Here is a 72,089-nt window from a genome sequence, read left to right as displayed (position 1 = left end):
TTAAGGTTATCAATGAACTTCTTCACATACTTAGGAGCATCACTTTTATATGCATTGGTGCTGAAATTTTGAAGGATTGTTGAAGGAACGAAATGTTTATCAAGAACTCGGAAGAGTTCTTTTCGGTTGGTCTTTTTCTTCAGATAGACATATCCGAGCTCAGGTTATTTAGTAGGATCTGCCAAGATTAGAACTTCAGGCAGTTTATAAGTTATCTTCGCCAATATATTTTTTGTTTTGAAAAAGTATGTGAACTCGATGTCGCACCTGAAAATTCAGCTACATAGTCCTTTAGGAACTTTATGACAACATTATAAGCTCCAATGCTAGAATGATTGTATTGTAGATTTTGGAGGTGAGCATTAATTATGATAATTTCATTAGGATTGATAGATGGAAAGTCAACATCTGTGATAGTGATTGTAGCTTCCTTGTTCCGAGAGATGTACTATTTGTACAACATTCAATTAAGGTCAAATTTGCTCTAAACCTTGTTTCTAAAACCAACAATCTTTGTGATCCGCTTTCGATACCACACTTCTTTTTGTGGACGCCTGTTAACAGAATAGAACATTCTTAATCTCGATCGCTCGGTCATGATAATAGTTTAAGGATCATCATTAGGATGAAAAGGAGCGAATTTCATGTAGAATTTTCCTTGCGGAGAGATTGGAATATCGATTTGGTTGAAGTCTTGAGTGGGAAGATCGAAATACATGAAAGGGATAATGTCGAGATCGTGAATGATCTATTCTCGGAAGAGGGGGGATATGCCTACCAACAGATTCAGATTATCTTTCAAACTACTCTTGGGACCAGCCTTCGAACTTTATGAAGGTCCTTTTAGGGCTATTTGGTTCGGAATCAATTTTCTATCCTTTGTCTTATGGTGGCTTGTTTAAGTTAGCAATAACTTGTTGTACTGTTTCTGAAGTAATGAATTCAGGAGGAGGAGTGATCAAGGGCTCTTCAGGGAGATCATCCAGTTTCTAAGTAGGAGAACCTTCATCGATCGTAATGATTCTCATAAAATGAATTGGAGGCATCATGGATTGTGTAGCTCGGAAGGCATCAACAATTACCTTTGTATTGATCTTTGATATTTCACGACTTATTTGGAGCACATCTACCAAGGATGGTGAACAAGAACCAATAGACCATATCCTTTTTTTCTTCTTCTAAAAGAACCTTGGTTGGATATTCCCTAGGAACTTGAAGACATACAACAACATTCTTGATTTGATCTTGATCTTCTTCATCTTCTACATGGTCCATAGATTCAACCTGGATCAAGTCTTCACCATCAGATTCATCATGTATTGTGAATTCTGAGTCAGATTTCAATTGGATTGTTCTACCCTACGACTATGTCCTTCTCCCCCTATTGCGTCAGAAGGCCTACCATCTGATGCAAGTCTAGAAGTTGCTTGAAATTTTGTTAATCTTTCGAATACTCTATAAAAACTCATATTGAATCGTTTACAGAGAGCATTGTAGGCTTCATAAGTGGGAGCTTGGGCTTTAAGGTGATCAAACAGAGATCCCAAATTTGAGATCATTTCATCGAACTTATTATTCGGAATGTCAATAATGCTCCAACATGCTAAGAGCAGTCTGATTAGGACCTGTTGCATTATAAAGTTTAGTTCATCCTTCTTCTTAATCTCCTTCTCCAAATGTTGAATTTCTTTTTCATGACACACATGATTTTTTTGACCAATTCGTTGGTGGCATTGATCATGCCATCATGAATCTTTAGCATTGTAGTGGTGGTGTAGATGTGTTGATCAAGGCTATCATTGTACTTATGTTCAACTTCCTCCAATGTATGCTTGAATCGAAGAGAGATAAGTTGACCAAGTTTATTGGATCTTTCCACTTCCGAGGGGCCATCTTATTTAATCTCGGAAAGAGATTTAAGAATAATGAAAAGTTTGGAGTCGATGATACACTACAAGAAAAAGACCCTTTTACGACGCGCAAACCACGACACTCATTGATTTATGTTACGCAAAAGAGAGTGACATTAAAAAAGAGTCATATCTTCAAAAAATTTAAGGATTTAGGTCATGCATTATTGTGTGCCCTTAACTTAATGTCTAAACCAAAAAAAAAACACAGAGGGCACATGTGTGTCATCTAAGGATGTCGCTTTATAAATTTTAATGGAACGCGCGTTCCATCCTTTATTAGAGGGGGAAATGAAATCCTAAAAAATTAAAAACCCCGCTTTTCTTCCATCTTTTAGGGTTTCCATGTAAACCCTAGACCTCATTTGTAGGTTTCGTTCTGTGATCAATTTGTTGTTGTTCGGGAAGGAATAACGAATTCATCCTCTCCATCAGCCGACAACCTTCACTCTCTGCTTCTCCTTTTCTCTGTAAACCCTAGACCTCATTATGCGGCTATAACTCTTCCTCCCTTTTGTATTTTTGGAGTTTGGCAGCGATATAGTGGTCAATGATGTCAACTATCCTCTTTTATCTACCATTTTCTCCCTCTGAGACATTAAATACACGCCATCCCAAAATTGGAAGAACTATGGCTTTTGTGTGCTGGATCTCACAGGAAACAGGTTTTCCTCGTCCCCACCCTCACCCATCCAAATTCCTTCTTCTTCAAATGATTATATGTTCTCACCTCTCAACCGTACCTGAATGGATATCTCTGTCTCTCTTGTATCTATTCTCCCAATATCTCTCGTGCTTTCCTATTTACAGCTAGAGTTTGAGAGCGAAAAGAAAAAAGAAAAGATGTGCCTTTTCTTCCTCTTTCTTCCCCTTTTGTTCCTCTGGTTCGATCACAACCCTTCTTCTCCCTTCTTATTATTTCTTTTTTTTTCGATTTGCAGGTGAGGGTGTGAGGTGGCGTTCGAAGGTTGTCAAGGGGTTGTGAGGAGATGATGGCTGGTGATTGTTCGGTAATGGAGAAATAAGGGTGTGTTTGTGTGACGAATTAACAAATTTTAGCAAACTCCAAGTGCAGAAGCCCTAAAATTTTAAGAAACTTTCAGATGGAAAAAGGGAGAAAAGAAAAGAACAATGTATAGAGAATAAGGAAAAAGAAACGGAGAAATAACTAAATCCATCTTCGATCCCAACCAGATGTATGTAAGATTTTCTACACTTTTTATTTTTTGTCCCAATGTTGGCTGGATTGTCTGATTTAACATCTAACTCGAGACCAAGAAAAGCAAGCAACAGCGAGCACAAATCATATCCATAGAGAGACGGCGCACAATCAGTGAATGCTGCGAATCTCATATCTTCCTGGAGTCCTCTTCCTGTAACAACAACAAAGATCTGCTTTCGTGTTGTTACTGATCTTAGCCTGCTCCGTTTGAATAGTGAGTTTATCAGATTTTCTAGGACTTGTATTCATCCCGATTGTCACTGATTTGAGATTTTATCGAGAATTTAAACTGATTCAAAAGATGTATTTTCGTTTTACCATGTGAGTGCAGAAGAACTTCAATTGCACTCATAAATCTTGTTGTCTTCTCAGGCTTTCGAGATGCCGATCTCAAGTACCTCTTTTGATTTTTGAGATGCCGGGATTGTTTAAATCAAATCTTCTAACATTTGATGTTGTTGGCTATAATCCATGGATATAACTAGGGTGGCTCAATCCTTCCAGACCCACAACTTTTTTGATCTGGTTGTCTAATAGATTAAACTATTATCCTTTTTCATTTGTTAATTAATTTGACTTTGTGACAAGCTGATTCTTGCTACCATTCTTGATCTGTTCTTAACCTTATAAAATCAAGGGGCATATTATATCCCTTTCTCCATGCCTTATTGGCTTATTTTATTTGATTCATATCTTTTGTCTGTTGCACTTTCGCAAGGGTTTTTTTAGTCTTCTTTACTTACTCTATTTCCGTTGAGGTTTTGTATTGTTTCTTTTTTCAAACTAAGAAAGTTTTACCTACTTAATTTGGTAAATCAAAACAATATTGATTAAATGTCATTGAAGATGTGAAATGAGTTTGTTAGATAACTTGCTCTAGGTTAATCGAGTTTACATGAAGCTAATATGACAATGTAATAATATCAAACTAACACAATGGAACCATGGTTGTGTTTATTCCTGTATCTCTCTCTCTCTCTCTCTCTATATATATATATATATATATAATTGATCTAATAAGATCACCTTACTCTTTTCTTATGAAAAAATTTATCATCTCTCTATAGTCTATGTCTATATACATAAGACATGACACAACACAATGGCATTACTCTGTGTCTAGTGTGCATTGAGTGGACTGATGTCAATTGGATAAAATTGTAATCTTTTTTTTGTCTCGTGTAACAAACACAGCCTTAATTATGGAAGTTCTCATTTTACCATTTGGATTTTTTTTCTTCCAATTTTGGGTTTATATTTTTGTAATGGTTAGTGGATGCCTTGTTTCCTTGGCTAATCGGTTTTCTTGTTTGTAATTGTAGGACTGCGTGAGAAGCATAAACAAGAACTCAAGAATATGACATTAATAGCACAACCTTTCAAAACATTGAAGCTTTTTATAGTGGTTGTTCTTCAGTATATAACAAGATCACTGGTATACCTTCTGACACATGTTGTCTGGCTTATGCTTCTTGTTACACTCACAGTTGCAGCTGGACTCTTGTTTCTGTCTGTGGATGGTCCTCATGGAAAGCCTATTACTTACATTAGGCCATTACAACTACATATTTCTGCAGTTTTATTTGAAATAATGATGTATATTAGTTCTCTCAAATGAAAGCTTCTATTGATCACGAGATCATCCATAAAACCGAGTAAATACCATTTTTTGGTCTATATTTATTGATCTTTATTAGTTGTTTTCCAAGAAAAGCATAAAATCAAACCAAAACCCAAAATCAGTTGTACATTGATCTTCAATAGGTATTCTGTTTGTTAACAAATTCTTTGCCTATGATTCATGGTACTCAAAGTTCCTTCAAATTATCGATGAGGTTGTAAGTTCCTTGGTTTTCATGATTATATGTTACATATTAATATATAATGATGAATATGTGATACATGTGTTCTTGTAGCATGTTGAAGAGCTTCTTGAATATGCAAGGTTTGGACTGTGGTGGGTAGCTCTTGGTGTTGCATCTTCCATTGGTCTTGGTGAGCTCAATCAACTTTATCCCCATTATCATTTATTGTTATTCTTATAATAATAGTTCAATATCTAATTTAATAAAAAAAGAATACTTCTTAAGTGGCTAAATCAATAAAATGGTGAAAGTACAAGTGTTGTTCTGTATTTTTCCCTTTAGATAATTATATTCTTGCATTTTCGTTTATTATGTTCTTTTTTGGAAACCAAAGTTTTTGAAGTTTTGTTAAGTTGTATTTGTAATTAATTGATCAGGGTCTGGGCTGCACACTTTTGTTCTATATCTGGGTCCCCACATTGCTTTCTTCACAATAAAAGCAATGCAGTGTGGTCGGGTGGATCTTAAAAGTGTTGTTTATGATACAATAAAGTTAAACAGAAGCCCTACATGGCTTCAAAAGGATTGTTCAAACTTTGGGCCTCCATTGTTTTTTTATCCTCTCAAGGTGTTCAGGTTCCACTTAGCAGCATTTTGACTCAAGTACAAGTAGAAGCTATTCTTTGGGGCCTTGGAACTGCATTAGGAGAGCTACCTCCATATTTCATTTCTAGAGCAGGGTTCTTATTATTATTATTTTTCCTTTTCATATATTGCTATTCCCTTCTCAAATTGCTTTTTTTCCTCATTAAGTGATACACTGATAAAGTGCTATCTAGATAAATGATGTTTGTGAAAACATGACAGAAAATTATTTGAATATTGTTTTAAAAATGACAAAAAATGTACAATTTTTTGCAGCAAGTATCTCGGGTGATAAAATGGATGTGACAGAAGAACTGGATGCTTCCTCATCAGAGAATAATGGAGTTGCTTCAAACTTAAATCACATGAAGCGTTGGTTCCTTTCACATGCTCAATATTTAAAACACAGCTCCTTTACAAAATTTGAGTCATAGTTTTTTAATAATAGTGTTATTGTGTTGATTTAACAAAAGTGTTGGTGGGTTCATTGGTATTTTTATGCATATTTGATTAAATTAATTGATCAGGGTAAGTATCTCTATATATGCTGGAATCAGGGGAGGAATGGAATTCTTCATTCCATTGGAATGGAAAGAAAACATTTTGTTTTGTCTAATTCAACGGAATGGGGAAAACCCTACTCTTTTTTTTCCTTATAATTCTATATGTATGAGTTATTAGCATGATCTGTTAAATTTTGATAAACATGGGCAGCATGTTAGGCGTGCAGTTGTTTTGCCTTTGAGTATAGCTGGCCACAACAAGCCAAATCTCATCAAGGGCCTTCTTCCATAACTGTTGCCACTTATTTATGCAGAACTCATAGGCAAGGTTTGGAATATTAGTTTTAGTCATAATTATATTATTTTATCTGTTAACACATGTTCATCATCTAAACCTGGTATGCGGTATTTCAATTGATAAATATATTTATCAAGATTTTGAGTTGGCCATATTTATTTAATATTTGACTTTATATTTGCAAGTGCGTTTACTACGATATTGTGTGGAGGGCTCCGTTTTTTTGGTGTATGAGTTCATTGAAAACGGAAACACGAGTCAACATTTACATGGAACAAGTGAATTTAAGTTCAATTGTATATAAATGAGTTCATTTTTTTTATAAGATTTATTTACTTTTGGAATAATTATTGGTATTTGATATATTATTGAAATGAATTATCTTTGTTATTTATGGTATTTTATTTTGTATTATGAGATTTTTAATTTATTATTTAATTTGAAAATTAGTAAATCTATATATAATATATTTTTTAAACATTTAAATTATGATACACAAAAATGTGTGTCATCTTCATTTATGACATGACCTTTCCTGACAAGGGCTTTCTTGATACGCATTGCGTGTCATTAACACGCGCGTCGTAAGGTTACGACACGCAAATGCGTGTTGTCTTGCTTTATGACAGGGCCTTCCTTGATACGCATTGCGTGTTGTAAACGCGCGTCGTAAATGAGCGTCGTAAATGCGCGTCGTCTCTCTTTATGACAGGGCCTTCCTTGACGCGCATTTGCGCGTCGTCTGAGCCTTTTACGACGCGCAATGAGCGTCGTAAAAGGTTGTTTTTCTAGTAGTGATAGTAAATTTCTAATCAAGGTTTGAGTCGAGTTAAGCCATAGTTTTGTCAAAAGAAACGACTTTTGAGACAACACTTGCCACATTGTCTCAGAGGTCTAGTTGGTTAAATGGATATGTTATGTTTTCGTCCGAGGAGCCAGTGTCCGAAGTAGAACTCTTAGACTTGCTATCGTTATCATCACCATCTTTATCATCATGTGGTTCGGAAGGAGTGGGATTTGTCTCAGATTTGTTACCTTCATTAGGATTCGTTTCAGTTTCATTCCCTTGAGTGTCTTGAATGTTGGCAATAATTTGTATTTCTTCTTTTCTTGTTCCGAGGAGGATGAGGAGAGACCAAAATCATGAACTAGATTAGAATAGGATGGTTTCCGCAAAAAGACTTGAATGTTAAAAATATTGCAAGAGCACCAACGAAAGCACTATCATCATCGAACATGAATTAACTTGAGTGTTCTTCATCGAAGGGTGGCTTGAAAGCTTCATCATGTGGTGAACTCAGAGGAGAATCATCTGAAATGATTGTTGTATCATGAATTTCTCTTGTGGTTGCAGTCTAGGATGGATTGGAAGAGATAAACTCTTGATCTATTTCTTCATCAATTCGAGCAGAGAATGGCCAGTTTCTATAGATGGCCTATGATGCATGGAGATAAGAGTGCACTCTACTTTAGCTCTTGTCAGCTCCGGATGATGAATATGTGCCCTATTAACAAAATCAAACCATTGTTCGTCAGCAGTACCTGGTTGTCCTTTACTTGAACCAGGTATCAGACTAGTTGAGGCTTTGGAAGTCGAAGGGACAACTCTAGCTTCTGAAATCTTGTAATCCGGGGCAGGGGCCCCATATTTTCCATGTGTAGAAGAAATAGGTATGTTCGAAGAGACATGTAGGTGTGTTCTAAGGGGCTTCAAGCAACTTTCTTTAATACATGCACCATCTTTTTGGGAAGATGGGGGTAGATTATGTGCAGACTCCTCATGAGTATGTGCTTTTGTTTATGAAACTCTGAAGGGTACTTCGGAAGAGTAGATGGGAGGGGTTATTGATTTCCAAACTCATATGGAATGTCAATGTGTGATTGCTTTTGAGAGGAACCTCTCACTTTAGGTTTCTTTTTAGCTGAAGCTTTTGAGGGTGATGTTTTTCTTTTCGCCATCTTTTTATTTCGGCCACCAGTGGTGACTGGTTTGTTCACATTTGAGGGCTAATCATCAGAGACCGGGGCAAGTCATACATAATCGAAGTCTCTAAATGGTGTTTGAGAAAAATAGAGTTGGATGCAAGTGTTGCCAACATGTGTTGTGGAAAACGACGAATAGGTCCGAAAGAAGTTTGGTTTGGAAGCCTATAAGTTCTAATGGCCCTGAAAGAAATATATACCTTTATAGGATCGAAGTTGATGGGGATGTATTCTATCCTTTCCTTATAGATTTATTGGAGGGTCTGAGCCCAAAATCTTGGACTCGATATTTCATTTGGCTTCCTCTTGATGGAAATCCTCCGAAAGTATAGCCGTAGAACCCCAATCAAGTCAACAACGTTTCTTCATCCTTAGTAGATGCTATATACATCATATAGCCAGTCCTTGCTCATTGTGTCAGTTGTGCCATGCTTCGCTGATAATCCTAGAAAGATTAGATGCGTCAATATAGTCCATAGTCTGCAAACCGTCGATTTTTGGAACTTTTTAGCTCTAAACACGCCATTATACACAATTTCATTCAGAAAAGTCTGAATCTCTTCAGATGAGTGTTCATGAACTTGAAAACCCTTGGGGTTTTCTCGGATACCACTTGTTTTTAGAAATGTTTGCTTGTGTACAAGGATGACCCTATCACCTATGATTTTGACTTCAAGAACACATCTTTGATCTTAATTCTTTCAAATGATTTGTAAAGGATGCATAATGGAAGTTTAGGGTTTAGAGTTTTGGTAAGTGGAATAGAAATGGGGTGTTGGGAGACGAACACAATCATCACTTGAATGGATTTATCATAATCTATGGGGTCGAGTGAGAACAGTTGGGTAGTCTCTCTTAGAATTAGTTCAATGGATGATGCAAATGCAGAACCCTTTAATGATTTCTTCTTAGTTGCAGGTTTTTAGGTTTCAGGAATATTTTGTGAGGACACCATTGTTGAAGGTTTGGAGGCTAGAAGACCATGATGCAGAGAGAATTTTCTGGAAAAAGATGAATATAGCGTAAAGTGGAACAATTGGCATTAGAAAACCTTTTAAATGTTGGATTTTCCGGGTCAGGTTGAATGGAAGGTAATGATGACACCTGAAGGAAAAATGGGTCGCATTAAATGTGTTGCCAAAATTAGTATTGTTAAAACTTACAAATGCAAAAGATTGGACATCTATTCCTGCCAAAATGGAAAAATGGTGTTTCAATTATGGAGTTGACGTGCACTTGATTAGAATATGTGCCCAAGCATGTTTTTTGTGAGTTAACGGATAATCATCCTGAAAAATTACCATTAATTTAAATAAGAAAACGATTCTGAATTTAACGATGAAAAATTCAACAGATTTACATTCCGAGACATGAAGGATTAGAGCTCGGACAAAGATAAGAGATGAATGCACATTACCATTTCAGATTTAAATTCCGTGGTGAAATTCATAACACTTCATTTTAAAATAAATTCCAAGGAGTAATCAAAGCGAAAACACCAATGTAACTATAGTGGTCAGGATCTTCAAAAGATGTGGAAAGTTATACAACTTAAAACTTGAAGAAGAGGTCAAAAAAAAATACACATAAAATGATCCTATATTTTCCAAGAGGAAATGATTCCTAGATGAATAGTTTTTGACTTAGGAATTATTTCACTATTTGATGTTTCCATCATATAGTACAAGTCTCTTGGAAGAATTTTGGATCAGGCATCATCAATACCATTTTGTTCAGAATCCCAATAAATTTGATTTCATCTAATGCCTTAGTAAAAACATTAGCAATTTCATTGTCACATGGAACAAAAATAAGTTCGAAGTTTTCTTTTAAAACATGATCTTTAATTTGATTAAATGTTACAAAATATCGATGTGCTTCGTCATAAAGTGCTGAATTGGATTGTGAGAAACTGTAATGGTACTTTGAGAAGCACAATATATTGGAATTTGTTGAAATGAAAAACCATAATCCAATAGCTGAGATTTCATCCAAAGAGTTTGTGAAGTGCAGCTTGCAACAACAATGTATTCTACTTTGACTGTTGAGATAGCAGTAGAGTTCTGCTTCTTAGATTACCAACTAACCAATCTTCCACCCAAAAAGTGACACCCTCCTCAAGTGCTTTTTCTATCTAATTGAAGACCTCCATAGTTTGAATCAGAGTATGACTGAAAAAGGAAATTTTCATTTGTTTGGTACCAAATGTTGCAGCTCGTTGTTCCTTTGAGATATCAAAATATTTGTTTGACAACTAGAAGATGAGACATCTTCGGATTCACCAGAAATCTGGCATATAGGCGTGTTGAGAACATGATTTCTAGACAACTTGAGGTAAGATAAAGTAGAGATCCAATCATTCCCTTGTACTTCTTTTGATAAACAACAACACATGATGGGCCCGAGAAGATACTGTATCTGAAACCCATAGGAACCATTGCAGAGGCACAAGTGTCCATTGAATAATTTTTCAGAAGTTTGGAAATGTATTTATCTTGGTGATTAAAGATCCCTTTGTTGTTTTCTTGATTTGGAGTTCGAGGAAGAAACTTAATTCACGATTCATGCTAATTTGAAATCGACTAACCATTAATTTGGAAAAATCAGCAACCATTGTGAAGTCCATGGATCCAAAAATGATGTCATCAACATAAATTTGGACTGATAAGAGATACTTTCCATTTGACCTTCGAAATAGGGTAGGATCAAGATTTCCTCTTTGAAAACCAGAACGCTTAAGAAAACCAATGAGAGTCTCATACCAGGCGCGTGGAGCTTGCTTGAGGCCATATACAGCCTTTTGGAATTTGTAGCAATAGTTCGGATAAGATGGTTTAACAAAACCATCAAGCTATTATAGATACACTTCGGTATCTAGTTCACCATTGAGAAAAACATTTTTAACGTCCATTTGGTAAACCAAAAAGCTTTTGTGAGCTGCATAAGCAATAAACATTTTGATGGCTTCAAGATGAGCAATAGGAGCGAACATCTCGTTGTAATCATGTCCTTCAATCTAAGTGAATCCTTTGGACACCAATCTTGCTTAGTTTCTAATAATAACTTTGGTGTAATCTAGCTTGTTTCAGAAGACCCATCTTTTGCAACAATAGGGCGATCCTAAGGAGGAGGGATGAGAGTCCACACTTCATTTCAATCAAATTTTGCTTATTCTTCTTGCATGGCTATTATCTAGTACACATGTTCTAACGCTTCCTTGATGGATTTGGGTTCAACCATTAAGATAAATGTTGAGAATTGGTAGTCATTTTGGATGTTGTAGTAGAACGAGTTTGAATACAAATGTTGAGATTTCCGATGACTTGATTTGGTGGATGATCCTTTGTCCAGATGTGTAATCTCTGAAGTTCTTATGCAACGGACGATCTGACATCAACAATGGGGTTGTGTTGCTCCCCCTGAAATGTTTGAATTTGATGATGATGTTCCCCCTGAGCTTCTGAATTGGATATGTTGAAGTCGTCTTTGTTAGGAAAGTCAAAGAAGTTAGCATCATTTTCCTTGTTATTGGGAATGGGATCAAATTCAGGGAATTGATCTGCTAGATCTTAAAATCCATACCCATTTGATTCAAGGGAAGGATGACCATTTTCCCCCTCAACATGAGAAGGTTGAAACCACTCATAATCAATTGGAGGAAATGCATGGGTTGGACCAGAAACATTTTGAGAAATTAGAGACGCGATTGATGAGGTCGGCCTTGATCGAGATTCTGAGTCAAGAACAGTTTCTAAAGTTCCGAAGGCTTTCGAAGTCAACTTCATAGATGACTTGGGAATTTGGAGATCCTGCAGATGGATCATTGGACTCCATGATGTGAATTGTAACATGAGTTGGACCAGAATTTCGAACAAAGTTTTCATCAAAAGTGACATCAAATCTTTCTTCAAATACATGAGTTCGATGATTAAGAACTCGTTAGGCTTTTGATTTTACTTATTATCCCAAAAATAGCTTTGGTTTGAAACTTGGTGAGTTGGTCATAGTTGTTTTTGATAAATCATCTGTAATCGAAAACACGTAAGAATGAGATACTCAGCTTGTGATCATTCATGGCTTCATACGGTATCATGTGGAGACGTCGATTAATGATGCTTCGGTTTTAAGTAAAGCAGGAAGTAGACACAACATCAGCCTAGAGATAAAGAGGTAGATTAGCAAAGTTCAATATTATTTGAGCGATTTCAACAAGGGTTCGGTTTCTTCTTTCAACCACACCATTTTGTTGAGGAGAACAAGGAGCAGAGAAATTGTGGTCGATGCCTTTGTTGAAGGATAAATTCTCAATAGTGACATTGGTAAATTTCAAGCCATTGTCACTTCAGATTCTTTTTACAAGAAGTTTGACAAGAACATCAATACGTTTGATGAAGTTAATAACTTCTGAGGCTGTTTCAAATTTTAGCCTAGGGAAGAAGACCAAGGTGAACTTTGTGTAGTCATTAACAATCACAAGAATGTATTGTTGTGATGCAGACTCCCTACGGTGGAGGATTCACAAAGATTAATATGCAGAAGTTCTAATGGTTCCAAAATTGATTTTTCAGTGATTACAAGATGACCTTTCTTGGTTTGCTTCCCTCATTCACATACAACACAGAGATGATCGTTTTCAAACTTGAGTAGTGGTAGACCTTAGACCATTTCATCTGAAAAGGGATCATTCATATATAAGAAGTTTAGATGAGCAAGCCTTCGATGTAATAACCAACTAACGTCAGAACGGCCTTTGAGAGAAGGCATAGTTGAAGCTTGCCAATGATCATGTCGATGTCTAATGGATACATGTTTTTCTTGTGATTGGATTTGATTAGACATTCTTTCTGACCATCTTTCATGACGTAGCTATGCTTTTGGAGACAGAGAATTTGTCGTTGGTCAGGATGTCATAACATCATATCTGTGAATTTGAGTTAATGCCATGCATTACCTTTCTGCACCGTCACGTGCATGAAACAAGCACTATCAATATACCATATTGTATCTTATTTTGAAGCATAGAGTGCCTACAAAAGCAGTGAGTTTTGGAGTTTTTAGGCTCCGAGTTAGGTTTAGGGATTTGGGCACGGGCTTCAGACTTAGATTGTAACCTTAGAACAAGTGGTGTCTCAGAGGGTTTGTTTCGAGAAACTTTTGGAAAGAAGCAGAATGCCATGGTGTTTTCATTAATCCATAAATTGTATTCAACCATAGGTTGTTTGGATATTGTATTTCTCTGACCATCAATTTTCAAATATGTAGGAATCATTGTGTTGACAGAAGTTACAGATCTATTTTCAACATTTTTTACTTTCCACTCAAAATTTTATTTTGAATCTTTTGAGAATTTTTGAACAACAGTGTTCTTACTAACTCGTTCTTTGCTTGATGCTTTTGATGTCACGTTTGGTTTTGGAAATTGTTGTGTTTTGAAAATATTACCATAAAATTTAGCAATAAATAAAGAAGAAAATATCAGAGGAGAGTTAGGTTTTACAAAATGAGTTTCAATAAAAACCTTTTTTGAATTTGGATTGACAACCTTATTTTGAGTGACCAAACTAGGAGGATTGGATGGCCTTTGGAGGATCTTAACAAGCGCAAATGTATTGTGGTTCCTAGTGGTTCGCCTAACTGTTTTAGATAATTTCTTTAGTGAATCTCTCAATGAATCGGGAATCTTGCCTTGACCTAATTTCTTTCATAAGGGAATCATAATTCTTCATCTTTAGAATTAGTGGACCAAGCTCAATATTTCTAGCATCATTGTTCTCTTCCTCGTCAATTAAGGCTTTTCCTTGTGCTTTTGACAATTTAAAATTATAAACACTTCAATCTTCTTGGCATAATGATTTTAACCATTACAATAACTGCAATAAAATCCAGAGTCATCAATCAACTTTTTCTCCTTCTTCTCATTATCTTTTTGATATCCCTTCGCATCTTCACTTTTATTTCGAGCTGAATTAGAACTATTTCCTTTGAATCAACTTCATCCATTTTCCAGGCATGATGAAGTATTTCCCTTAAGTTTTGAATAGTTCTTTTTGAAGAACTTTTTAGGGTTACTGACCATTAGCACTTTATTTCACTTATGAATTCTTCATTGGTTTCATTAGAATCTGACTCAATAACAACTTTTGACATCTTTTCTTTGACATTTTCACCTTTCACAACCAAATAAAGAGGACTAGCTTTTGGATTTGACTTCATATTTTCCATGACTTCTGTTACATGGATCCTTAGGAATTGAATCACTTTAATTACATTATAAATCTTGAATTGCTCGTATGCTTTCACCGTAGATGCAATTGATCTCCATTATGAATGTAATCCATTTAGAAATGTAACCTTATGTTTAATTTATGTCCTTTCTAAGAGATGTTTCAACGTTTTACTTAGAAGATAATTGAATCGATCAAAATCTTGATCTAGAGTTTTGTAACGCTCGTAGATCCGGGTTAGTCAATTTAGAGATAATAGGGGTCGAAAATGACTTTTCGACAAAATATTATTTAGAATAAATAATTTGAACCAAGTTGTAGTATATGTCAAAAGGTGTCCGTACAAATAAAGAACGCCGAAATCCGAGTTATAACGAAGAAGTTATGACTCGTCGAAGTTTCGCGACGGAACCGACACGACACTGGAAAGCGTAAAAAGTGAATTTACGATAGATCGAGATTTAGCCCTAGTGATCTAAACGAAAGTCGTAGAATATGTTAAATCGAGAGAATCCATAAAAAGAACGCCCAAATCTGACTTCGTATGAAGAAGTTATGATTTTTCTAAGATTCGGCTTAGCAATGTATAGCCCAAAACTCGAATTTTAGTTCGAGCGGTTTTTGGCTTATGTGACCTAAATGAGAGTAGAAGATATCATTAATAGGAACTCAACGGTAAAAAGACAGACGAAAACGGAGTCCATATGAAGGAGTTACGAATTCTTCGCAGTCATTTAACAGTCTAAACGCCTCGTATTGTTAAATTTAAGATCGGTCAAGAATTAGCTGACGGAGTCAAAATGAAAGTTGTAAATATTATTTTTACCTACGCGTGGATATAAATAACGTCAAAAATGGAGGTCGTTTGTGAAAGTTACGGATTTTAGAAGTCGGAAGTGTGCTGTGCGAAAATGGGTGATGTGGCACAATCTTGGCCATTGCTTTCTCCCCAAGTCTTGCCACTAGATGGTAACATGTGGCACCAAGTTCAGCCATTTTCACCCTATAAATACCACCTCTCCCACCCTCATTTTCTTCACACCTTTCCCATGCTTTCTTCTCTTTACTCTCTCTCTAGAACCTCTCTCTAGCCCCGAAATCCCCCGAAAAGCCTAGGGAACCTCCCTAGCACGAGGCGGAAGCCCCGGAGTGCTCGACGGCTCCGAGAAGAAGAGCTTTTCGGCTCGGAAACTCTGCTCCAAGCAAAGCCTGGTTTTCTATAAAACCCGCTGTAAGTGAGCTACGCCTACGCTATTTTTAATATAGTTTTTATTTAATTATAATAACGTTATTAAGAACATATAATAAATACTTGGGCTATTATTATGGGTTATATAAGTATTTTTTAACGCTTATATAATAGTAATAATAGCTAGACTATTAATTAGTCTCGGCGAATAATAGACTAAAATCTATTACTGATAATACTAGGTTTCGTCGAAGGAAATTATTTTAAAGTAAACGAAGCGTTGTCCGAGTACCGAGTCACCACCTTCTCAGGTGAGTGCATGGTCCCTTTCATCTTACACATAGATATGAAGTATTTAATATATAATTTACGTGTTGTGAGTGCATAGTCCCTTTCATCTTACACATAGATATGAAGTATTTTAATATAAATTACGTGCTATGTGTACATATTGTCTGAATACTTGCTGTCTATGCTGAGTGAAAGATTTTTATACATGTTTTAAATGATTTAAACTGTATACATATTTTATATCTACAAAACGTGTTGGGAAAAACATGGGTAGATGAAATAGTTGTTTCATGATAACATGATGGGAGACATCAGTGTTGTCAGTGATCCAGTCATCTAGTGGAGTATAGATGACGACTATAGATGATACTAGACGGTCCAGTGGAATGATAACAGTTTCGTAACATGTAGGTATTTTTGAACTAGGTGCTCATTAGGTATTTTTTTGAACTGAGTGTGTTCACTACGTATCTTTGAACTGAGTGTGTTCACTAGGTATTTTGAACTAAGTGTGTTCACTAGTTACTTTTGAACTGAGTGTTTACCAGATGTTTCGGACTACGTGTTCACCAGATATATTCTATAAGCCTTGGTAATGATGGACTTCGTGTTGATTCCTTAGGATGATCCTTAGGAATAAATAAACGAGGAATAGTTGATTCTTAGGGTAGATCTTTAAGACTAAAGAAGATAATGGGGATGGGTAATTGGGTTGATTGTTTGATTCTTTAAACATAATAATTATATTATTGTGGGTTGAAAACCCTATGTACTCACCAGGTTTCCCAACCTGACCCATTCAGTTTATATATATCACAGGTGTTGATACGAAGTCACTTTATACTGAGAGATTTAAAGAGATGTAGATCACTAGTGTAAATAAATGTAAGTTCTGTTTATGCTTATGTTCCTGTATTGACGATGACATTACAAACGTTTTAAAATGAATAAAGTACGTTTCTTCGGAAATGTTTTAATAACGTATTTATCATGTTTTTCTGGGAACAAATTCCGCAACATTTTTATTAAATGAAGAACTCTGATTTTTATAAAGCATAAACAAAAATCGGTCTTTTCTGGCCGTGAAAATGGGGATGTCACAGTTGGTATCAGAGCATTAGTTTAAGCGAATTAGGAATATGGATTTATTTCTAGACTTAAACTTAGAATGCTAAGCAATGATTGTGAGGTGTGAGCACTAGCTTAATTTAGGAATGATGCCTAAATTACTTTTATGTGCTAAATGATTTGTTATGCTATAGTTTGATCGAATCTATGGTCTGTTGCCAACCGGATCCGGAAACCTTATTTGTTTAGGATTCTAAACGTACGAATACGATATGAGAACTAGCATATAAACGTTTCAGAGCGATAAGGATGATTTAAACGTCAATCCTATGTAAGGGTCTAGATTCACCTTATTCGGTGTATAGATCAAAATGGCAAGGACTCGTAGTGGAAACGTGAATGCAAATGAGAATAGGAAACAACCCCTAGTGGTTCAGCAAATACCTGTTGTAGAAGAAGTTGCACCTGAGCCAGTCACCATGGATGGAGTTCAAGCCATGATTCGGGTTATGCTAGCTGAACAAAGGGAAGAAATGAGGCGGATGTTGAATAGGGACGAACCTACTATGCCCACTGAGCAACCCGAGCTGATTCCTGAGCAATCGAAGGAAGGGAACTACAACCGCCAAGTGAGTCAAGTGGGGACTCAAGGTGATCAAAGGGATGGCCAGGGGAGGAGAAACGACAAGGATGGGCGAATGTACAAGAATTTCTTGGGTGCAAAACCACCAAGTCTCTCAGGAAGCCCAAAGCCTGTTGAGATTATGGATTGGATCTCCGAGATGGAGATGGTGTTTGAGAGCTGTGACTGTAGCGAGAAACAGAAGACCGTCTTCGCTGTAAGACAACTGAAAACTGGCGTTTTGAGCTGGTGGAAGCTATTGGCAGATACGATGCCACGAGGAGAAGCCTTAAGGATGTCATGGGAAGAGTTCTTGGAACAGTTGAAAATGCAGTATTGCTCAAAGATAGATCTGATAGACCTAAACAGCGAGTTTCAGAACCTAAAGAAAGGGAAGATGAGTGTTGATGAGTATGCCACTGCGTTCACCGAGAGGATGAAGCTATTCCCCTACTTGGTGCCTACTGAACTCTCCAAGATTGATAGGTTTGCTAACAGATTACCCACTGACTTTGGCCCAATGGTCAAAATGGCAACTACCTTGAAAACAGCTGTTAGGGTAGCTAAGAATGTAGAGGCCCAGATAAGGGAAAAGGGTCTAGAAAAAGATAAGGCAGGAGAGAAGCGGAAGTTTGAAGGATCTTCAAGGTCCAACAAGGAGAGAAAATTCTCGAAGCCTGGAGGAGGAGGTGAAGCAAGATGGTGTGATAAATGCAAGAAGAAACACTTTGGAAAATGCGGCGAAGAGGTGACATGTTTCAAGTGTGGAAAGTCTGAGCATTACGCCAATGAGTGTACATCCAACAAGAGGTTGTGTTATGATTGTAAAGAAGGGGGGCATCTTTCAAGGAATTGCCCAAAGAAAAGTAAAGTAGCAAGACCAGAAACACCACCAAGGCCAAGGGTATTCCACATGATCCTCGACGAAGCAGAAAAGAATGCGAGGAACCAAGGATGAGGAATTCATACCCGAAGATCAAGATATGAGGTAGCCAAAGAGATAGAACCATATGATGTAGCCTATTAGAGGCATAGTCTAAGGTGAACTTGAACACCTATGTAATAGTTTCAAGAAATAATAAAATCTTTGTTTTGTTATCTGGTGTGTTAAACTGTTATGTGATTCCGGAAGCACATGACTCACGCTTGGATCAGGGAAAATCACAAGGTTACCAAGAAGCTAGTAATTGATTTCGTTTTATTCAAGTATGTCGTTACCATTGTTTCGGTAATGACTAAGAAAATTGTTGTTATCCCGACCCTAGTGGTCATATCACATTGAGTCCGACTACGATGAGTAGGTTACGTGGTTCAGAGAACCAAGTTTGATGTAGCATCCGACTTAAACCAAACGATTGAAATCAAAGCGATCAATAGAAGTATCGCGCTCGTTGTTAAAAAAAAGTTGGTAGCTAGAAATGCTACATGTTAAAATGTGATTATATCACATTAAACCATGAAGGAAGGCATATTTCATTCCGGAATTTGACTCTAAGAGACCTGAGTCTAAGCGTTGTTACGTACGATAATAGGTCATTAGAATATGACACCTCGATCAATTGTGGCAATCAAATTAACTTGTCCTAAGAAGAAGAAGGTGTCTCTGATAAAGAATGAGCTTGTGACACGAAGGTCATGACTCAAAGTCTAACGAGCAGGTGCAAGACCAAGCACCGCCTGCAATCAAGGAGTCCAAGAGTTAGATACCCGTTCGAAGCAACATAGAAGTTACAGTTACTACCTAGGATGAAGAGATAATGTATGGAGTCATTATACTGCCCTGTTTTGTTGATGATTCCGGGACGTAATCATCCTAAGGGGGAGATAATTGTAACACCCGTAGATCTGGGCTAGTCAATTTAGAGATAATAGGGGTCGAAAATGACTTTTCGTCAAAATATTATTTAGAATAAATAATTTGAACCAAGTTGTAGTATATGTCACAAGGTGTCCGTACATATAAAGAACGCCGCAATCCGAGTTATAACGGAGAAGTTATGACTCGTCGAAGTTTCGCGACGGAACCGGCACGACACCGGGAAGCGTAAAAAGTGAATTTACGATAGAGCGAGATTTAGCCTTAGTTATCTAAATGAAAGTCGTAGAATATGTTAAACCAAGAGAATCCATAAAAAGAACGCCCAAATCTGACTTCGTATGAAGAAGTTATGATTTTTCTAAGATTCGGCTTAGCAGTGTACAGCCCGAAACTCGAATTTTAGTTCGAGCAGTTTTTGGCTTATGTAAACTAAATGAGAGTTGAAGATCTCATTAATAGGAACTCAAAGGTAAAAAGACAGACGAAAACGGAGTCCGTATGAAGGAGTTACGAATTCTTCGCAATCAGTTAACAGTCTAAATGCCTCGTACTGTTAAATTTAAGATCGGTCGAGAATTAGCCGACGGAGTCAAAATGAAAGTTGTAGATATTATTTTTACCTACGCGTGGATATAAAGAACATCAAAAACGGAGGTCTTATGTGAAAGTTACGGATTTTAGAAGTCGGAAGTGTGTTGTGCGAAAATGGGTGATGTGGCACAATCTTGGCCATTGCTTTCTCCCCAAGTCTTGCCACTAGATGGTGACATGTGACACCAAGTTCAACCATTTTCACCCTATAAATACCACCTCTCCCACCCTCATTTTCTTCACACATTTCCCATTCTTTCTTTTCTTTTACTCTCTCTCTAGAACCTCTCTCTAGCCCCGAAATCCCCCGAAAAGCCTAGGGAACCTCCCTAGCACGAGGCGGAAGCCCCGGAGCACTCCGGCTTCGAGAAGAAGAGCTTTTCGGCTCGGAAACGCTGCTCCAAGCAAAGCCTGGTTTTCTATAAAACCCGCTGTAAGTGAGCTACGCCTACGCTATTTTTAATATAGTTTTTATTTAATTATATTAACGTTATTAAGAACATATAATAAATACTTGGGCTATTATTATGGGTTATATAAGTATTTTTTTTAACGCTTATATAATAGTAATAATAGCTAGACTATTAATTAGTCTCGACGAATAATAGACTAAAATCTATTAGTGATAATACTAGGTTTCGTCGAAGAAAATTATTTTAAAGTAAACGAAGCGCTGTCCGAGTACCGAGTCACCACCTTCTCAGGTGAGTGCATGGTCCCTTTCATCTTGCACATAGATATGAAGTATTTATTATATAATTTACGTGTTGTGAGTGCATAGTCCCTTTCATCTTACACATAGATATGAAGTATTTTAATATAAATTACGTGTTATGTGTACATATTGTCTGAATACTTGCTGTCTATGCTGAGTGAAAGATTTTTATACATGTTTTAAATGATTTAAACTGTATACATATTTTATATCTACAAAACGTGTTGGGAAAAACATGGGTAGATGAAATAGTTGTTTCGTGATAACACGATGGGAGACATCAGTGTTGTCAGTGATCCAGTCATCTAGTGGAGTATAGATGACGACTATGGACGCTACTAGACGGTCCAGTGGAACGATAGCAGTTTCGTAACATATAGGTATTTTTGAACTAGGTGCTCATTAGGTATTTTTTTGAACTGAGTGTGTTCACTACGTATCTTTGAACTGAGTGTGTTCACTAGGTATTTTGAACTAAGTGTGTTCACTAGTTACTTTTAAACTAAGTGTTTACCAGATGTTTCGGACTACGTGTTCACCAGATATATTCTATAAGCCTTGGTAATGATGGACTTCGTGTCGATTCCTTAGGATGATCCTTAGGAATAAATAAACGAGGAATAGTTGATTCTTAGGGTAGATCCTTAAGACTAAAGACGATAATGGGGATGGGTAATTGGGTTGATTGTTTGATTCTTTAAACATAATAATTATATTATTGTGGGTTGAAAACCCTATGTACTCACCAGGTTTCCCAACCTGACCCACTCAGTTTATATATATCACAGGTGTTGATACGAAGTCACTTTATACTGAGAGATTTAAAGAGATGTAGATCACTAGTGTAAATAAATGTAAGTTCTGTTTATGCTTATGTTCCTGTATTGACGATGACATTACAAACGTTTTAAAATGAATAAAGTACGTTTCTTCGGAAATGTTTTAATAACGTATTTATCATGTTTTTCTGGGAACAAATTCCGCAACATTTTTATTAAATGAAGAACTCTGATTTTTATAAAGTATAAACAAAAATCGATCTTTTCTGACCGTGAAAATGGGGATGTCACAAGTTTCATCATCTTTTTTCATAAATGAGCCAAGTTCAAAAAGAAAATTTGTCTGAATTGAATGGAGTGGATCTTGATCACCTAAGTATAACTCCTTCAATCATTTCCAAATTTCATTTGAAGTTTGTAGTGAACTGAGTAGTGTGAAAGTATCTAATGTGAGTGAATATATTAAATCCCTTTTTGCTTTGAGATCATTACGAAGCATATCTTTTTCATCCTGTAGGAGCTCATTCTTTTTAATAATTTTTTCAAAATCACTATGATGAGTAAAATAATTCCATGTTTTAGTATATTTATATGGTTCGACTGTGATTGGATCCCACAAGTAAAGTCTTATATCTTCAATTCCAGTGATATAGTCCTCAAAATGTATAGCCTAGACTTCATAAGCCTTTAGAAAAATAATTGGAATAAGAGCATTAGAACGTCTATTGTTAGGTAAACTGATGTTCAACTAATAGAATTTCAACAGGATTTGAAGAAATTTTTTAGAAAGAATCAATTCAATGAGTACAAACAAAATTCAAATCAAATCTAGTAATTTTAACAAAGAATTTTAGATCAAATTGCAAACAATTTTAAAATGCAGAATAGATCTACGAAAATTAGAAAATACAGAGAACACCAAGAATCAAATCTTGAGATTTGAAAATGAACTCAAGAAAATTCCTGCTTTGATACCACTTATTAGACCGTAATATTCCTTTAGAATGTAATCATATAAAGACGTAATCAAGAATTAAAAACACGAATGTATATAGAATGTGGTTTTTCATTAAAGAGTAAAAGGAATGCTATTATAGATACATAAGACTCCTCTCAAAGATACTCTCCGCTGCTAAAAACCTTATTTATAACACATAAGGTAGTAGGTTCTACTTTCAACCAATAAGGTTCGGACACCTAGGCATAACACAACTGTCAAAATAAACCAACAAAAGTTGTGAAACCTAACTACAAAAAATACGAACATAACAACATTTTCCAATACAAGTGAAACAGTTACATCCTAAAACCAAACACAAATTTTCATCTAAACTCATACAATTTTTCATTACGAATCATAGCATGAATGTTTCTTACTCTCTTTGTTGTCTTACTTCTCTTTCTTTCACTACAACACCAAAGATTAACAATTGATTCCATCGACTGTTTCGCCATCATAAGTGGGTTTATCCTTAAAGAATCAGGCAAGATATCATTATGTCATCATCATCGTCCAATCCTTCAAAAAACCGATTCATACCAAGTATGTTGTGTTTTAGCTTATGTGATTATCTCTTAGGATTGTTGTGTGATGTTTTGATAATTATGTTGTCGAGTTGTAATCAACACGATCTACAAAACTAGTACCGAAAGTTCTATCCGCAAAACATATGTTCAACATTAAACCTTCAATTATCAAATAAAATAACATGGATCGAATATCTTCATCATATCTTGAAGATTGAGAGCCAAGAGCGGCTAGGATTTTTTTAAGTAATAGAAAGTATATTTATAATAAAGGAAATGATACTATATATCGGAAATAATAAGGATAGACCGATGTAAAAAATAGGGTAATAAAGGGACATAAGAAAAGGTCAACATAAATATATGGTGACCAAAATTAGCATTCATGAACTTCTCTTGACATATTGTCGTTGAAGAACTAAAGGAAGAAGTAACACCTAAAGCCCTTGATCACCAAGGTAGTTGAGAAATACATTGTTAGTTACTTGTCGTTTGGGAATAATGATTATGTATCCTGTATATGATGAATTTATTTAAAATCATATGGGGCGAGCAATTCCAATGTTGAAGCTTATGAGACACGAAACTAAGACCACTGTGTTTTGGAGATTTAAATTGTAATTCTTAAGTAATCACCACTTAGACAGCTTAATGACCATCAATATAACCAGAACATTCATCCACCATAGAGGGCCTATTTTCTATATTTCCCATATTTTGAGGCCTATATATATGAGTAAATATTAATATCATGAGAGTGCATGCTACTAAATTGTCTAATATTCTTCCGTTGACTGGAGAAGTTCTTAACTTGATGATGTTGACTTAATCCAGATATTTGAGTTGTTATTTAATTATTATTGTAGAAATTTTTTTTAGAGCTTTGAATAAGTCATATGCCATGTTGGCTATACTACGGAGTCTAAAGGATAGTGTGGAGTCAGTTTCCTTAATTTCCTGCATTTCTTTTAGTTTAAAATGGCAAAGTGTACGTTGTTGGTAATTTCCCATTTTGTTTAACTTTGAATGTGAATAAAGGTGCATCTTTTTCTCATTTTGTTCTCCTATCCCCTATTTTGTTTTAATTCATAAAACCTTCATACATCCTTAAGCCTCCTCTGTAATACCAACATTTGGTATTAGAGCATAACCTAGTGCATGCCACAGTATCATCCACGAGTGAAAGAAACGACATGGAACAACAACAATGAGAAATATTGGCAACTTAATTACACTTTATTACCCCATGTTATCAAAAAAGAATTATGTTGCTTGGACTTTAAAAATGAGAGTGTTCATGCAAGCTCAAGGGGTTTGGGATGCAGTTGAACCCAAAACAACAAATACTGTTATAGAAGTCAAGAAAGACAAGATGGCATTGACAGCATAAGATCTGTTTTTGGCTTTACCAAAGAAGAAATCGGCCAAGGAAGCATGTGAAGCCTTAAAAGTGATGTTCACGCAGGCGGATAAGGTGAAGACAACAAGAATTCAAACCATGAAGGCGGAATTTGTGGCTTTGAACATGAAAGAGTCGAAGGCTGTAGATGAGTTCATTTTGAAAGTGAGCAACATTATCAGAACTATACGTGCCTTAGGAGATATAGTAGAAGAATCATATGTAGTGAAGAAGCTACTAAGAACCATTGCATCCAAGTTCCTACATATTCCTTCAACTGTTGAGCAGTTTGGAGACTTGAATGTGATGGAAGTTGAGGAACTAGTATGGAGGTTAAAAGCACATGAAGAACGCATGAAGGGTCACTTTGAAAATGAAGAAAGAAAACTCATTCTCAGTCATCAAGAGTGGACAGACGGAAACAAGAAGAAAAATGAAGAGGACTCCAAGAACTTACATAAAGAAAACCGTGGAGGATGTAGTAGCTCACTAGGTCGACGTAGAGGTTGTGGAAGAGGAACCACCAACAACCGTGGTGGTCGTGGTTCTCACCACCAGAAAATTCATGAACCATCCGAAAGTGGAGACAATAGTAAAGTTCAATGTTACAATTTTCAAAACTTCGGTCCTTACGTTGTTGAATGTGGAAACACAAGGCGTGAAAGAAACCAACACATATATTTGGGTCTAGAACACATCAACAAACCAACTTTTCTACTGTCAGTTCTTGATGATTCTTTAAAAACTGTTGAAGTTCATTTAAATGAAGAAAACAAGAATCCACGGTTGAAGACGAGTGGTGATGAAGCGAGCTAAAGAATTTAATTGTACTGAGATATGGGAGCTAGCAACCACATGACGAGAGACAAGAACAAGTTTCATGACCTCAATCAAATGATAAAGGGCTCAATTGTTTTTGGAAATGGGTTTAAAGTTAGAATTACATGGAAAAGCTCAATATTCTTCCAATTCAAAAACAGACAACAGAGAAAGTTCCAAGAAGTATACTATATACCTGAATTATGCTCAAATATAATAAGTATTTGTCAATTGACAGAAGGTGGATATGAAATTCGTATAAAGGACCTATTTTTATGAGTTAATGAAGTTGTCGGAAAGCTACTTATGAAGGTACATGGGTCTTAAAACCTACACTATAAGATCGATTTGGATGAAGTAAGAACGGGATGCTTTCTTGGTGAGATAATAGAGTCAATATAGCTTTGGCACAAAAGGATGAGTCACATAAACTTTGATGCATTGAAGTTTATATTTCACAATATATAATCTTGTTGAAGGAATACCAAAGATAAGAAAACCCACACAACTCTGTGAAGGCTGTCTCGCATGGAAGCAAACAAGTAGATCCTATCCAACAAAGTCTTTGTACATGTCAAAGAAGTAGCTTGAACTGATACATGGAGATTTATGTGGACTCGACACATATCCCACACCCTCTGGGAACAAGTATTTAATGCTTCTGGTTGATGATTACAGATGATCCATGTGGGTCGATTTGAAGAAGACCAAGGATGAAGATTCCAAAATTTCAAGAACTTTAGAACAATAGTAGAGAACAAAACAGGAGAAAGAATGAAAGTGTTCCATACAGACCAAGGATGTGAGTTCCTTTCAAACCGTTTCATCTGGAATTGTGAAAAGACTGGAATCAGTTGACACTTTACATTAGCATTTTCCCCACAACAAAATGGTGTTGTGGAGAGGAGATACAAAACAGTCTTGGAGATGGTAAGTTACAATATGAAGGCGATGACAGTATTAGATGTGTTGTGGGGAGAATTTATATATAAGTCATGTTGTTGTGTATATTCTAAACAGAGTAAACATAAAATCTCACAAAGAACTACACCGTATGAACTGTGGAGTGGAAGAAAGCCAAGTGTAGAACATCTTAGGGTATTTGGATGTGTCGCTTAGGTGAAAGTCGCTAAAAGATATCCAAAAAAGTTAGAAGATAGAAGTAAAAATATGGTTCATCTTGTAACTGAGAAGGGAACAAAGGCGTACAAGCTATTAGACCCAGATACGACGTCAATTTGTGTGAATAGAAACATAACTTTTAAAAAAGATAAAGAATGGGAGTGGGAAAAGGCAGTTATGATTCAAACGACACCAGGTATATGTTTTACAATAGAGAATACGATCTAAACAAAACAGAAGAGACTGAAGTTAAGTTGATACCTAGTGCGCATGAGGGATTCGAGTATGAGCTGCAACAGGAAGATGGAACTTGGACTGAAGATGAGGAAGATCTCAATACTCCCCATGTGGACTCTGTCACAAGCTCACATGTTAGCCCACCCAGTTCACCACATCCCGACACATCTACGCATGAGACCCTAATCTCGTCAATTGCTTCATCAGATACGACATCGAGCTCTACAGGTGGTGGCACTTCTAAGAGATCCCGGTTGCTAACCAATCTATACCAAAACACTGAGCGATTATTGATGGTTCACGATGAGGAAGAACCTACTTCATATGCAGAAGCAAGATGAGGATCTGAGTGGGTTGAAGCTATGAAGACAGAGCTCAATTCAATTGAGAAAAATCGAACATGGAACCAGGTTGAACTTCCAAAAGGACAAAAAGCGATTGGATTGAAGCGGGTATTCAAGGTGAAAAGAAATCCAAGTGGAAGAATTTTGAAGCATAAAGTGAGAAATATTCTAGCAAAAACGAGAATGGAAGACAACAACCCTACAAAGTGCCTAATTGATCAAAAAGTGCAGCTAAGAAAAGATGAAGATGGGGAGTTGGTTAACCCGACTAAGTAAAAAAGCATCGTGGGAAGCTTACGCCATTTAACACATACTCCTCCCGATCTATCCTTTGAAGTGGGTGTTTCTATTCAGTTCATGGAGAAACCAACTGAAAAACACCTCCGGTTGGTGAAAAGTATCCTTAGGTATGTAAAGGCAACCTTGGATTATGGATTGGTCTATTCAAAAGGGGGGAAAGAAATCAAGATTGATGATTCTTTAGAGAATGAATACAACTAAAGCTACCCATTTTGTTCTCCTATCCCCGGTTTTGTTTTAATTCATAAAACCTACCAACAAGTGATAGATACCAAACTGACCACAAGTCCCATGTGTAAATACGAAACCAATACTTGTATAACAGAATAAATTTGAATACAACTAACAATTAAGTTACACATTACTACAACACGATAAAATTCAATACGCTAAGCAAAAAATATTTACCAACGATTTGGTGATCTTCTAAAAAAAACAACTATGTTGTTTATCTTTAAATTAATCTTCGGTTTCTCCAGAATGAAGTAATGAATAGGTATCTTAATTAACGGTACATTCCTCCTGGAGCCATAGGTGGCATTTGTACTCCATGATTTTGTCTCTCCATGTTACCTTGCCATCCTGTATTCAGTCATAATCATCCAAATCAGACTTTGATAAATAATAATGCAATACATTTCTAATGTATCACATGTTTGGACATATATATGTTGGCAATTAAGTGAGATCATTTACCAATAGATATGTCAAATCCACGATGTTTAAGCTCACGATACTCTTGACACAAGGCACATGGTTCACAACACCAATGAACAAGACAATCGTTGCAAGGAGTCTCACGTAGTCCATATTGGCTCCTCATCTTGCTCCGAAATACACAAGAATACAAACATCCACAACATGTGAATGCTGAAATAATTGCATAGAGAGCCCCTTGTACTCCACAGGCTGTATTAATTACGTACCAATTATTATGTTTATCTCATACACTTAATAAAATACATATTAAAACTCAAATCTATGGTTTTCTTCTGTTTTTCGCATGTACTTTTTACCTATGGATTCGTGTGTGGGGTAATCGACATGATTCATGTTGTGTTGCAATAATTTGGTAAAAAGAAGTTAAAATAAAGAATTATGTGATTTATGTTTACAAAAAAATGATGTAATCAAACAACTGAAGTTAATCCGGAAGCAATAAATAGAAATGATCTGATTATTTAAACATTCAAATCAGAAAACCCTGAGTTTATGCACTTACAAGTGTTTCCTTTGTCAATGATCTCAGCTATTTGTCCGAAAGTAATGCATGGACACCAACATGTTAAGCAACCTGTGGGATACAAAAACAAAGAAACTTGATTATATATACTTTGTGAATTGATAGTTGTAGAGAGAAGAAAAAGAAGCTGATCAGCCATGGACTTACAGTTGGGGACATCGGAGCAGCAGGCACAAAGGCTGCTGGACCATTTCTCGTTGATGGGTTTATGACCCACCGGAATACCTGTGGCATACTGCGGTGGTTCGTAATTGGATTGTGGTGGTGCCGGTGGTTGGTAATATGATTGCGGAGGAGCTGATGGTGGTGGCGATGTTTGTTTTGGAGGGTAGTCTTGGGAATGAGAAGAATACATGGTGTTTGCTGGTGGCCAATCTTGGAAATGGAGATATTTATTTATTGAGGACAGATGAAAAGAATATTTAATGTTCAAACAAAAGATTGAAATATCTATATATGCATCAAGTTGGAAGTTTCAACGATGGCTGAATTTTGACCAAGACCTTGTTTCTAACGATAACGTTTTTTAAATACTCTTACCTAACTTTTACCATTTCAATGCATAGTTTACGTTGCTTCTTGGTTACGGTTTATTTCTGAAGATTCGATGACAAAGTATTTTGAGTAAATAACAGTTTTGGTCCATGAGTATAAGTGGGTTTGTAACTTTGGTTAAAGAAAGTTTTGTCTATCAAATTTGGTTCTTATTAAGATTTTGGTGCTTGTTTCGTCTAAGTTAATAGCCTAGTTGTAATAAAAATTAAAACTACCTGTTTTGCTCTTGGAATAAATGTAATTGAGATATCATATACCGAGGAATCAAAGTTGTAATTTTATCATATTTTTTAAGTGCTTATATCTATTTTGTAACTATATATATATATATATATATATATATATATATATATATATATATATATATATATATATATATATATATATATATATATATATATATATATATATATATATAATAAAGATAAGTGAAAATTAAAAAGTTGGCCTTTGAAGTGATCAAGACCAAAATCATAAGGTAAATTCAAATAATGACCACATTTGCAATTGAAAACACCCAGAAAATAGCTATGCCCGTGTTAACAAAAACAAATTTTAGTTAATTATTTATTTTATCAATAATTAATTAGCACCGATTTTATATCTGTTTTTAATCGGAATGAAAGTATCCGTTTTTATCAAAACCTAGTTGAACCGATTAATTTAAACCTGTTGAACCAATAAATTGAATAAAATCACGTGGAAATTTAGAATTTTCATAATAAACATTAGTGGTCTTTTTGATATCTATTTAGATTTTACAAAATAAAAACAAATAATTTTATTAGAATTTTCAATATGTTTATATTAATGTAAAACTATAATTTGTTTATATATATATATATATATATATATATATATATATATATATATATATATATATATATATATATATATATATATATATATATATATATATATATATATATATATATATATATATGTTAGGTATTGATGTAAAAGTTCTCGGTATATGTTTTTTCAGTGTATATGGAATTATCTATAATGTGTATTTTTAATATTTAAATTTGTCAACATCGAATTTTTAATATTTTTATGTATGTATGGGAAAATTAGAAAAAATAATTAAAATTATAGAAACTAGTCCCAAAGGTCAAATGGATCGCGGTACAAACCTGTGTTTGAAATATTGATTATAGCTCGCCGTGTTATAACAAAAGAAAATGTTGCACAATAAGCATTTGGAAAATTTTAGTTTACTTTTTTTTTTAGAAGAATACATGTTTTAAGGTTTTTTACTTTAAAAAAAAAAGACTCGTATTCCCAAAAAAAAAACTAATAATCCAAAAATTACTTTAATTTGCCATTCAAAGATATTTAGTTTTATGTTTTATATTATTTTACAAATATCAAAAGTTTGCAATATATTTACTGAAAAAAAAAAAAAAAAAAAAAAAAAAAAAAAAAAAAAAAACCTACAGTTTACAACAAACCACTGCACAACACCCATATAAAAATAAAAATAAAAAACACACTTTTTTTATTAATCCGAAACATAGAGATCATGAAATTTGGGATCTTTAGCACCTCCAATTGATTTACACTTTTTTCTTGACTAGTTTATACATCACCGAATGTGCCCATAAACGTATATTTTTCCCTATGAGTATTGAAAACTTTAAGTACACTTGAAGTTTTGGCCCCCAACTTAACGATTCATTCCTCCAATAGCCACAGGTGGAATTTGAACTCCATGCATCTGCCTATTCATACCTTCTTTCCATCCTGAATATTTACACAATCAACAAAGACCAATTAGGATCGTATGATCAAAGTTATAATAAATATGATATCGATTTAATGCCAATGATTGATTACCAATAGACATGTCATATCCACGGCATTGGAGCTCACGATACTCTTGACACAAAGCGCATGGCCCACAACAGAAGTGAACACAACAATCGTTAGTTGGAACTTCAGGCAATCCTTGTTGACGCCTCAACTTAGTTCGATACAAACAAGAATAAAGGCATCCAAAACCCGTTAAGACATTGATAAGTGCATAACGAACACCATGTACTCCACAAGCTGTGTTATATTCAAAATTTATTAGTGGTTGAAAACCAGTTTTTGTTTGATAATCATGTAACTACTTACAAGTTGTTCCTTTGTCTACAATCTCAGCTATTTGTCCGAAAATAATACAAGGGCACCAACATGTTAAGCAACCTATCATTTAAGAAGTTAAGTAAAGAAATTAGCTGAATAAAAGAAAAATAAAAAGAGGGTAATCACCATTGATGAATGATGGTTATTGAGTATAAAAAAGATTGCATACTTCTGGTGACTTACAATTTGGGATATCAACACAACAGTCACATAGTCCACTTGACCAGGACGTCTGAGTTGATGCAGAAACGCCGGTGGTATATGGTGGTTGACCATATCCTTGTGGAGGGGCTGAGAGATGTGGAGGCTTAGGAGAATACATGATTACTCAAACCAATAGTCAAGAGTTGCTATGAGACAGCTACTATGAACCACATATTTATGGATCACATGGATATTTTACTTGAATCAACAGGGGAAATAATAATAATTTTATGCATCAACTTGGAACTTTCTTATAATATTTTACGCTAATATATGAACAAACCCATTGATGTGCAAGGTACTAAAATAGAAGATGACGTACATATAGATATATCATGTACTCATTATATGATGACATTTTCTTTAATATAAACTTGGATCAATTTTGACTTTGGGTTTAATGAGCTTAGCATGGGACCTTCTTATCCAAATGTTCTACGACCGTATAGTATTGGGTTTATTTAGTCGTATATATCTTCTAGTTGTTTTCCTATTGTTTAGCTTGTTAGCTTTATCTCTTAAGTGCTATCAGTATATAGCCTCCTCACATTTGTAATTGTTTTGAAGATATACGAAAAGATTGTTCCCTGTTCTATCAATTTTATCATAGTATGAGAGTGGGTTACAATCTAAACCCTAATCACCTTCCTCCCTAGCCGCAACCATGGCCGGCGACACGAGTGACACCCCAAAGAAAACCGTAGGAGCACCGGACATCAACTCACCATTCTATATCCATGTGTCTGACTATCCGAAACAAATGTTGGTCAATGACACTCTAACCAACAACAAGTATACAGATTGGTCCCAAGAGATGATGAACTTTCTCTACGCCAAAAACAAGGTAGGATTTGTTGATGGTTCCATTCAAAAACCTGAAAATGACTCTGAAGACTACATGACATGGATGAGATGTGATGTTATGGCCGATAAAAGGCTGGCTCACAACAGCAATGGAAAAGGATATCAGTTCTAGTGTTAAGTATGCTAACACAGCCTCATAAATATGGTCTGATCTCCTTAAAAGATTTGGAAAAGAAAGTGCTCCATTAAAGCAAAGTCTCACTACTACTCACCAAAAAGGAGCTTCCGTCTCTGCATACTACACTTAGGATGGTTGCTATGTTATTGCTATGCTAGATTTCATCTTGGTTTAGTATGGTTGCTATGTTAGATTGCATCCTGGCTTAGGATGGTTGCTATGTTATTGCTATGCTAGATTTCATCTTTGTTTAGTATGGTTGCTATGTTAGATTACATCCTGGCTTAGGATGGTTGCTATGTTATTGCTATGTTAGATTTCATCCTGGTTTAGGATGGTTGCTATGTTGGAGATCGGTTAGATCGGTATCCTGGTTATAGGATGGTTGCCATGTTAGTGATCTGTTAGATCTGCATGTTTACTTATTATATGTATGTGCGCATGTTTATTGGTTTGGGGAAGGGTTGAGGCAGGTCCTGATGTGTGCCAAGACACTCTGGGCGGACCGGGTAGACTGCAGGCCCGGGTCGGGCAAATCCAGTCAGGCCGAAGGCCCAGCGAGCGGTCTGGATAGGCCGAAGGCCCCGAGGAGGGCGGTCTAGAAGTGTCGATGGCTCGGAGAGCGGTCCAGATAGGCTGAGGACCGGGAGTCGGTCCAATCAGATTGATGACTCATTATACATGATGTTTGTTGTTTTCTTATATGTTTATATGATATGGTTATATATGTATGGCGTTGGTATTTTGGGGGTAACTCACTAAGCCTTCGAGCTTACATTTATCGATAATTGTTTTAGGTATTCTGATGATCGCGGGAAGGTGAAGGCATGATCGTGCACCTCCTTACATTTTCATGATTGATTATGGGGATGCTATGATGTTTAAATTATTTTGAAAGTAAACTGTAATAACTTAATGGTTTTAAAGGTTTTAAAAAGTTTTAAATTGGCTTGAATTTTATGGATGTTACAAGTTGGTATCAGAGCCTTGGTTTGAGTGAATTGGAGAAACATTTATGTGAATCCAGTCTCAAGTCAAGGAAAGATTTTCAAAATAATTTCTAAATGGATTTCAAAAATAAGTAAAGGAGGATGCAGGGTGTACGATCAGTCGGAGCTAGTAAGTAGACCCAAAATACCATACATAATTTGCTTACATGATATGTTAGAACAACATGCTGGTACTAGGATAGGGATCTTCATGAATTGCATGATAGAATTGCCTGATTACATGATGATTGATAGCCTAGGGTTTTCCTTATATGAAATTGACATCATTACTGTAGTTGCTTAGTATATGTAACACGATTGTATATTAAGATCTTATAGCCTGAGAATGTTTGGTTTTACTTTATTTCCTATTCCTTGTCTGGTTGTGAGCTTAGAGTAGGACCGAGTATTCGAAAGTCTATATGGTCCAACGTTATGTATGGTTAGCATATACAAGGGCTGCAGGGTTGGTGGAAGTTTCATGGGTGGGTTGTGAGAGGCTGGGAGGCAAGTTATGGGATCTTTAACATTCCTCTATGAGTGAGGTTTGAGCGCTCGCTATGATTATGTATATTGTTAGGGCGTTGTGATGATAATTGAGACAAATATGGGTAGGTGTGGAAGGTAGTATGGGCCTGTACTACTGAAAGCACAGGACCCGTACGCGTAGCAAGAACATCATAAACCCTAGGGTTTGGTTGGGAATTGGTTCTTTTCATTATATGGGTTATCAGAGATATTTCTGGTATATTACCATAATGGTGGTTACGAGACATCTTGAGACCGAATCCAAGTTTGGATCGAGAGCTGGCAGCAAGGATAGGCCAGCATTGTCAGAGGACCGTGTTAGTGAGATCATCCTAGGGGAGGTGATCGGGATTGTCCGGGAATAGTTTTTTTGGGATGTTTCAGTCTATTAAGACCGTCATTGTTGAGTATTTCGACGAGCGTTATGCAGCCATTGTCGTGACGGCCGCCGCAACAGCTTCCACAGCTGTAACGACGATAGGGGGAGAAGCTGGACGAGCTTTCCAGAACCGGGACTTGTTATTGGTGCATAATCTGATGAGCAGAGGGATACAGTTATTTGGGAGCAGGAAGATGACCTGTAGTCGTTATATTTTCATGGGTTGAGCGGGAGAGAATAGCTTGTGGGTTTCTAGATTTGAGGCTTGGGGTTTTGCTCGAGACTGGAATGTGCGTCGCAGGGACACTGGAAAGGAGTGATGATTATGTTTAGCTGGGGTTTTACAGCTGGAAGTGGAATGGCTAATTAATGAATTGGATTGTCATTTGGTAGGGAAAGGATTGTGCCCTCTCAGTTTTTCGAGCTCGAAGGAGTGACCAGACTTGTGACCCGGGGGTAGGTTGTTTTCTAGCTTGGGGTCAGTCGGTTACAGAGGTTGGCAACATTATTTCAGCGCCGATGAGCGCAGGTGGGTCAACTTGGCATAAGTATGTGTGGAGTCTGGTTTGCCTTGGATCTCTTGCGTCGGACGGTAAGGAGTGATTGGACAATCTATTTCACATTTGGGATTGTAGATTATGTCTTGGGAGTAGTTGTAGCTCGGTTTAGGGCAGAGGTTGTTTCAGCTGCTGCAGTTCAGCTGTGGACGTTTGAGCTGGTAATTGAGTCAGGGTGCGAACCCTGAAGAGACTGATTCTAGAGCCTGATAGAGGGATGTTTATTGGAAAACCTTTGGAAAAAGGGGTATTACGTGGGAAATCCACGGATAGGGTTGCTCATGATGGTTATTCAGCATTGTCGGGACTCAGTGGTATTAACAACCATTTGTGATTGATGAACGAAAGCGCCATTGGAAAGGGATTCGTTGCCGAGGTATTAGTTGGAGCGTTTGTCTTTTTTCCTTCAGGACATGAGTGTAGGGTCGCTCAAGCATTAGTGGCTGATGGTTTCTCTGGAGTTCAGCAAGTTCTCATCTGCTTCATGGAAGTGTATGATCATTCGGGATGGGCTAGTAATGGAGCATTAGTGGGAAAGAGTTTGTTAGCCTTGGATCAGTCGTTGGGAAGTGAGAAGGATTGAGAATCCTCCAATTTTCATGAACTATGAAGGCTTAGTCGAATCTATGTGGGGGAGTGTTGCCCCACGATGTGGAAGTGGGAGAGGTTTTGAAATAGGGATAAGTTTCATAACCCGATAAGAAGAATGGAGGCCCTAGTAGCTGCTCGGTTTGAGGTTTGTGTGAGTTGGGGGTTCGGTAAACTCCACATTATGTGTATCACGTCTTCTCAGTAGTTGATAGTAGAAATTAGGGAATCAGGTTGGAAGTCTGGTTATGATTGAGTTAAGTTCGAGTATGCACTCGAGGGTGTGCTCAACTCTGAGGGTTTTTGGATTGATAGATTGAAGGTTTTGTTAGCTGCCAGGGCTCGGCAGCATTTCAGCACGACTATGCGGGTTATTTAACGTATGTGATAGACACGTAGGGCAGGGAACATACCATGGGTTCAGAAGAGGTAGTTGATCGTTGTGAGGCCTGGGTTTAGGCTAGGGAAAATTCAAGTGAAGGATTCGGAGTTCGGAACCCTTAGAGGGCTAGAACAGACTGAATTAGAGATTCCTGGGAAGAATGGTTCAGGGTGATTTACAATGATTTTTGAGCAATCCAGATACACTGAAGGCCAATGGGCGTACCAGTCAGGCCGAAGGCTTGGAGAATGGTCCAGGCAGGCTGAAGGCCCAGAAGGGTGGTTCAAAACATGCTGAAGGTTATGAGAGTGGTCCAGATTGGCTAAAGGCCTGGTAATGCGGTCCAGTCATGCTGAAGAGTCTGTATGTGTTAGTAGATCGGTATGTGGAGAATGAGGGAGTATGTTACCATGCAATGACAATTGATAAGGTCTGGCCCCAAGTATTGATCATGATGATGGGGTTAGCTAAAAGTTGTGTATGGGCCTTGTTAGTTATGTGATCAGATTCAGAGTGTATGAGTTAGAGAATAGCAGTTGCTCCACATGGGTATTGTTTTAGCATCATGGCACTTACGGATGTGGTGAAGGTTGTTTGAGTAGACTTCCTGGGAGAATGGAAGGGAAAGGTATGTAGCTCCGGGAAGTAGTATTGGTCATATGAAGGGAAAGTAGTAGTGTAAAGGGATGATCGAAAGTATTTCAGTTATCGTTAATGAGCACTAGAAATGTACCAGTTGTATGGAAGCACATCCGGGTTGAATGTTTGCTGAGGTTGTGGAATGGCTAGCGTTGATGTCGAATCAGAGGAGTTCCGAAGTGATACAAGGGTGATCCTTGGGTTTCAGTTTATGGTTGTAGTCATGAGTTATGTATGTGGTGGTGTTCCATCCTAGGGATGGTTGGACCCATCGTAGGCATGCCTGGTTTTCCAGGCCGGGGTTGTTTGGGCTAGGTACGGTGTGTATATGCTTTATAGATACGTATTCATGAGAGTTGCTCGGGGGCTGTGGAATGTATTATCATGTCAGCATGGTAAGGGATTTGATTCAAGGGTGAAACGGGATGAGTTTCCATCCAGTGCATTTTGATAAAAGTAGTGCCAGTTGGGCAATGGATAGTAGGTTAACACTGGGTCAGGACCCGACAGTTTATATTGATTATAGTTTTCACATGCGGTGAATGAATGCGTAAGACAGAAATACGGTAGTGTCACCAGGTGACACTTAGTTGATCATGTTGTCATCTGAGAAAAGAAGCCGGTGGCCGGCGTGAAGCAGTTGTCAGGACCCTACAGGGGAAGAGATGGACTTTATAGGGATTCAATAATAGTGTTTGAAGGGAACCTGAGCCGGTTCGAGATCAAAGGATGCATTGTGGGAGTATCATTTGGAACTGTGTGCTACAACAGGCATCGAGGACGAAGCCTAATTTAAGTAGGGGAGAATTGTAACATCCTAAGTTTAGAAGCAAGAGTTCAAGGGTGTAATGTGTATTTAAGGGGTGGACTCGGCGAGTGGGTGTGTTTACGCGTCGAGTCGGAGCAGGATTCTGGTCGCGAGTTAAGTGACCAACTCGCCGAGTCAACAGTTGGACTTAACGAGTTGGTGCTGAGTAGAGAAACCCCAATCTTCGGGTTTTCACCCTATTTAAAGCACCTTATATCCTCCCCTCATCCTCCTTAGCACCCTTTGAGACCCAGAAAACCCTAAACTCGTGTGTGTGAGGCCTTGGAGGAAGATTGACGCTTTGCAAGTTAGTTATAATGGAAGAAACTTGAAGATCAAAAGGCTTGCATCAAGAGAGTGGTGTGGATCTAGAATCTACTTCAGTTTGGGCACATTTTGGAGATAATAAGTTGTTACCTTCACTCTTTTGCATCTAGATCTATCATCATTTGAGATTTGGGGCATTTTTGGTATTATTGAGAACTATTTATAGTTAGAGGCTTAGATCTGAGGTTGCTACTTCAGATCTCGGCTTGTGATCGTCCAAAATTTCATAAAGCTTCTGTCTAAGAGTTATTGGTGAGGCCCATTTGTCTTAAACCTAAGCCCTAGAGTGTTTTAGGCCTATATCTCCTTGGTTTCACGTAAAGTTTGCCACTTTATGTGAGGGTTAGACTATAGAAGAGTGGATCTATGGATTTGAGCCCCTGTATGGCTCGAAAAGAAACTGTATGGTTTCAGAATTGGAGAGACTCGATGAGTCACATGGGTGTACTCGACGAGTTGTATGAACATGTGCATGGAATCGGTAAGTTGGAAGAACAACTCGGTGAGTCTGTTGAAGATTGCCTTGGACTCGGCGAGTCTGTTCTTTGACTCGACGAGTTTGGTCGCAGAATCCAACCTTTTTTGGTTAAATCTTTTGATTAGTGAGTCGGTTGGTGACTGTGTGAGTTGGACAGGATGGAATTCCGAGATCGTTGAACTCGACGAGTCTTGGGGCGACTTGACGAGTTGAGTCGTGTTATGGGAGTTTCTGAGTATAAGAACTCGACGAGTCGACGGGTTTACTCGGTGAGTAGAGTTAAATAGGAAGGTCGACTTTGACTGAGGACTTTGACTTTAAGCAAGAGTTGACTAGTTTGACTTCCAATGGTATTTTAGTAATTTTGATATTTATGGAATTGGTTCTTTGGTAGTGTTCTGTGGTGAAGTTTGTGTCGCTGGTCGGAGCATCTTGGTCTTATCTCTTCAGTCGGCAACTCCAGGTGTGTTCCCCTCACTATATCAATAGGGTCTACGACACCAAGGTTGGCCCTTTATGATTTACATCCTAGCTTAGGATAGTTGTTATGTTATTTTTATGCTAGATTTCATCTTGGTTTAGGATGGTTGCTATGTTTGATTACATCCTGGCTTAGGATGGTTTCTATGTTATTGCTATGTTAGATTTCATCCTGGTTTAGGATGGTTGCTATGTTGGAGATCGGTTAGATCGGTATCCTAGTTATAGGATGGTTGCCATGTTAATGATCTGTTAGATCTGCATCTTTAGTTGTTATATGTATGTGCACATGTTTATTGGTTTGTGGAAGTGTTAAGGCAGGTCCTGCTATGTTCCGTAGTGCCAAGACACCCTGGGCGGACCGGGTAGACTGCAGGCCCGGGTCGGCCAAATCTAATCAGGCCGAAGGCCCAACGAGCTGTCCGGATAGGCTGAAGGCCCCGAGAAGGGTAGTCCAGACGTGCCGATGGCTCGGAAGGCGGTCCAGATAGGTTGAGGACCAGGAGTCGGTCCAGTCAGACTGATGACTCATTATACATGTCGTTTGTTGTTTTCTTATATGTTTATATGATATGGTTATATCTGTACGGCGTTGGTATTATTGGGGTAACTCACTAAGCCTTCGAACTTACATTTATCGATTATTGTTTCAGGTATTTTTATGATCATGGGAAAGCGAAGGCGTGATCGTGCACCTCCTTACATTTTCATGATTGATTTTAGGGATGCTCTGATGTTTAAATTATTTTGAAAGTAAACTGTAATAACTTGATGCTTTTAAAGTTTTTAAAAAGTTTTAAATTGGATTGAATTTTATGGATGTTACAGTCTCTACTCGATGGGAGTGTTTGGGAGAGAAAGAAAAGCAATGATGACGACAGCCGACACTTGGCGCAAAAGACTAGGCCACGCTTCCGGTGAAAACCTTACAAAAATTAATTTTCTTAATAGTTTTTTGTTTGATAAGTCTTGTGATTCTTGTTCCAATGGAAAACATACTAGGCTTCCTTTTTATAGTAGTGAAATTAAAAGTACTGATTGTTTTGACTTATTGTATTGCGACATATATGGCAAATATCGCATTTCATATCTTTCAGGTGCTAGCTATTTCTTGACTATTGTTGACGATTTCAGTAGAACCGTTTGGGTTTTATGTTAAAATTTAAAAATGAAGCTAGCAAACATTTGATAAGCTTCCACAAAATCATTAAAATTAAATTTAAAAAATATGTTATAAGGATTAGGTGTGACAATGGTGGTGAATTTAGCTCAAATGATGTGCTAAAGTTCTATAATGAACAAGAAATCCTCCTTGAAAACACATGTCCACATACCCCACAACAAAATGGGGTAGTTGAACGAAAACACATGCACCTTCTTGAAATAGCCTGCGCCTTGATATTTGAAGCAAACCTTCCAAAACGATTTTGGGGTGAATGTGTGATGATAGCCGCTTACATCATCAACCGTTTGCCTCCTAAAGTTATTAACAGCAAAACTCCGTATGAAATTCTTTTCAAACAAAAGCTGGAGTATGATATGATGAGAATTTTTGGATGCATGGTCTATTTTAGGAATACTGAGATGAAAAGAGACAAATTCGAGATGAGAAGAAGACCCGAGATTTTCTTAGGCTATCCAACAGGAACCAGAGGCTACAAGCTACGACATCGAGAGTAAAAGGCTAATTTTGACTAGAGATGTTCATTTTCATGAGAATAACTTTCCTTTCAAGGTCATCAATAATATTAGTCAAGAAGATCCTCTAGATACATCGAGTCATTGTGAGAACACATATGAAGATGAAATAGTTGAGGATCACATTAAACAAAATAGTAAACCTATCATCACTGCTGATAATACTAACCAAGAAAATTCTAAACCAAATGTTGAATACCACCCAACTCAAGAACATGAGATTGATCGTGTCCTTGAGGAATCTCGTCCAAAACGAACCAGATCCCAACCAACGCATCCTCAAGATTACGTCGTCACTCTCCCTCCCTTGGTAGATCCTATGCACACCTCATCAAATCAATCTTCCTCGACGGTACATTCCTTAACAAACTATGTCTCTTATAAAGATTTTTCTGATTCTCATAAGGCTTTCTTAGCGGCTATTGACTCCAACAATGAGCCAAAGTTTTTCTATTAGGCTGCAAAGGACGAACGGTGGAGAGAAGCCATGAAAAGGGAGATCCGTGCTCTTGAAGAAAATGGTACTTGGAGTCTTGAACATTTACCAAAATGCAAGTGTGCTATTGATTCAAAGTGGGTTTACAAGGTGAAGTACAAACCCAATGTTGAAATCGAGCAGTACAAAGCTCGTCTTGTAGCAAAGGGTTTCACTCAGATGGAAGGATTCGATTACCATGACACCTTTGCTCCGTTTGCCAAGTTAGTCGCCGTTCGAATCCTCCTTGCAGTAGGAGTCAAGAAAGATTGGAGCATTCAACAATTGGATGTTAACAATGTCTTCTTGCATGGCGATCTTCATGAAGAAGTCTACATGAAGCCACCTCAAGGTTTACAGAGGAAGGAGATACTAGAGTTTGAAGGCTGAAGAAATCGATATATGACTTAAAATAGGCTTCACGGAATTGGTATGAAAAATTTACCAATGCTCTCCTTGAACTTGGCTTTTACCAATCCAAAGCCGATCATTCTCTTTTTGTTTAATGAGTAGATAAGGGTTTTTATAGCTGCTCTTATTTATGTCGATGATGTGATCATTATCGGGGATGACACACAAAAGATACAAGACACAAAGAAAGAGCTTGATAAATTGTTTAGCATCAAAGACCTTGGTAACTTAAAATACTTTCTTGGTATTGAGGTTGCTCGCACCTCAGAAGGTTTAGTACTAAGCCAGCGAAAATATATCTTAGATATCTTGGCAGATTGTGGTTTACAAGGGTGACGGCCAAGTACCTTTCCTATTGAACAAAATTTGAAGCTAACCAAAGTGAAGATCAGCCACAAGTGGATGCTAGTAAGTATCGTCACATAGTTGGTCGTTTGCTCTATTTACAAGCCACTAGGCCCGATATTGCTTACACTGTGAACATCTTGAGCCAATTTGTTGCTGACCCACGACAACCACACCTAAACGTTGTTCATAGAGTTCTACGCTATCTCAAAGCTACTTTAGGGCAAGGAGTTCCTTTCCCTCGTGAAAGTGGATGTACCCTCATGGCTTATTGTGACGCATATTGGTTGGAATGCCCACTTACCAGAAAGTCTAGAACAAGTTATATACTCTTGCCGGGGAATGCTCCTATATCTTGGAAAACAAAGAAGCAATCAGTTGTGTCCAGATCATCAGCAGATGCGGAATACAGATCCATGGCTTCTATTATTATGAAGTTCTGTGGGTTCGTTGGCTCATAAAGGATCTAGAAATTATTATCACTGGCCCGACTTCGTTATGTTGTGATAATCAAGTTGCCCGTCACATCACTAGCAATCTTGTCTTCCATGAGAGAACTAAACATGTGAAAATGGACTGTTATTTTGTTCGTGAAAGGGTGGATTGTCACAAGATACAACCTCGGCATATTGAGTCTAAAATGCAGATTGTTGATATCCTCACGAAAGGATTCGGAACTCACCGGTTAAACTTTCTTCTTGACAAGTTGGGCGTTCGAATCTACACGTTCCAACTTGAGGGGGAGTATTGGGTTATTTAGTCGTATATATCTTCTAGTTGTTTTCCTATTGTTTAGCTTGTTAGCTTTATCTCTTAAGTGCTATCAGGATATAGCCTCCTCACGTTTGTAATTGTTTTGTAGATATACGAAAAGATTGTTCCCTATTCTATCAATTTTATCATATAGAGCGTGTTAAAGTGCGGTTTACATATATTTAAGAGGTTGGAGTTATCTTGAAGAAGGATTTACCATCAAATAATGTTGAAATTCAATTCCAAACATCTAAGGTATCATATCCTTTAAAGATTCAAGCTTGGGGGTGGGTTGAGGATTAATAAAAAATTTACTTTTTAGTAGGTGGTGTGTTAATACGAGTTCGATGGTTTAAGAGACTAAAGCTCATGTTTCTCTTTGGTGGAGGGATATCCGTGTCACCGTAGGATCTATTGATATGAAGGTACGAGAGCTAATCACAAACTTCACAGGTGTGTCGAGGTTGTGCTCTTTGCTCTAGCTTGTATTGTGTGGCATTATCGCAATGAGAGTGCCTTCAATAACGAGAGTAGAAGTTCTAAATTATGGACTTGGCTAGTGAAATCAAAATGGTGGCATCCAAGTGGTTAAAAACAAGAACTAATAGTGGTTTTAGAATGAATTGGTTAAAATGGTGCATTGATCCTAAAACTGTTTGTCTAATGTTTTGTAACTCTTAGCATTTTGTTAGCATTTCTATTTATTTGTCTTTCGCTGTTAAGGAAATAAAATAATGGTATAATAAAATTTGCTTATAACGCCCACTCAAGCACAAATATACAACAGCTTGGCACAAATTCAATATACCAATACACAAATAATACAAAGGTACTTCATGAGATAATTTATACATCTTTAAAATTCAATTTCTCACAATGAGTTATATTCACCGATGAACCCAAATTAAAGAAGCACATAAGAGCGATGGTGTATGGTTTTAACGGTACATTCCTCCAGGAGCCATCGGTGGCATATGTACATCATTCTGTCTCTCCATGTTACCTTCCCAACCTGGAATTTAAATACACCTCAAAATCAAACTATGATATATAATAATACAATATATTGTAAACATATCACATGTTGCTTAAATGGGATTGCTTACCAATAGATATGTCAAATCCACGATGTTTAAGTTCACGATACTCTTGACACAAGGCACATGGTTCACAGAAAAAATGAACAAGGCAATCAGGACATGGGTTTTCACGCAACCCGAATTGACTCCTCATCTTAGTCCGATTTGTACAAGAATACAAGCATCCACACCCTGTGAAAGCCTGGATTAAGGCATAGAGAGCCCCATGTTCTCCGCAAGCTGGATAACACATTAGCTAGTTTGTTTATCTCAAATATCTAAAATAATGAACACTTACACACCATCGGCAAAAACCCATTTTTTACTTTAAATTAGTTTACACTGGATAACATAGTATCAATACATTTAGCAAAAGAAGTTACTTACAAGTGTTCCCTTGGTCAATGATCTCAGCTATTTGTCCGAAAGTAATGCACGGACACAAACATGTTAAGCAACCTGTGGTAAAGAAACTGGATTTATATTTCGTTCTATCTTGTAAAAGAGAAGAAAAAGAAGGTCATCAGCCATGGACTTACAGTTGGGGACATCGGAGCAGCATGCACAAAGGCTGCTGGACCAGTTGACGTTAAGGGGAGGAGGAGTTACGTGTTGAGCTGGAACACCAGTGGCATGCGGCTGAGGAGGTCGTCGTTGTGGTGGTGGTGTTTGTTGGTGGTATAATGGTGGTGGGGCTGATGGTGGTGGTGATCTTAATGAATACTCTAGTGGGAGAGAAGGGTACATGATGCAATTATGAGTTAGTTTATGGTGCACGAATATCGTCAATATTTGACTGAAATTAAGTGTTTTGATGAATATTTAATGTTTAAACACACCTAACTATTATTTAAGCGCCAACTTGGAGGTTTAAGTAACGTTGACGAAGACCTTGTTCTTATCGATAAAAAAACCTTTGAACTTTCTACAACTTATGAACTTTCTATAATCCAATTTATAAAAGAATTAAATATAACACAAAAATACATACATTGAACCGAATGGACACAAGAGGTTGAACGAAAATTTCTTACGCATATAAATCTATCTATAGGACCATTTCAAGGGTAAATTGAATGAACATATCTTAATTTCTTAATTTCTAGAAAAACTTCGAAAACTTTTTATCTCCGGTTTCATCCTCATTTCTTCGCCTTTTTTCATAATTCCAGTGGGGTTCTTACTCAATTTCTCAAGCTATATATAATGCCTAGGTTTAAAAATGATAGGTGGATGGTTTTTGACATTGAACCTCATGGTTTTCTTCAAATTAACTCATTAATTTTTGTATAATTTTTTTATGAATCATTATTTTATATTAATATAATCTAATTACATATATATTTTTATATTTTTTTAAATTCGAATTATCGCATATAAAGCATCAATTACATATATAAAATAAAATATTTTGTAATGTAAAACATGTACATGAACATGAAACGTATTTAAAATAAAATAAAAAAATTTCCGATCAAAACATGGATGTCATTATTATGTAGCTTAAAATGTTAAATTAGAACGAAAACACGAAAATTTAAAACTAATGTGGACATGAAATTTAGAAATGTGGAGTGTGGACAAATCCTAAATAAACGAGTCATTAAAATCAAAGCCCAATCCCTACTTTATCTTTATTTGGCATTTGGTCATCTGGACCATTTTCTAAAGCATACTTGGCATTATTATGGATATACACTATAATCACGCATAAGTTCTAACCTTCTCTTTTTTTTTTTTTAACCGACGGAAATATATTAACCACTAACTAAAAAAAAAGTAAGGAAAAAAACCAAAACATATTTATAGCATGTTAAACGGCTAAAAATTTCAATTCATTCAATTATAATTACAAAAATTACCTCTACGCAACAACAAACTAAACATCATAGTGACAATGCTATCGGCCAACAAAAGCAGGGTAATTATGGCCGCTTTGAAAACCATGTCGTTTCTCGCCTTCCAAATACACTACAAGAACCCACAACAAATGGCAATCAAAACTTTTTTCTCCTTAGTACAACGCTCCTAGTTCGTCGCAAACTCAACGAAATCAGAAACATTTTCAAACTGTATTCAGGAGATACCGCACCAATTAAAAATCCACAATAAAATTTGCTTAGAAAACTAGTTGTTGAATAACACATGATCCGTCACCCCCATCTCCTCCTTACACAACATACAAAAGTTATTGCTTGTGTTAATACCTCTACCATCCAACGTATCAGCCAAAGGGATCGTATCCATGCACGCCCGCCACACGAAACAATTGATTTTAAGAGGAACAATTGAGACCAAAACAATGGGATTCAGCACTCAGTAGTGATTTTCTGTCGATAAGTTGTCTGAGTTTATTGAAATAATAGCTCCCATCTTTAGAGAGGCTTAACTTCCAGTCGTCCCCAACCCCCAAGATCGAGACCGCCTAAGCAAATCGGTAACACATACCAGCTTTAAGATTTCAGATAGACTCCTAGGCAACCGATTCTAATCCTAGGAAACGAAACCATGATCAAACCTTTCTGAAACCAAAGCTGACTTACGTTTATCAAGATCAAGCAGAAGAAGGAAGTCATGCTGAAGAATACCCCCAACAAGCCAATCCTTGTTAGAATTATAGGTTTAATGGCACTTGGAAATCTGAGAATCGTGTATAACACTTTCAGATTAAAGTATTTGGGTGGTACTCCCAATCTTTAATTGGATAAGACTTAGAATTGAGAAACAGGAGAGAGAATGATTAAGATGTTATGAAGAAGAAGGGTACCAACAACAGATTTCAGATATGATCATATAACAGAAAAAGTTTATGTCTTAAAACTGCTACATGACAGTTTTATGTGCTAAAACAGTCCACAAACTGTCATCAACCAACTTAAATCCAGGTCTAGAATATGGATCACAAAACCGAGTACATTTATCAAAAATACAAATTTCTGATGCAAAACTAGGTACTTAAATCCAGCCAGGAGCTCTGCCCCTTGGATCCCGCCAGGGGCTGCAACCCTTGTACCCCGCTCCCAGGGGCGCTGCCCCCTGACCCACATTGGTTCAGGGGCTTTACCCCTAAATAGCAGTATATTTTCAACAAAGACAAAATTAAACAATGTGCACTCCGCACCATACCGATTTGTTCAATAATTGTCGAAATGACATTGATCAACAAGTTGACCCCATTACATTTATATAAAATTAGTGATATAAAATCACCAACAAACCTCCCCCATTTAAGTGTAATCTCGATTAACTTAACATTAAAATCATAACAACAACAAACTGATGCATAAATGAAATATCGTGACGACTGAATTTCACATTAGTATATTACTCATTCCAAATATTCGAATATTAGGGTGACACTAAGGATTGAACCCTTTCCATTCTAAGTGAATACATGAAGATAATATACACAACAGCTTACATTCTCAAAGTTCTAAATTGACACTATATTTTACTAGCTTGTGTCCCATCCTTTAATAAGCATATCAAAGCCAAGTTCTAACTTCTTAAAGCAGCTAAACTTCATGCTTATATAGGTAGTCCTTTTATTCTTGCACCTGCAAATGCAATTTTTCAAAAGAATTATTAAGAATATAAATTCAACCTCCTTAACTTGCAGTACTTAACACATACCTTGGGATAATGATAATAATGTGTTCCAATCTTCAAATATCAAGCTTTCCACATTGAATTCAGCATCTAATATCACATTAGATGGGAATTAGGTATCTCAATATAAAAGATTTTAAATGGACTATAAACCCATCCCTACAGCTACCTTGTGCACAAGATCTCGTGCTAACCCTTTGGTTAGATGATCGGCTAAATTCAACTGAGTTCTTACAAACTCCACAAATATCACACCAGTCATGATGAGCTCACAAATCATGCTATGTCTAACACCTACATGTCTATACTTTCCATTGTACACTTAACTATAAGCCTTAGCCAAGGTTGCAACACTATCACATCTGATAGAAATGGTAGATATCAGTTTGGGCCATAATGGTATTTCATAAATCAAATTCCTTAGCCACTCAGCTTCTTTGCCAACAGCAAACAATGCAACACATTCAGACTCCATGTTTGAGTTAGTAATACAAGTCTATCTCTTAGATGCCTAAGAAATAGCACCGGCCTCCTCCAAAAAGAAACACCCAACCACTTGTAGAGGAGTGATCCTCTAAGTTGTTAATCCAGTTGGCATCTGAATAACTTTCCAAAACAGAAGGATATCCACTATAAGTTAAACCATAATTCAAGGTCCCTTTCAAGTACTTGAATACTATACTTACAACTTGCCGATGATGTGAACTAGGATTACTAGTATATCTACTAAGCTTTCTTGCATCATATGCTATATCCGGCCTAGTACTAATCATGACATACATTAGAAAACTAATAGCCCTTGAATATTCAAGTTGAGACACTGGAGATCCTTTATTAGGTAGAAGCTTAAGACTAGGATCTATAGGAGTGCTAACAGGAGAACAATTCTCAAAGTTAAAATTTTTCAATATCTACACAATGTAATGAGATTGAGAAATTGAAATCCCATTGTTTCCTTTTCTAATTCTTATACCAAAAATTACCTCAGCCTCCCCCGTGTCTTTCATTTCATAACTAGATGATAAGAACTTCTTAGTTTTATCAACTTCACTTTGATCAGTACCAAAGATTAACATATCATCAACATATAGACAAATTATAACTCCTTTACCAGAAGAATCAAATTTTTTATATACACATTTGTCAACATGGTTTAATGCAAAACCATTAGACAATATCACATCATCAAACTTTTGATGCCATTGTTTTGGTGCTTGATTCAAACCATATAATGATTTCTTCAACTTACATGCCTTATGTTCAGTAACAGGCATCACAAATCCTTCATATTGTTTCATGTAAATTTCCTAATCCAACACCATTCATAAATACAGTTTTCATATCCATTTGGTGAATCACAACATTATGTATATCTGCGAGAGCTAACAATAATCTAATTGTGGAAATTGTAGCAACGGGAGCATAAGTATCAAAGAAGTCAATGCCTTCTTTTTACCTAAATCCTTGAATAACCAATCTTGCTTTATACTTATCAATTGTGCCATCCACCTTCATTTTCCCTTTGAGGATCCACTTACTTCCTAATGCCTTGCAACCAGGAGGCAAAATATCACAATACCAAAGTATTGTTAAACATGATAGAGTCAATCTCATCCTGAATTGCTTCTTTCCAGAAATGAACATCCCTAGAAGCCATAGCTTCACTAAAAGTCTTTGGATCCTCCTCAATATTAAAACAATATTGATGTTGACATATAGTCTCATTCCTTGTTCCTTCAACTAGATAAAGTTGAAAATCAGATCCAAAAGACTTAGCTTTTCTAACTCTTGTGCTTTTCCTAGGTTCAGATATAGAGCTTACACCACCAAAAACATCTTCAGCTTAATTAGTACTCTTGCTAGAAGATTGATGAATCATGTCCCTTGGTCGAGGTATAGATGTGAATCTTTCTTCATCAAAGATAGCATCTCTTGACTCTATCACAGTGTTTACAGCCGCAGAGTCATTAGATTCTATAACATAGAATCTATATGCTTTGGAATGCTCAGCATATCCAATAAAGATAAAATCTATACCTTTCTCACCTAATGTTTTCGTTTTGGGTTTAGTAAGCCTGACAACTGCTCTACAGCACCAAAATTTGAGGTAACTCAAATTTGGTACCTTTTTACACCAAAGTTCATAAGGAGTATTCTTACTCCTTTTGTTTGAAGTTCTATTCAATATGTGACATGCAGTTAACATTGCTTCATCCCAAAACCCTTCACTTAATCCATAATAGGACAACATGGAATTAACCATTTCTTTCAAAGTCCTATTCTTCCTTTCAGCTACACCATTTTTTGTGGTGTATAAGGATTTGTGCTTTGATGTATTATTCTAGTTGATTCAAAATAAACTGGATCATAATACTCACCACCTCTATCAGTACACAAGACTTTTATTAATTCATTTTTATTAAGCTCAGGTTGCTATTAATAAGTTTTAAATTTATCAAGTGCTGCGTCCTTAGAATGTAGAAAATAGACATAACAATATCTAGATGCATCATCAATAAAAGTAACAACATACTTTTTGTTTCCAAGGGAAGGTGTTGCATGGAAATTAGATAAATCACTATGTATTAGATCAAACACCTTTCTTTCGCTAACAACATCTTTGAAAGGTTGTCTAGTGAATTTAGTTAGCATGCATGTTTTACATTTTCCATTATTTTGCATATCAAAAGCAGGAATTAAACTCATTTTAGACATGTCTTTTAATCTCTTGAAATGAATGTGTCCTAGTCTAGCATGCCATAATTCATATTTATTAAAATTATTTTTAGTACTAGTGAAGCCATGCAAACAGAATTATCAATAAAAGGATAATTAATATTTAGCCTAATCATTCCATTACATACATATCTAAATCCCATAAAAGAACCATGTCTTGACAAGATATACTTGTCAATTTCTAATACTTGTTTGTAACCATAATTATTTAATACAATTTCGAACACGAGATTCTTACGAATCCCTGGAACATATAAAACATTTTTCAAACACAAACATTTCCTAGAAGTAAAAGTAAGTAAAACAAATCCTATTCCATTGGTTTATTCAGTTGGAACATTCCCCATTTTCACCAAAAAGAACCATCTTCAATTGGTTGACATTCCTTGAACTAATGAAGATCCTTGTTCCTCCCGAGTCAACCCACCATGCAACATCATCATCCTGCAAATAAAACCCACCTTACATATATGGCTTGTTGCTACTGAACCAATGAAGATCCTCACATATATGGATCTTATGTCCGATGTAGGTTTATATGTTTCCAGATCTCGATCCGAGATCAGGTAGTGCCCGATGTAGGCTTATATGTTTCTAGATTTCGATCCGATGCCGGGCGGTGCCTGAGGAATGTTTGTATGCTTGATGTCGTAGTGATTTTTGCATGTGTCTGTACTGTATGTTTCCAGATTACGGTCATATGCAGGACAATGCCAGAGGAATGTTTGTATGCTTCCAGATTTCGATCTGATGTCGGGCGGGGCCTGAGGAATGTTTTTATATTTATGATATGTGATTATTTATGTGTATTTGTTGATATGTTTATATGTATATTGAGCTTTGCTCAATGTCGGGTGGGGCCTAATATCGGACTCTGTCCGATGTCGTGGGGAGCCCGATGTCAGACATTGTCACATGCGGGGCGGGGCCCATGATATGTTTATATGTGATTATATGCTTATATGTATGGTATTTGGTAGTTTGGGGAGACTCACTAAGCTTTGTGCTTATAGTTTTCAGTTTTGGTTTTAGGTACTTCCGGTAGCAAGGGGAAAATCTCAGCATGACTGCATTGAACACACCATGATGCTTTAGCTTAGGATGTTTACTCTGAAATATTTGATAGATGTTTTGATTGATATACCATTTATTATGTCTTGAGATACTATGATTTATGTTTTGATGAGATGATTTGGAAACTATGGTTTTATTAATAATTAAAAATTAAACTTTTGGTCATGATTTTTGGGATGTTTCAAATTTGGAGCCAAATAACCTCCATGTCTCTTGGTCAATGGGCTTCGATCACCCTAAGGCCATTTATATTTTTTCTGTTGTTTTTCACCATAAGCAAATTATGAAAGAATCGAGTGTTATCATTACCGTCACTCAACCACTTAACACGGGCCTTCTAGACCAAATAAAAGTTAGGCATGTTTTCCAAGTGCATAATATGACGCTTCCAGTACCTTTGAATAGCCATATCATAACAAGAAAGAAACCTCGATTCAATTGTTAACTCAAGATTTTCCACCTTGGCCTTCAAATCACGAATGGTGTAACATCCATAAGATTCATGAAAAAATTATACTTTTAAACAACCCAAAAACCACCATCGTTTACAAATTGTCTTCAAAATTAGTTCAATATCAGAGTAATCCCAAAATCATAACATAAAACAGGAGGAGGTGCACAATCAATCATTTGCTTTCATGCGATCCTATGAGGTAACTGAAATATAATCCAAAACTGTAAGCCCAAAGCTTAGTGAGTTCCCTCAAGACACCAATATATGATAAATAGCACAAATATAATAACAACATGTAATGGGTCCACAGCTAATAGACTGGATTACCCCTGAGCCCACATCATAAGTCTGGCTTGTCCCTTAGGCCAATAACTTATGTATGTCTTGCTACCCAGCCTGATCAATCCTTGGACTGAATACCACTAAGCCCTCAGTACGAGTCTGACATGCCCTTCTTGGCCCTCAAATCGTATCTTGAATGCTCATGAGAACTCTATATGAGTCTAGCATGCCCTCCCTGGCCCTCAACTCATATATGGTATGCTCTAGGGCTTGTTGGCTACAACATGGAGCAGTACAACCACAAGTCAGCCCACAGGATATGTCGACATATAGCAGATAATATCATATACAGATAAATAGACAGTTTCACAGATAGTCCTACAAATATACCAAACTAGCACATCAAAATTAGCATGCATATCTATTCCATACTCAACATATAAACAATATTAGATTATCAAACCAATAGGCCGACCTTGGTGCTTTTGACCCGAAATTTTTGCATTTGTTTAATAAAAAGAATGCAAGATAGAATAAACACAATCATGACATAAGGAGATGCTTGCAAGATCTAATGGGTATTGACTCCTCTTTATGGCTATATAAAGGATGCACTCTTGTAACCTTTCTTCTTGCACCATTCTTGCTTAAAACCTTGAGCGTCTCTTCCCTTCTTCATCTTCTCTCTAAAGTCTTGCACTTTGAAGATATATGTTGCATCCATCCTCTCTATAAGTCATAAACTTGTTTTTTTTACTTAAAGCTTAAGATTTCTATCATTAAATGAAGGAAGTGGAAGGAAACGGAAGGATCACTTTCCCTCCTAACATTCCTTTCGATTTGGGATGATTTGAAAAGAAAGAATAAAATGTTCAACTCTCCTTCCATTTCTGTAACATACACATTTTTGAAATCGTGTATCGTAAATTATAAAAGAGAATAATATTATGTGAAATTGGGTGTTGAGTTCTTACAGCTAGTTTTTACTAGAAATGAAGTAAAACTATGTTTAGAATCACTCATAAAATATTGGAAGTCTTATAAGAATCCAATTAAAAGCCAAATAGTGAAATATAGCGAAAATATAAAATTTGAAATAAGAAAAATTTTATTATTGAAAGTTGTAGATAATCTCGTTAGAAACTTATAGGCGAAAACCTCGTCGAAATCCGAGTTATAACGAAGAAGTTATGACCAACCGAAGATCCGCGACAAAACCGGCATGACGCCGAATGAAGTAAAAAGTGAGTTTTTGATAAACTACTTTTTAGCCTTATAAATCTAAATGAAGGTCGTAGTATTCGTTAAACCAAGAAATTCGATAAAAAGAACGCCAAAATCTGACTTCATATGAGGAAGTTATGATTTTTCGAAGTTTCAACTTAGCAGTCGACAGCTAAAAACTCGAATTTTAGATCGAGCGATATTTGACCGATACATCCTAAATGAGAATCGAAGGTCTCGTCATTTGTAGTACAACGGTAAAAAGTCTGACGAAAACGGATATCGAATGAAGAAGTTATGAATTTTTAACGGATTTTCCTGTCCCGATCTGTTAAAAATAATAATATTAAAATTAAATTCAAAGTTAGCCAACGAAGTCTAAACAAAAGTTGTAGAGCGTAATTTTAGCTACGCGTGCATATAAAGAACGTCAAAAATGGAGCTCGTATGCGAAAGTTATGGATTTTAGAAGATTGGGGCACATTTTCCGAGAAATTCGCATGAATAGTGCCAGCCTCGCGAGATCTCGCCTCGTGTCCAACACACGTCACATTTCGGTTCGCCTAGAGCATTGGTCCCTCGCATGTCCGACGTGTGCTGCTTCTGGATTCGGGCGATGTCGTGACCAGTAGCATACCGACGCGCACTTCGCACCACCTTCGCCACCGAGCAGCTTCGTGTCACCACTCCGAGCCTCGCATCTGGCCACCGCACCTCGCTACGGCTGCTGCGTGCCCTTCGCTACTGCTGCCACCTGCCCCTCCAGATCCGAACCTCGCCCCTACAAATAGGAGGGTGCGAACCCTCCCGGCTAGAATTTGAAAATTTCCAATTTTAGCCCTTTTTCCATATTTTCATTATTTTGACTTTTCCTGAAGCCCCGGTATCAATTTTAGCACCCGAAACACGTCCCGAGACCCTCGAGAAGCCCGAAAATTTTATCTTTCGGTTTTGAAGCCCTACTTTCGCAGAGTCCGGTTTTCAATTAAGCTCCCGGTTTTCAACATAGAAAGTCATATTTAAAGCCAAATGTTGTCCAAATTACTATTTTAACCCCCGGTTAACTTAAGGTGAGTTCAATATATACGAACAATTGTATGTTATGTGTTATATGTGCTATGTGCTTCTCAGTGTTATTATTCTGAGTTAATCTCCCGTGTCATGTTATTCGCTATGTTTATAGCAATTATAATACCTTTGACCATGTGATCAGTGAAAGAACTTAGATTCACATTAGTACTGGTACGTAGCCTCTGGCCATGTGGAGCATGTCTCCGTAAGAGAATGACTTCTATTCTATGGCATTGGCATAAGGTTTGATAGGAATGGTATGTAGCCTCTAACCATGTAGAGCATGACTCCGTAAGAGAATGAACTCTATTCTATTGTATTGGCAAATGGTTAGACAGGGCTATAAGCCTGAAATCTACCAAAATGTTAATAAGAAATTATATGTCTTCTGTGCCAATTGGGCCAAAGCTTTATTGATGCATATCAATTATTGAAATCGTTATGTCTCATTGAAAAGTATATCTTTGAATAAAGTATTTGATTGATATGAACGCTTGTCACATGATTTTACATATGTCTTCTTGTTCCCTTCTGCTTCTGTCATATTGGTATATGTAAGGCATAAGATTATATTGTATCTATCTATTGAATTCACTAAGCGTTATCGCTTATTCCTCTCAATATTAAACAATTGCAAGTGATGAGTATTCCAATATAGCTTTATACTGCTGAAAGATTTAGAATAGTTAATAGTATTTCTCTGTATTTTTAATGTTCATGTATGTATATGAATAGTAGATTCCTGGCTAGACATGAAATTGTAATAAAACTTAGTCGGTTTGTATCCAATCCTTTGTAATCACTTTATCAATATAAAATATTGTTTTATAAATATGCATGTAGCATATTTTGAGGAAGTAACTTAAGAAATCTTTTGAAATAGTATGAAAGTTTGGGTCTTTCATAAATACGAAAGTTGGGGTCTTTCAATCATGGTATCAGAGCAATGGTTTAAGTGAACTAAATATCACGGATTGATATTTAGACTTAAACTGTTCGAAGCTCAATATATGAGCTGATTCATAATAAGTATATGGATACAAACCATAGGAAATATTTAAGTGGGGGATTGGGTAGTGATAAACCCTAGTATTCTAAGATATTAAGTTATTTCAGAATTTTAAGAAAATTAGTTTAAGTGAACTAGAAATTTTAAGAATTTCCAAACTTAAACAAGAATTATTAAGTAAAGATGATACGATATATTTTAGGTTGAATACCTAATGGAGACAAGCACTAGAATATTATGAGGAGATATGCCTTATATTCTATTATGTGCTAAATGATAAATGAATATAAAGAGGAGATATGCCTTATATTCTATTATGTGCTAAATGATAAATGAATATAGAGAAGAGATATACCTTATATTCTATTATGTGAAAAAGCTTAAGGTCTGTTGCCGACCATGGTTTAGAAAATTTTAAGAATTTTCATAATAGAATTTTTCGAAGTGATAAAGAGACTTATGATAGTTGACATCAATAAGTTTATAAATAAACGATCGCGAGATATCGTAAAATAATAAGTATGAATTGTTATCGTAATAAGTGTATAAATACCAATAGAGTGGTAATATACATTTAAAGTATGTTTGATATATAATAACATCTTTGGAAGAAAGATGTGCGTTTGAAACACGTTTGGGCAAGATAAATGTGTTGGTACAAATCCACGAAGTTGTTCTACCGCTGTTCAGATTGAAGCAGTGATTGTTTAGAAAGTCGAAAGAACCGAAGATGGCGATCAATACTTCGATGGTATCTCAATTGATGTGGTATAAGATTAGAAGAATTAAATGAAGATCAAAAGAAAGGATAATGAAGTTTTCAGACTCAATAAGCCAAGACTTTGTGATATAAAGTTCCAATGTGTGTTAAGCAACTTACTTGTTTAAGTAAGATAGAATGCTTAATTGAAGAAGAAATACACCCATAGTATCGTATGAGAAGAAATGTTGTAGTCAGGAATGGCAGAGAACCAAGTTGAAGCTAGTAAAGCTTGCTAAGATGCAGACTTCTTAAGATAGACTCCTATGAAATAGACTTAGACTTACTCAGATACAAGAATAACGATGTCAAGGAAGAATAATGAAATGAACAAAAGTGCATGATGGATTGCATGAGTTAGAAGATGATGCAGGTAGTAAAAGACCGTTTATCTCCATGCTGCTAAAGTAAATTTTGGAATAATGTGTCTTGTAGAGTAGACACTACCAAGAAAGAATTATTATGAAGAAATGGAAGTAAATTTCTATCGACCTATGGAAAAGTATTAGGATATATTAAACTGAGCATATGCATGAGAAGAATCCTAGAAGGCGAGTATAGGTAATCCAATATATGTTTGATAGAAACTTGAAAACCCTAGTTGAGTCTAGGAGAAATTGTTGTACATATTTGTTTGAACACGTTCATATGTGATAAGTTACTTTGTGAAAACTTTTGAATGGTGACTTGGGAACTACGAGACAATACTTGGGACGAGTATGAGTAGGTGTGAATAGTAGTATAGGCCTATACTACTGGAAGCACAGGACTCACACTTGGATCAGGAAAAGTCACAAGGTTACCAAGAAGCTAGTAAATGATTCCGTTTTATTCATGTGTGTCGTTACCTTCGTTTCGGTAATGACTAAGAAGATAATTATCGTTCAAATTTTAATGTCATAAAGAATCGATTCCGATTAGTATAAATCCACGAAAGGAGTTGATTGGTTTATAGAGCCATGTCTTATATAGTGACAAAACATCAGTAAGAATACTGAAGAAGTAAATGGTCGATATAGTCGATAGAAATATAACAATCTTCATTAAAGAATTGAGCAATCATTAACCAGAGATGTGACTTGCTATGTGGTGTTACTGGCCACAAGAAATGTATCCACCCTACACTTACTAATCAAATGGTGGGGAGTCAAGTTGCCGTTCAACAATCAAAGAGTACTCTAACTAAAAAGGAAGAGGTGCCAAAAGCTAAAAGATGTGTAGGTCCGAAAGCACGAATTAGAGATACGTGGTGCTATTCTTTCTGTTCCAAAGCATCTACGTGTTGATCAAACTCTTTTTGTTTGTGTTATTCTTGTTGAATTAGTGTCTAAGTCCATAACTATTTTGGTATGTATTTGACCCGATGGTGCATGGTCCTTTTGGGTTGCCTTCACCAAAGCAACTTGATAGGATGATTTATGGAGAGTAAGGATTAAATATGATTTATTAATGTATTATGAGAATAATATATTAAAGGAGAAATCATAGTGTTTAATTAATATTAGTCAATAATTAATTGGTAATTAGTTTTGTGACTAAAAGAGATTAATTAAACTTAAGGGACTGGAATTGTAATTATAGGATAATTGCAATTTGGGCCATGGATTGCCTTGTATTAAGGGATGGACGAATTCTAATGGGAAACCCATAAGGAAATCGTCCATGGGCTTAATAAAAGGAGTCTATGGGTTGCTTAGGGCTTAAGCATCCAAATTAGGGTTTCCTTGTTAGATAACCCTAATAGCCCAACTATATAAAGAACCCTTAAGGCTCAAAAACGTGGCTAATGTTCTTGAAAGGGTTTACACACGTTTTTGGCAGCCTCCAACCTCTCTCCTCTTCATCCTCTTGCTTATGGTGTTTGTGAACCATTAGAGGAGTGACACTTGTGACTCTAAGCATTCCAAAGTCAATACAAGGAGATTTGGGATTGTTATTGCTACATAACAATCAAGGTAACACTATAAACTTATTCTCATGTTAATTTGATTATATGTATGCTAGAATTAGGGTTTATAGTCTTGGATTCAAAGCATGTACAATAGAGAAACCTAGATCCAAGCATTAGGGTTTGTATGAGCACATAGGATGTCTTATGACCAAAACCCATCAGTGGTATCAGAGCCTAGATTGGTTTCAATTGTATTGATGCATTGTATAACTGAAAAATTCGATTTTTTGGATTGTGGAGACTGGACTCGCCGAGTCCATGGCTGAACTCGCCGAGTCCATGCCTGACTCGACGAGTCAACTCGTCAGATAATGCTTATCTCGGGATTTCTTGCTGTTTTTGTATTAGGATAGTTACCTTATCATGTTAGATCAATATAAATCCGATTTTATGATATATATGACTATATTCTTGATCTAATTAAAGATAATTATCAATTTATAAGATAATTTTTTCCTTATAAGATAATTGATTAATTATTTTGAGTAAATTGATAAATTGTTTTTGCAAGAAATCATTAAACAAATCAAATATGGATAATTATGTAATTAAATGTTAGTTTAGATTATTTGTTATTTGATCCTTGTTGTTATGAAAAGTTTCATATTTTCCCCTTTAGGTTTTATAGTTTAAATTTGAACCCAAAAGTTTTGGAGTTTTGAAAATTAAATAGTTAAAACCCTAATGTTTTGAAAAAGGTTTCAAAACTTGCCCTCAAGTTTTGGAATTTAAAAGTTGATTAAAAGGTTTAATTAGAAATGTTAAATTCTAAAACCCTAGTAGTGTTTTGAAAAGTTCAAATCACACCCTTATGGTTTTATTAATTAATTAAGGAGTATAATTAAAAGAGATTTAATAAATCCATAAAAGTTTAGGTTAATTTTTAGTTGAATTAAAAGTGTAATTGTTAAAGTTAACCATATAGTATTTTAAAAGTATAAAATACACCCTATACTATATATATATATATATATCATTAAAAGTCTAATATTATATATATGTATGAGTAAAAGTCAGTCTTACCGTTAGTAGGCCTCATTCACGAAGCTGGTCTATAAGGGGTGTTTAAGGAAATTGCCTATAAAATGGCGATTGAATGGGTATCCACTCTTACCCACCGCACTCTTGACTAGTGGAGGGTCGTTAGCCGAACGGGTAGGATAGGACAAAACCTTCCATTATAAGTATAATGAAATACAAAGTAACTAAATGTTTTTCAAATTCCCAATCTTAGTTACTTAGGCAAAAGTGAATTGATGCAATTCCATAAAATTACACTTTGTGCCCTTGCGAAGACGTTAGTGGAGCGTGTGTGGTTTACCGGCACACTAAATGGTTCTAAGCAAAGGTAGCAAAGGGTGACTCAATGTTTGTCATAGTTCGGTGGAGCGTGTGTGGTTTACCGGCACATCGAATAGGTGATTGTAACATGTGAGGGCACCATATAGTTTGCATGGTTATTCACACCCGCTTTGTGATCCTCGGCATCCCAGTCACAAACAAGAGGGGCATATCGAGATTTAAACATGCCATTGAAATGTTCAATGAATCTCAAAGGATCTAGGAGTTTTCATAGGTTTAAAACTTAAATTTCTTTTTCGTTTATCATGATGGAAATTAGTGAATCGTCATTCACTTACCTTCAAATGTTCTGCAATTTGGGTTACGGTATCCCTCTCCCGAGTTGTAGGATATTGTGTTGGGTCCTAGCCTTGGAATTTCATTTGGGTGATTTACCAAGGACTCAATCAATCAACTAACTTGAATTCATTTTTCTCCTGATGTCAAAGTTCGATAACTATGGTCTTCTCAAATCCCGTGGAACAAGTATTCCATATGAAGATGATATTCCACGATTCGATCGAGGAACAAGAAATCATGCTTCACTTCCTCCTCCTCCTCCAATTATTCTCCCTAACCCACAAGTTCAAAGGCTTGAAAAGTTCAAGATCACTCAAGCCCTTTTGGCAAGTGAACATAAAGAAGGAAAGTCGGTGTGTGCACACGTCCTAGGGATGAAGTCACACTGTTAGGATCCGTTGTCTGTGAGGAAATGGCTGTTGATTGGGTTCTTCAGTCACTTCCTAACTCATGTAGTGAGTTCGCAAGAGAGTACTATATGATAGACCACGACGTGACCCTTATAGATCTCACCTACATGCTTATTGCTGCTGAACCAACAATGGTTTGGCGCAATGGAAAAGCAAAGTTGATTGGTGAATCTGCCTTCAAGACCTCTATGGATATAGACAATGGCAATGAAAGACATGCAATGATCGAAAAGTTTGATCATAAGAGAAAGGCGATGTCTGAAGTAGTTCCATGTGTTGTTCCAAAAGAGTCAATTTGCTTTTATTGCCAAGAGAAGGGGCATTGGAGATGAAGTTGCCCTATTTACCTAAGAGATCTAAGAGATGGGAGAGTCAAAAGTATGACTACGCTTTAGGTAAGAATCCACTATCTAACTCCATTAAGTTCCTATTCATTGATTCTTAATACATAATGTGATAAGATTGCATTTAAATGTTTTGAAGGATCGGTGAAAAGAAAGGAAGCTTGATAAGAGAGCAAGATGAATCTAATCACAAGAGATGGATCTCGATCTCATGGACTTGAAGATTGGATTTGAGCTTAGATAGTTATGATAGAGTTGTTAGAAATTTTCTTTTACATAGTTTTTCAATAGATTTTGCATTGTAAGGACAAATGTTTTTCCGCTGCTTTTATAAATAAAATAAATTTTGTTTGACTTATTTATTTGTTTACTTCCTTGCAATGAAATTGTTATGAAAATTGATGTTTGCATATTTCTACAACGAATGGATATGATTCTTAGTTATGTTATTTATGGAAGTGTCAAGAATTTACCAAATAGGGAGAGTTTCTCATCGCCCAAGTTTCAATTGGACCGAAACTTGGAATCATGCAACTTGGTTGCACGATGAATGAGAAATTACGTATTTGGAAATTAGACTAACTCATTGACAAAGTGTCAAGTGAAGGACTAGGAGATCAAGTACACAAAGTTGTGTGTTGATCAAGTTCACCATAAGAGTAACAAAGATATTCATCATGATTTACTAAAGACTTAGTAAATATGATTACACTTACAAGATTAAGTGTAATTCTGAATTGATTAAAGGGTTTAGATCAATAGTAGAACGAATAAGAAGAATCAAGTAGGCAGAAAGATAAAAGTTTATCCATTCTAAGAAGAAGGGAGAGTACCTTTTATGCTTTATGATAGGTCTTAATGATTAAGAACCATATCTCAACTGATCCTCTAATGAGTCTTGGTACAATTGTATGTCCAAGAAGAGGAATCAAAGATTGAAGAAATGGTCAAATCAAGAAGTCAATCATACTTCGTTCCAAAACAAATCTTAAAGTCAAGATTGTGACATTGAGTGAATAGTATTAAGAAGGTTTGTAACATTCATCAATTGTGGAAAGTTGTGATGTCGTGGATAAGACAGAGACCAACTAAGACCAATTCATGAAATGTTTTGATAAAAGCTACACTAACTCTTGAATATTTGGTTGTCAACAAATGTTTATTGACAAGAGAATCTTATATGTCAAGGAGTCAGTGGGAGTCTTAATGGTCTTGAAAGGTTTCAAGAACAAATCAAATAAACCTTATTGATCATCACTAGCACACGAGTTGAGGTTTACAACCTATCGTGAAGATATTATTTTGTTTCTGTGCCAATCCAATCGAGTTAATTATGCATGTGAGTCCTATGAGTTCTCATTTGAATGCATAAAAGGCAAGGACCTTGATCAATGGAAAGTACATTGATAGGAAAAGGTGAGCTGCTTGACTACTTGGAAGACGTGGTGGGCAGCTGTGCTACCATAAGGCAAGAAATCAAGATTAAGGAAGTTCGATCCATATGAGTTTGAATTTGTCGTAAACTTTAGTTTTAACAAATTCACATGGATAGGAACACATACACCGTTTAAATCTAAGTGTCATAAGATTTCCTCCTTCATGAAAATGACTGTGAGGAAATGCTTTCACTAAGAAAGATTTTAAAAGATAGTGATTGTAAAATTGCATTCTCGAATTCAATCATGGTTACGGTATCCCTTTCCATAATTTGAATTGTGAAGTTTGGCAATTAGTCTTAATTGTTTAGACACACATATCAACTATCAAAGGCAAAGGTGTACAAGTTCAAGAAGCATTGATAAAAGATTATCAAAGCACTAAGTATTAGAAACATGAACTTAAGAAATTCAATAAGTATTGTTTTTCTGAAAGTTAAGATGTTTATGAATATATGTCGAAGCTAGTGGGAGCATAAGTGTTATGTTTTTTTATAATAATCATCATGATAGTGGGAGCATAAATGTTATGATTGTATGATTATTAAGGCAAGTATTGCATAGTTGGCAATATTAATTATAGAAAACAAGAGTCATACTTTGCAAAGTTGTAAGAGTTGAAAGGTTGTTTTGCTATAATTAAGGGAGAGAATATTATGCTTCATTTCAAATCTAAAGGATTAGGTTGTGAAATGTTAATAAATTTAGTCAAAGGTACATAGTGTGTTCTTAAAATTTCGATTATGATTACGGCATTCCTCTTCACAATTCGAATTTTGAGAACATAGCAAATAAAACATTGTGCATCGTGTCCCATACGCTATGGGTATAGGATCGATTGCAAATGCTTTAATGTTTGACCATTCTAAAATTTTCCAAATGTCTAGTGCATTTAGAGGGAAAAGGGACTAGAATTGGTTTTGACTAAAATAATTAAACAACTATCAAAGGACAATCCAAAGTTCGACGAGGATTGGTCGCTTGTGAGTAGTTGGAAGTATAGTATTGGAAATTATGGAAATGTTTCCATATTGGATGGACAATATCGACATCATTACGAATAGATAAGATTTTATTAAGAAATTAGTTGTCATATGGAAAATATGGAAGCGTGTCCATATTGGGAAGTAAATATTGAAAATCTATGTCTAGATTAGAAACCTGTATACAAAAGGATGTTCAAAGGAATGTACTTTGAGTGAGAGACATCATATCAAAGGAATTGTCTTGTAACAATCTCCGATAGAGGACTTTGTAATATCATTGGCAATAGTCTTTGAGACTTTAATGCAGTGACATTACAAAAGGATCGTTGCATAAAGTGTTAGAATCTAGTGTATTCTATAAGTAACAAGAATTTGATATTCTTACACTTAAGAAAATGGATTTGGAGTTGTAAAATGAGAATGATTGGAAATGTGTTCAATTTGTCTATTTCACAAAAGTAAGAACCATAGGTAAACATTGTGTGCATGCTAGGAGCATGGGACAAGTGTTGGAATTCAAGTAAGAAGTTGATTACCCGAAACGACAAATAATGAGTAATCGGTATGGTGATAAATAAAACGTGTTTTGTTTATACTCAAAGATTTGAGGCCATATGGGATTAGTATTATTCTTGTGTTTCACCTTGCATGTTTTGACTTCCAGAATAATTGAGTTTATTAAGAATAATCGAATTATTCAAACGGGCCACAGTCGTTCATATGTTGGAAGTAGATATGAATAAAGACTGTTGTGAATTGGTGTGTGGATTGTTTAGAACAGTATTAGACATGAGCAAATGTTTGCTGCAACGTTCATGAGTGCTTATGAATATGATTTGAGCATTGGATTAAACCCACGCTCACTTGGATCACTCCATGAATTGTATTACGAGTGATTAGTGAGACGATAACATCTTATATTCTTGAAACCGAGATGTGTGAGTTGTATCTTGCGAATCGGTTGCACATTGATAATATGTAAACGCACCAGTAACTTTGTGTTATAAAACATATTGTTGTGTGTAATTCGGTGAGTGAGTGCAAGCGAGCATTGTATCAAAGTTTATCTGTTCCTTTTATCCAAAGTAGGATAAAAGCGATATCTTTGGGCCCCTCGATGGTTTAGTGATGACATACGTAAATGCTCGGCTGGGCTAGGGCTAATTTGATTTGTTCAGTTAGTCTGTTGTCATAAATCGGAAATCGAGATATAGTACAAAGAGAATGATTAAAAATCATATCTCATACGATATCTAGAATGGAGGAATATATGATCCCTTATCTAAGGACACGCGTATCTGATATGATCAGAGTTGACAGCAGCTTTGGAAAGCTACGATTGCAGATCAGGATCTGAAGTCATACGCAGAATAGTTGTTAGACTTATCCAAGTGGGAGACTGTTGGATTAGTGTCTAAGTCCATAACTATTTTGGTATGTACTTGACCCGATGGTGCATGGTCCTTTTGGGTTGCCTTCACCAAAGCAACTTGATAGGATGATTTATGGAGAGTAAGGATTAAATATGATTTATTAATGTATTATGAGAATAATATATTAAAGGAGAAATCATAGTGTTTAATTAATATTAGTCAATAATTAATTGGTAATTAGTTTTGTGACTAAAAGAGATTAATTAAACTTAAGGGACTGGAATTGTAATTATAGGATAATTGCAATTTGGGCCATGGATTGCCTTGTATTAAGGGATGGACGAATTCTAATGGGAAACCCATAAGGAAATCATCCATGGGCTTAATAAAAGGAGTCTATGGGTTGCTTAGGGCTTAAGCATCCAAATTAGGGTTTCCTTGTTAGATAACCCTAATAGCCCAACTATATAAAGAACCCTTAAGGCTCAAAAACGTGGCTAATGTTCTTGAAAGGGTTTACACACATTTTTGGCAGCTTCCAACCTCTCTCCTCTTCATCCTCTTGCTTATGGTGTTTGTGAACCATTAGAGGAGTGACACTTGTGACTCTAAGCATTCCAAAGTCAATACAAGGAGATTTGGGATTGTTATTGCTACATAACAATCAAGGTAACACTATAAACTTATTCTCATGTTAATTTGATTATATGTATGCTAGAATTAGGGTTTATAGTCTTGGATTCAAAGCATGTACAATAGAGAAACCTGGATCCAAGCATTAGGGTTTGTATGAGCACATAGGATGTCTTATGACCAAAACCCATCAATTCTATCAGCTCGATTTATTCAATCTGATTCTAATATAAAAGTTTGGATCGTTATGTGTCTTATGCGAGATAAAATCAAAGGTCATTAGAATATGACCATTCGAGTTGTCGTTATAGCAAAAGTAAAGACCTTATCTTGGGTTTAGTTTATAAACCAAGAAGGAGCATGAATCTGCAATGAGAATTGAGTTTTAACTCAAAGATTAAGATCCAATGTTCAATAGAGAATGAAGAGCGGGTGCAAATTTGAACACTGCTAGTAATTAGGAAGTTTGAAGAATTTGAAAATCGTTTGGCAAACTAAAAGTTAAATATCGTACATTCAAGATTACCACAATGGGAGTAAGTTAAAACTCGAATGTTATGACTAGTAATATTCTCGTAAACTCTAGATCTACTCACATCTTATTTGATTTTAATGCCTCAGATTCTTTCGTGTCTTATAAATTTGCATATCCGTTTCAAATTATTTGTTACACAGTTGTCCAATCATTTCATATAGATAACATAGGAAATATATCATTACTTGCTGATAAAGCGTATAGAGTTAGCGTTATAGGAATTGAAAGTTATAATCTTCCTGCTAACCTAATTCCTATCTTTGATATTATTCTCGACATGAGTTGGTTGTTAAAGAACCACGCAAAGCTCTTCATCTAGAAATAGATGATATACATCCCTATGGAAAGGGAAGATCCTATTTATGTCTATGATGAAAGTAATAAATTCTTTCTTAAAAACTCGTAAATTATGTCGAAGGGATATTTTACTTATCCGGCTTATACAGTTAATACCTTGAAAGAGGAGAAGGAAACTGTGAATCATAACCTTTGAATAATTATCGACCGGCTGATGAAGAGTGCATATATTCTCGCCACACTTGAAACGACTCCATTGGAGAAATACGTGTAAGTTACCTAGACGAAATTGTGGCAAGTCATGATACGCCACTATAGATTATTTCCGACTGTGATACTCGTTTCACTTCTTACTTTTGGGTAAGAATGAAGCATGAATTAGGATCTCGAGTTTCTCTTAGTACAATTTATCATCCTCAGACAAATGGTCAAAAAAGAGAGCAATCCAAACAGTAGAAAATATACTGAAGGTATATAAAGTACTGTATGAGCGTAAATGTCATACTCAAATATGTTGGTGTGACGTAAGATGGAAGATCTTTAGAGAATCTAAAATGATTCAAGACATCACTAACAAGATAAAAATTTTCCGAGAAAGAATGAAAGCGGCCCATGATTGATAAATTCCCTATGCAGAAAAGAGGAGACGACCCGTAGAATTCCAGGTGGATGATTTAGTAATATTGAAGGTATTTCATGAAAAAGTGTTATACTACTTTGGAAGAAAGAACGGTTGGTAAGCAAGCATACTGCTTGGAATTGCCTGAAGATTTGACAGATATTCATGAAATGTTTCATGTGAGCTATTTGTGTAAAGGTTAAGCATATATGATGAAATGGTTCTATTATCCGAGATGAATAGAAGAGATTGTAAATGAAAGAACGACTAGTTTACATAATAAAGAAATGAAGTTGGTGATTGTCAAGTGGAAGCACCATCGAGGCCCAAATTATATTTGGGAAAAAAAAATAATAAGAATGAAATAAGAGTGAAGTATCCTTAATTGTTTTAATCGTTATGATTTCGGGGACGAAATCTTCAAAAGGAGGAGGTATTTGTAACATACACGTTTTGAAATCGTGTATTGTAAATTATAAAAGAGAATAATATTATGTGAAATTGAGTGTTGAGTTCTAACAGCTAGTTTTTACTAGAAATGAAGTAAAACTATGTTTAGAATCACTCATAAAACATTGGAAGTCTTATAACATTCCAATTAAAAGCCACATAGTGAAATATAGCGAAAATATAAAATTTGAAATAAGAAAACTTTATTATTGAAATTTGTAGATAATCTCGTTAGAAACTTGTAGACGAAAACCTCGTCGAAATCCGAGTTATAACGAAAAGTTATGACCAACCGAAGATCCGCGACAAAACCGGCATGACGCCGAATGAAGTAAAAAGTGAGTTTTTGATAAACTACTTTTTAGCCTTAGAAATCTAAATGAAGGTCGTAGTATTCGTTAAACCAAGAAATTCGATAAAAAGAACGCCAAAATCTGACTTCATATGAGGAAGTTATGATTTTTCGAAGTTTCAACTTAGCAGTAGACAGCTAAAAACTCGAATTTTAGATCGAGCGATATTTGACCAATACATCCTAAATGAGAATCGAAGGTCTCGTCATTTGTAGTACAACGGTAAAAAGTCTGACGAAAACGGATGTCGAATGAAGAAGTTATGAATTTTTAACGGATTTTCCTGTCCTGATCTGTTAAAAATAATAATATTAAAATTAAATTCAAATTTAGCCAACGAAGTCTAAACGAAAGTTGTAGAGCGTAATTTTAGCTACGCATGCATATAAAGAACGTTAAAAACGGAGCTCGTATGCGAAAGTTATGGATTTTAGAAGATTGGGGCACATTTTCCGAGAAATTCGCATGAATAGTGCCAGCCTCGCGAGATCTCGACTCGTGTCCGACACGCGTCACATTTCGGTTCACCGAGAGCGTCGGTCCCTCACATTTCCGATGCGTGCTGCTTCCGGATTCGGCTGATGTCGAGATCAGTAGCATACCGATGCACGCTTCGCACCGCCTTCGCCACCGAGCAGCTTCGTGTCACCACTGTGAGCCTCGCATCTGGCCACCGAACATCGCTCCGGCTGCTGCGTGGCCTTCACTGCTGCTGCCACCTGCCCCTCTAGATCTGAACCTCGCCCCTATAAATAGGAGGGTGCAAACCCTCCCGGCTAGAATTTGAAAATTTCCAATTTTAGCCCCCTTTACCATATTTTCATTATTTTGACTTTTCTCAAAGCCCCGGTATCAATTTTAGCACCCGAAACACGTCCCAAAACCCACGAGAAGCCCTAAAATTTTAACTTTTCGGTTTTGAAGCCCTACCTTCGCAGAGCCCGGTTTTCAATTAAGCTCCTGGTTTTCAACATAGAAAGTCATATTTAAAGCCGAAATGTTGTCCAAATTACTATTTTAACCCCCGGTTAACTTAAGGCGAGTTCAATATATAGGAAAAACTGTATGTTATGTGTTATATGTGCTATGTGCTTCTCAGTGTTATTATTCTGAGTTAATCTCCCGTGTCATGTTATTCGTTATGTTTATAGCAATTATAATACCTTTGACCATGTGATCAGTGAAAGGACTTAGATTCACATTGGTACTGGTACGTAGCCTCTGTCCATGTAGACCATGTCTCCGTAAGAGAACGACTTCTATTCTATGGCATTGGTATAAGGTTTGATAGGAATGATATGTAGCCTCTGACCATGTAGAGCATGACTCCATAAGAGAATGAACTATATTCTATGGTATTGGCAAATGGTTAGACAGGGCTATAAGCCTGGAATCTACCAAAATGTTAATCAGAAATTATATGTCTTCTGTGCCAATTGGGCCAAAGCTTTATTGATGCATATCAAGTATTGAAATCGTTATGTCTCATTGAAAAGTATATCTTTGAATAAAGTCTTTGATTGATATGAACGCTTGTCACATGATTTTACATATGTCTTCATGTTCCCTTCTGCTTCTGTCATATTGGTATATGTGAGGCATAAGATTATATTGTATTTATCTATTGAATTCACTAAGCTTTATTGTTTATTCCTCTCAATATTTAACAATTGCAAGTGATGAGTATTCCAATATAGCTTTAACTGCTGAAAGATTTAGAATAGTTAATAGTATTTCTCTATATTTTTAATGTTCATGTATGTATATGAATAGTAGATTCCTAGGTAGACATGAAATTGTAATACAACTTAGTCAGTTTGTATCCAATCCTTTGTAATCACTTTATCAATATAAAAGATTGTTTTATAAATATGCATGTAGCATGTTTTGAGGAAGTAACTTATGAAATCTTTTGAAATAGTATGAAAGTTTGGGTCTTTCATAAATACGAAAGTTTGGGTCTTTCAATTTCTCTCCAACTCGGGAGCACAAAAGACAAAATTGTTTTCCGTTCTTATCTCTTTTTTCTCTCCTTAATTTTTTTTTTCTCTGCTCTTCTTTTCTTTGCTTCAACTCCGGAGCAGGGTGTAAGAGTTGTAACTAGCATTACATCAAGTTGGAATTTTACCGGTGTCTTAAGGGTTCATCCTCAGCCCCATCAACTTCCAAGCTCCCTTAGATGACTTTAAGTGCTTCAAAGGTTGTTACGATTTATTCCTTCTATGGTTGTGTTTTAAATCTTTCTTTCACTTGCAAGATGATCCTTGGTGGGTGATAAAATAATTATGTTATTTTACAAAACTCAAGTCTTCCGTTTGCCATTATTTGTAGTTTTTGAAATTAACATTTAGAATAAAACCCAATAATTAGTATCAAAGCCACTTTGCAAGTTTGGTTAGATTTTTTATTTATCGAAATCTTAGTTTTTGGAGAATATAGATAACTTGTTTTTGTATTAAAAAAAAAACAACAAGTTCATACATATTTTCTTTAACAACTTTATAATTGTTATTTATGTGACAAAACTTATATGCATTTTTGTCACTTAACGTTGTCTTAGAAAAATAAAGGTTGTTTTATGTCTATATGTGCTTTAGAGTGCATAAACAAGCCTTGGACTATTTGTGTTATTGTTTGTGTGATTTGGTTGAAAATGTTTTGTAATATTCTTTTATTCATAAAGTACGTAATAAAAGTAGCTAGTTTTTATTCTTGTTATTTTTATAGATTAGTTTTAGACTAGATTTATTTTATGAAAAATGTAACAATATGAAGATGGACGCTATTTCTTGAAGAACCACACAGTTTTATAAAGCTTTTATAAAGGCTCATAACTTTTATAAAGTTGTATAAAATTGCAACAAAGTTGGTTGTCAATGCAAGTAGGAATAACTTTTATAAAGTTTTATAAAACTGCAACAAAGTTGGTTGTCAATGCAAGTGGGAGCTTGAAGATCACACGAAGAACAAGATGTAATATTTGGTCCCTCTGTCCCTTAGGAAAGGACTTAACACTTTTGTGTTGCCTCACAAAAGTATTATATAGTTTAAGGCTTGTTTATGTCAAATGCATGCTTGTGTTGTTTGTTGTTCAAGTAAATATTTTGTGTGGTTGATAATTTAGTTTTTCACAAACCCAAACAATTTTTTTAGACAAAATAAACATCACATGGAGTTTTGATTTCAAAATGTAAAATATAGACATTAGATGTAACATATTTTAGCCATAAAACAAAAACCGATTTTATAAAATTGTTAATTACGGCAACTTTTGAAAATATTGAATTATAAGTGTAAAAATAATATTTTATAACTTATTTAAACTCCATGGTATTATTTAATAAAATGAGGTTTTATTAAACAATTTTAAAAGGTTCTAAATGGCTCAAACACAAACTTAATACTAGGTATTAATTTTAAAATTGAACCAAACCGAAATATAAAAACCAGATTTTTATAAGAACTTTAAAAGTGATTTCTTTTGAAAAGTTGATACCATGACATACTGGATGCATGATTTGTCATGATATCACATGTTTTATATAGAGTAATAAAACACTTAAATCCATTTTTTCAAAATGCAAGTCTATGCCATCCAATTTTGAAACATTTGCACATCACTTGTATAATGCTAATGTGATAAATGATACATAACCATTAGTATTATGTTTTGATGGCCAAAGTATTTTTTGTGATTTTTATAACCAAGTTATAAGTCAATTATACAAGTTTCTTCAATTGGATGACTTGATTCGAAACATCTTGTGATATAGGTCACCTAAGCAAGAGTATTCTAATGAATAGATGAGACCAAACATGTAAAATTAACAAATGAATTGTTAAAGATCTGATAAATCTAGGAGTTACAAATGGTGTAATTAATACAAGTTATATATATATATATATATATATATATATATATATATATATATATATATATATATATATATATATATATATATATATATATATATATAGTGGCTCAAATGAGAACCCAAAAATATTAAGAACTCTAAGAACCCCATTTTACAGTTATTAGACATGTGAATGCTTAATAAACATATAAAAATCCTAATTTTTTAGTGCTTTTTCTTTAAAAAATGGAAAATTCAGAATTTTTACAATTTAGTATTTTCATTCATAATTTATTAGTATATATAATATAAATTATAAAATTTAATATAGTCTATTTACAATTGAATTCACAAAATTCATAATTTAATACAATCCATTTTACAATAATGCAAAATTTCAAAGGAGCTAAATAAAGTTTATCATCACCACCCACTACAATACGCTGCCACCAATCTCATGTGTTACCATTGCAACCATCCTTCCCTCCAAATCATATATGTATGTATATAAAATCATATATTCACCGATTAAATACTTTATTAGCAGTTTAATAAAATATTAATTCATTTATTTAGAGTTAATGTGAAACAATAATATAACTACTACATTCTTATATATTTATACAATATAGAATATTAATATATTTACAAGAAAATTAATACAAAATTCAAAGATAAATAATTCATATTTTAACACAAAATTTATAAAAAATTCATAGCTTAACATAATTCACAGTTTCACACAATTAGTTTAAAACATAATATAGTTAGTTTCCAACTTAATACAGTGAATTCACAATTTAATACAGTCGATTCACAACTTAATACAGTGAATTCACAATTTAATATACAAATTTCACCATTTAATATAATAAATTCACAATTTAAATTGTGTATTTTACACAAATTAATATAGTAAATTCACAATTTAATTATGTCTATTCACATTTTAATTTAGTCTATTTACATTTTTTTACAACCAACAACATCATAGAGGATAGAAGTAAGAACATGTAATATTATTTGAACATTTAATTCATTCGTACGCAATTTAACTTAAAAATTATATAAAAATCACAATTTAATATATCAAATTTATAGTTTAATTCTGTCTATTTGTAGTTTAATTTACAAAATTCACAAATTAATGTAGTATATTCACATCTAATTCAATATATTCACAATTTAATACATATTTCATCAAATATGAAGCTCTTACCATGCTACAATAATCATATATGGATTAAAAAAATCATGGTTTAGTATACTATTTTGTTTATATTTCACAATTTAACAAATTAGTTCACACTCAATCATAACTTAAAAGATTATTTCAGACATGTATTCACAACTTAACAGACTAGTTCAAATACTCATTCATAGTATTCACAACTTAAAAGATAGATCTTTCAATTGAGACATTTCATTAAGCACCTTGTGTGCATGTTGTTTTTAGAAACTAGTTTTCAGAAATCAAAAAGAAAGAGAGCAAAGAAGGGAGGCAACAACAAAAGATAAGTTCTTATTAAAATAAATAACCAAA

General features: G+C 35.7%; 3 protein-coding genes and 1 pseudogene across 3 annotated transcripts; 1 reads left to right on the top strand and 3 right to left on the bottom strand.

Annotated features, from left to right (window-relative positions):
- Window positions 1–2,541: 2,541 nt before the first annotated feature.
- On the top strand, window positions 2,542–6,016 carry LOC145009637 (vacuole membrane protein KMS1-like; annotated as a pseudogene).
- A 21,692-nt stretch (window positions 6,017–27,708) lies between these two features.
- LOC145009224 (protein PLANT CADMIUM RESISTANCE 3-like) lies at window positions 27,709–29,061 on the bottom strand. Its single transcript, XM_078967917.1, has 4 exons — window positions 28,803–29,061; window positions 28,635–28,706; window positions 28,109–28,321; window positions 27,709–27,994 (listed from the first exon to the last, which is right to left on the bottom strand). The coding sequence occupies exons 1-4, from the start codon at window positions 29,008–29,010 to the stop codon at window positions 27,918–27,920; spliced, it is 570 nt and encodes a 189-aa protein (XP_078824043.1). The 5' UTR covers window positions 29,011–29,061; the 3' UTR covers window positions 27,709–27,917.
- Window positions 29,062–30,682: 1,621 nt separating this feature from the next.
- On the bottom strand, window positions 30,683–31,719 carry LOC145011034 (protein PLANT CADMIUM RESISTANCE 7-like). The gene is made up of 4 exons (XM_078969655.1): window positions 31,527–31,719; window positions 31,332–31,403; window positions 31,050–31,262; window positions 30,683–30,956 (listed from the first exon to the last, which is right to left on the bottom strand). Exons 1-4 carry the CDS (start codon window positions 31,663–31,665, stop codon window positions 30,880–30,882), a joined length of 501 nt encoding a protein of 166 aa, XP_078825781.1. The 5' UTR covers window positions 31,666–31,719; the 3' UTR covers window positions 30,683–30,879.
- An 11,424-nt stretch (window positions 31,720–43,143) lies between these two features.
- On the bottom strand, window positions 43,144–44,254 carry LOC145010985 (protein PLANT CADMIUM RESISTANCE 3-like). Its single transcript, XM_078969586.1, has 4 exons — window positions 43,985–44,254; window positions 43,833–43,904; window positions 43,473–43,685; window positions 43,144–43,378 (listed from the first exon to the last, which is right to left on the bottom strand). The coding sequence occupies exons 1-4, from the start codon at window positions 44,190–44,192 to the stop codon at window positions 43,305–43,307; spliced, it is 567 nt and encodes a 188-aa protein (XP_078825712.1). The 5' UTR covers window positions 44,193–44,254; the 3' UTR covers window positions 43,144–43,304.
- Window positions 44,255–72,089: the final 27,835 nt, after the last annotated feature.

The sequence above is a fragment of the Lactuca saligna genome, chromosome 8 (assembly GCF_052625555.1).
Source record: "Lactuca saligna cultivar CGN05327 chromosome 8, ASM5262555v1, whole genome shotgun sequence".
NCBI classification, from domain to species: Eukaryota; Viridiplantae; Streptophyta; class Magnoliopsida; order Asterales; family Asteraceae; genus Lactuca; species Lactuca saligna.
Note: the sequence above shows the minus strand (reverse complement) of the source record. Positions and strands in the feature narration are given on the sequence as shown.

Coding starts and splice junctions, on each gene's coding strand:
- LOC145009224 (XM_078967917.1), bottom strand. CDS start 29,010: ATGTATTCTTCTCATTCCCAAGACTACCCTCCAAAACAAACATCGCCA. Junction 28,707..28,802: donor CTGCTCCGATGTCCCCAACT/GTAAGTCCATGG, acceptor TGTATCCCACAG/GTTGCTTAACATGTTGGTGT. Junction 27,995..28,108: donor TGGATTTGACATATCTATTG/GTAAATGATCTC, acceptor GACTGAATACAG/GATGGCAAGGTAACATGGAG.
- LOC145010985 (XM_078969586.1), bottom strand. CDS start 44,192: ATGTACCCTTCTCTCCCACTAGAGTATTCATTAAGATCACCACCACCA. Junction 43,905..43,984: donor CTGCTCCGATGTCCCCAACT/GTAAGTCCATGG, acceptor TCTTTACCACAG/GTTGCTTAACATGTTTGTGT. Junction 43,686..43,832: donor CATTGACCAAGGGAACACTT/GTAAGTAACTTC, acceptor TGTGTTATCCAG/CTTGCGGAGAACATGGGGCT.
- LOC145011034 (XM_078969655.1), bottom strand. CDS start 31,665: ATGTATTCTCCTAAGCCTCCACATCTCTCAGCCCCTCCACAAGGATAT. Junction 31,404..31,526: donor TTGTGTTGATATCCCAAATT/GTAAGTCACCAG, acceptor CTTAAATGATAG/GTTGCTTAACATGTTGGTGC. Junction 31,263..31,331: donor TGTAGACAAAGGAACAACTT/GTAAGTAGTTAC, acceptor AATATAACACAG/CTTGTGGAGTACATGGTGTT.